This window comes from Mesocricetus auratus, unplaced genomic scaffold (assembly GCF_017639785.1).
Source record: "Mesocricetus auratus isolate SY011 unplaced genomic scaffold, BCM_Maur_2.0 Super-Scaffold_100676, whole genome shotgun sequence".
NCBI lineage: Eukaryota > Metazoa > Chordata > Mammalia > Rodentia > Cricetidae > Mesocricetus > Mesocricetus auratus.
In genome coordinates, this window is record NW_024429266.1 from 80,291,404 (window position 1) to 80,363,492 (window position 72,089).

The following is a 72,089-nucleotide window of genomic DNA, read 5'->3' on the forward strand; positions in this document are numbered from 1 at the left end:
TTCTTTAGTTTTGAATATCAAGATTCTGTTGTGTTTCCATATGAATTTTAGGATATATTTTTCCCTTATTTTTTGCAAAAAACAAGATGAATTATTTTCTGGAATTGCTCTAGGTAATATGATAATTTTCACAGTAACAAATATACCAGTGTATGATCATGGCATTTCTTTCTATTTTCCAGTGTTTCTTTTGATAAATGTGTAAAGTTATATTATACGTATCCTTCACTTACTTGGATAGATTTATGACCAAATATTTTATTTTCTTTGAAGTTATCAGGAATAGAGATTGTCCATGATCTTTCTTTCTTTGTCAGTGCTGACAAACATATGTTCCAGGGTTTCTTGGGTTACAGTAAAATCTTGAAAAAAAAAACTAAGCAAGCAAAAAATCGAAAACAAAAAACACAAAAACATTTTAAATATAAAAGAACAGAAAAAATGCTGTCTATAAGAAAAAAGTAATGTATCTTTTATTTACTGGATAAATGAAATTTTTAGCAAAATTATGTGAAAACTGAAACAAAAATTGAAAATTCATTCATTAAATTAAAAAAAGCTCTTGATTTATACAGATTTTTTTCTGTAGCCTATCACACAGTTGGATTTGTTTACAATTTCTATAAAATTTCTGATAAAATTTTGTGGATGTCTAGCATATAATATTCTGGTATAAGCAAACAGGTATAGGTAAATCTTCTAATATCCTTTCATTGATTGCCTTATTGTTCAAGATTATGCTTCAGGCAGAATATTGAAAAGTTATCAGGAGTGTGGAAATATTTCCAGAATTAATGTGTTAGCCCTGATGAACCCCACTCATTGTGATATTTCTAACCTTTACATCAATATTATAGAGAAATGAGTATAATTACCTAACACTGTGATTATTGAGGACAATTCAGTTGTGAATGAAACTAAACCTTATTCCTAAATTTAGATATATCCACAAGGAAAGATGAAGCATTTACTTTTAATACAATTACTGTATATTTTTATTTCTTTGAACTTTCATACCTATAGGGACATATATACATAAAAATGCAAATATGTATATTTGGGCCAGTATTGAGTTTTATAAGTTTCTCTTTTGTGTAGATGTAATTTTACACTAATCTGGGTTTCATATTCAGTTACATATATTCACTTAACATATAAAGATTATATCTGGGACTACAATTGGTATTCATCATTGTTAAAATGGGTGAGAGGGATTGTAAAAAGTTGTTCTTTTAGTATATCTATGGTCATGATTTTTCAATGTATATTATCATAGTTAAAATTACTATAAGGATATTTATTTATTAATTGTTCAATTTAATTTTTATTATCTAGTATTTATAAGAAAATTAAAAAAGAATTACTGTATATATCCATTGTATATGGTAGCAAGTTACAGAAGTATACCTTCAGGTAATTACACATAGCATGTCAAATAGGCCCACCATACCTGTATTTCTCCCATTTTCAAACATTCTCCAGCATACATCTCTTTGTGACATTAGGGAGTTTCCCTTATATTCCCTTTCTGTCATATTTACATCTTTGGATTTATATGCTATATAAATTATAGGAACTACAAAGGACTAGCTAAATGAGCAAGTGGTTTTTTGAGGCTTACTTAACTTAATAAACATGTTTATGTCTACTTGCATTCATTTTAATAAAAGCAATGTTATTTATAAATTCAAAATTCAACATAACTGAAAACAACCTCATTATGTATTTGCATACATGTGATTGTGTTGCTTCATTCCAACAGTGGTTACAAAATGCAGTATAGACTTACTGCAAATGGAAGTTTTAGTGGAAAACATGAGTGGAGGGAAACAGCATCCTTCATATGAAGAATGTGTAGATGAGAGGTTCAGAGCTTGTGCTATTAGAGAAACACAGAAATTATCAAATATATCTTGGTTGGTAGACAATGTTTTCTTTGGATACAAGCAACTAATTGATCTTATCAGAAAGAAATGAGAAATAGCAAATACAAATATTTGGGTAATCTCTATGAAAATCTTTAAAGGTGAAGTTCCTATCAGTAAGTAAATTACCTTTCAAAAGTCCAACTACTCATATGGATAAAGTATGATTTAGTGATTCAGTAATATATATTCTTTAGACTTTTTTACTAAGATTGATTCTGTTGTATAAGTAAATTGGTGTTAGAAAATTTAGAGAGAAAAATCAGATGATGTTGAATTGCTCAAGATCTTTTGCCCCAACACAGGAAAAATATCTAGGTCTAACTCTTGCAGCAAACCCTAAATCTGGGTGCCTTCAAAGTCAGACATTTGTCCTGAATACAATGAAGTTTTAAGAACAATTTGTTGATTGGATGAATAAATTTAGGTAATAATGTTCTTCCAAATTTATCCTTTAATTTATTCTTATTCATAATATATACATAGAATACCTAATTTAAACTGTAGATGGATGTTTAAATTAGAATATAATTATGTGTTATTTTAGTTAACTGAAGATACCCTATCAGATGACTCACATATGCAAGGAAGAGATACACAAAATTAGTTTCTAACTTTGGAAAAGTTTTGAACTCATCTGTTTTCTTTGTATGCTTCTCCAGCTCATAGAAGACAGATGCCACTTTTCCTGGTTTATTTTTTATGTTTTGTTCATTGTACTTTATAATTCTCAATTTGAATTCTTAGAAAATAGCATAAAAGAGACCTTAAAATAGTTAACTAAGTACAACTCAAACTAACAAAAGTGTGAACAATAAATCTTTTTAGTCTACTATAGATAGAAGCATACATTAGTGATCAACATGCTGTCAAAATTCTTGATATCTTCTACTTAATAATGACTTCTTTTGGAATGATAGTTATGATAGGCCAAGGTAATTTCATATAGATTGTCTAAACTATTTGTTCCCTGAATACTTAAAATAGCAAATAATCACAATCATATTTTTCACAGTCTTGAGATTAGGTGGAAATATTACTACATGCTCATGTATTATTTAATTATTTGTGGGAGATAGGCACATATATACAAATATAAATAGGTAACCAAATTAAAATATGTAGTCACCTTCAGTGACATTTTGTTTGTAAATTTTGCCTGAAAGATCAGAGAAGCAGATCAGCTAGCCACTAGAGTTGTTACCTTGACAAATCTCAGACCAAAAGAGGACTCCTGGTTCTGAAAATCCTCATACTGAATAGGAGGGATCCTTTCTCCACCTGCCTTGTATTCCTGTTTCCACCTCCACAGTGCTCAGATTAAATATATTGCTTCTCAAGTACAGCATGAGATTCAAGTGCTGAGATGACATGTGTGTGCAACCACTACCTGGCCTCTATGGTTAACTAGTGGCTAAATTCACACTCTGATCTTCATCCTACTTACTTCTCATGTATTTTGTGGTTTTACATAAAGGTCATTTCAATGCATGAAATTTAATGTCACTTAACAAAGATCAGCTTCTGTGTTTAATGTTTATTCTCAGCTATAATGAGGAATTTGATTATTTTGTAAAAACTTTCTTAATTTATGTTCCTTACAAAATAAACAAATATTGTTTTTAATGAAAGCACACAGTAACTCAATGACTGACAGTGGATGATCTTTGCTTCTTTTTAAATATTTTCTGGTTGGATCAAAACATAAGTAAATACAGAAAAAATAAAAGCATCATGTTATAAGTTGTGGGTTAAAATATATTAATTTAGTGACACTCTAGATCATTTATAGATATGAATATTTATGAAATGATTGGACAACATATTGATAAACCATTGAAACATGTCATATGACTATATAGTTCCAAATAAAATGAAATGGCAGTTTCATATGTCAAAAATATCCCTGATGAAATAGAGTCATTCATGCATTCCATGTTATGAACTTTCCAGTATTTTTCCAAGTGTAGCATAACCTTGTCTTTTAAATTGTTCCTCCAAAATGCATGTATGATAAGTGTGATCACTATAAAGACTACGGCCAAGTAATCTGCACTGGTATAAAAATTTCCCTGAAAGTCAGAGTACAGTAAAGAAAAGGCACAACTTCATTTTCTACATTTGTGTTAATGGGATCCTTTTGTACATAATCCTTGAGTACTTTATCTGACTATGTATATTCTCAAACTTAGTATCACAGTATTACTTCGTAGGTCTATATTGGACTGCAAAAATATTAGGTCCACAGGAGGGTTGCTAACTATACTCCTTTACCAAATATCAGTTGCAACATTAATGGAGAAGCTGAAAATGGGATTTACCCTGAGAATAGTGACTTGTCTTAAAAGCGTTTTGATATGAAATCATTGACATCTCATATTTTAAAAAACTTTTTTACATACTCTATAACATATGTCAAAAAAGAGACTACTAAAAATGGGTGAATCATACAGACTGCTAATACATCGAACAGGATAGATCATGATTTTAAAATGTCAACTTTAACCAACCATTTAAATTCAGCCAAATCTTGCCATTTCTATTCATGTATTTTAGTGATTTTTAAAGTTCATAAATATTTTCTAAACCTGACAAAAACAAAACAATATTTAGATGAACTGGATATTGCTTTGCCCATCTGTGTTCTATAATGTATGCGTGACTCTTCCTTTACCAAGCTTATATTTTCATAATTAGCCCTTTAATCAAAATTCCAAATGATCAGTGATGAATGCCAGCTGGACTGGGACAAGAATTACAAGCATATGTACTGTACCTCGGGTTATTATTGTCAAACCACTACAAAATATGTCTGTACTCTTGTATATAAATACACTCTGAGTTCATTATAGTTGATAATAGCATGGTCTTTTATTCCAGTCAGGATTACTATGGATGCAGTGCAAATATTACTCAGCTTTATTAAGTCATTTTGAACACAATCGACACTAGTGAAGGTTGTCTGGAAACAACAGCAACAGAAGTTGGAGATGTAGTGACACAAGATCACTGAGGACTGTGCTGAGTTTGGAGCTCACTGTAATATATTTGTGATCATATATACACATACATTCTTTGTGTCATATATCTGGCATGCTATTTATCTCAGTGAATTGCTACAGTAATGCCTTGGTTTTATTTTGTTTATAAACAGTTTATCATATGCTAAAGTGAGCTTCACATATAGTACAGTATGAGATTTGAACTTCTGATCATTTTGTCTTTATCTCATGAGTGCTAAAATGACATTATTGGGTCATTAAAACTGGCACATTTATTTGGCTAAAAGCAATCAGTGAACAACCAAAAAAGAAAAAAAATCCATTGCATTATCTAGAGTTTTGACTGACTATGCTTAGTTGAATATGGATCAGGATGGAATGAGACAACAAAATCATAAGCTTTAATGTTTCTCTTATCTTAATTATCAGCAGCTACCAATTCAAAATTGATAGGAAATGTAACACATTGAACCCTGGGGCAAAATCTGAAGTTGGATATAAATATTTTCTATTGCTAATGTATGTATATTCACTTGTTATATTTAGTCAACTGCCCTCAAACTTAATTTACACATGTATTGTACTCTTAGGAAAATAATAACTCCATCAGGCTGCCCCACTCACATATTCTGTAAGTCATCTTTCTGAAAATTTAGAATCATAAATATCCTGTATCAATTATTGTCTTCATGGCTTATGCCATACACATTTTTGAATACACTTACTTCTAATTCCCCTTTATTATAACCAAGGAGAAGTGTCCATAATTCAGTATGGGGTTGGTCATACAGTATTATTTAAAATCATTGTCCAAATGAAAATTAAAGCTTAAATCCTAAAACAAACTTGAGGAAAGTTGCTTCAGTAGGTTTTCTTAGCATTGCTATTTAAATTATTACTGTGAAGACATTGCAGTAATTCTTTATTTTGATCCAGTGAAATAAAGGATCACTTGTTCTAGATGTAAAGTATTGTTTAGAAATTTATTCAGCTTGGAAAATTTCACAATGTAAAAATTAATGTCACTGTCTTGAATTAGACAGGAATACTTTGTATATATACTGAGGGACTAGGAACTTGTAAATGTCATAATGTACCTAGGTTTTTCTTCTGGTCTTATCAAAACTGGAAGAGGACAGTTAAATACTAATTTGGCTTTTGGATCATATCCCAAAGCATTTTTGTCTATTCTTAATTTCTCAAATACTGTGAGCTCTGTTACCTTTCATTTCCAGATCAAAAATAGTTTGTTTCCTAAGTGAATTTTCAATAGGTAAATGTGCTTTCATGTTCTTTGTTTTATGATTTTTGCATGATTATTCTGTGCAAATAAAGTTTTTTCTTTTTTTATATTTTATTTTCCAGTTTAAATTTAGATAAGAAACGAGGTTGCTTCACAAGTCAGTTCCAGGTCCCTCTCCCATTCCCTCCCCTCCTCCCGTGCGCTCCCCCCAACCCCCCCCGTTATCCCCCTCATTCCCCCAGGGAGGGTGAGGCCCTCCATGGGGGTGTCCATAGTCTGTCATTTCATATAGGGCAAGGCCTAGACCCTTCCCCAAGAGTTCAGGGTGAGAGTGCACCTCACATTGTTCTATGGGAGTCCAAAGTCCGTGTGAATACTTGGGATGGGTAGTGATCTGCTGCCCAAGGCTCAATAGATTCCCTAGGCCTCCTCACTGACACCCAGATTCAGGGGGTCTTGATCAGTCCCTTGCTGGATTCCCAGGCTGATGCCTGGGATTCAAGAGTTAACCTTTGTCTGGTCAGCTGTCTTTATGTAATTTTATTTTTGAGATTATAATAGAATGTCAGTATTTTTGTTCCTTTCCCTTCCTCTCTGAAAATCCTCTCATGTATTGCTTTTCTTTAAATTCATGGCATATTTTTTAAAAATATCACATGTTGTATGTGTGTTTTAATGACTGCTCATTTGGCACTGGACCATCAATTGGTTCTTGCTTCCAGTTTTCCTCAGCTACCAGTAGTTCTTTGTGAGGGATTGAGCCCTTAAGGGCTTTATTTCAAGCACTTTGACATGTCTATTTTTTCTCATTCTGCTTCTGTTAAAGCTATCCTTTTAGTGAAACTGCATACATGGAATGTCCTAATTAATTGCTAATATGAGACACAATCTCACAGCAAGCTCTCTGATTGTCCGGCTCTTAGGATCTTTCTGTTCTTCCCTGTTCCTGATCCAAAGGGGCAGGAGTGGAACTGGGATTCACAACTCTGCATTCTGATTGTTTGTGATTAAATACTTCAAAACTTTTTTTTTGATTTATGGCTATTGTATCAGAGGTATATTAGCATGCATAATCAAAGTAATCAAAGCTAATGCTGTTTTAAATTATGTATTCATAACCAGCATTGCTGATGGGTTTATTAGATAGATATACTAATGCTGACACTTTAAAGGTGGTAATTTAAGTGTGCTAGACTATACAGCAAGGCAGAGTCTTATGTAATATGGTGCTCCCTTCATTGGCTAGTACAAGAGTTCTAGAATATAAGAGTGGCAATTTGAAGACAGTTCATGAAGCAGATTTACTGTTTCTTTCTTCACCTGTTATATCAGAATAGTTATTACTCATGTGTGTAAGGGAACATGAGCAAATTATTGAGGTTATCAGTTAATTTTAATATAAAATATATTACAATAATTTCTTTAAAAATTCTCAGTTACTCATTTCAATAACCAATAATAGTAAAACTCCAAAAAGTTTTGAGTATTTTATTCAATGAATCCTTATCAAAATTACAATACAATTTCTCTCCAAACTGCTCTCACATCCATTTCTTTTTCCATATGCCAACAAATAATTTTCTAAAGTAGAATCTCAATAAGCCAAAGCAAATTGCAACAGGGTTAGGAAAAGATAGTCTTCAGAGAGCAAAATGTTGCTAACATTTTTAATTCTTGGCAACCCTCTATATTTTCTTCCACATCAGACAGCCAACATTTCTATGAATTAGAAAAACAGTGAGGAAGAAGATGGTTTATTTCTTCAGAAATCCTCACTTACTTTGCATGTAGCATATGTTTATGTTTGCATCAATTTCCTTTAGACAGTGTTATTGTTGGATTTCATGTCATAGCAGAGCAGGAGATTTTTCCTTGCAGTTTCCCTGAAAGATGTCCTTTATTTTCTGATTAGTTGACAATTTACTTCACATACATCTAGGACAGTTCTAGTCTACAATGATTATTGTTCTACTTATTTATATTTTATCTCCGCTAATTAGATTCATAAACAGAGTTTAAATTTATAAAAGAAAAACAAAGTACTTCCTCCTTGCTTATAACCTGCATCTTGATCATGGAAAATGCTCATTTGCTCCTTTTTGCATCAAAACCTAGAAACGCAATCACATTTCAATGAATTTTTCCAGACCTACCCATATGAATATTTATGTACTCTTGACTTTTTAGCACCAATTAAAGAGAACTGTAATGAATATAACACAAATAATATGCCTCAAGAATGAAAGCTCCTACATCACCACTGAAATTATCAAATCTTTCTCTGAGCCATATCGGTGGAAATGGCCCTTCAGCTGCTTTAGAAGACATCCAATAAATACTATTTCAATAATAGCCCATCAGCTTTTCCCTTCAAACTGATCTCCTTTTATCATTTTCTTCATAGTTTAGCCTAGGAGAACACACTTCTATCAATCTTGAAAGTTACTATTCTCCAAATATTCATTGTTTTCCAAAACTACTCTTCCTGACCCTCATCAGTTATCTTTATGATATTAATGATATATCTGTGCACATAAAATATAAGTCTGAGTTTGGGAAATGTGTTTTCTGTCACATGATTAACAATGTGTACTGGATTGAGCAATTGCCAATAATAACCACTTGATTGGATCTTAACATAAGTTTGCATTAATATCCCTTTATATTCATATATTCAAAGCCAAATGTGAAATATGATACATATTTATTTAATAAACAACTGTCATATGAATAAGTGTTGGATAACTGATACATAGGATGAAAGTATTGAGATATTTTATAAAAGTAGGAAATAAGAAAGGAAAGCAAATTTAGTAAGAAATTTTGTTGCATATAATTTTGGAATTGTGTATCTTTGAAACTAAAAGATTTGTGGATATTTTATTTGCTCATAAATTGTAGATATTATGCTTTATCTATGAAGTAGAAAATAAATTCTCAAGTAATATATTCCCAAATATTTTCCAAATATCAGACTTACAATGTGATTTTAAAATCCTTCATTTAGAGGACACTTAAAGGAAATACTACAACCAAGTTTTGTATTTGTTCTCCTTAGGCTAGCTATATTTTCATTTTATTCACTCCATTACTTGTACTAACTATAAGAGATATTACTCATATGTGAATATATTTATGCTTACTTTTGGTTTTGAAATTTTAATGAAATTGTATCATTTTTTCTGTTCCTGTTCCTACTTCTAAAACCTCCCATAAATACTTCCTTGTACTCTTTCAAATCCATGGCCTCTTCTTTCATTAATGTTGGTTCCTTCTACTTCCATAAATTACTGAATGAAGACTCTGTGATGACATATAAGGTAATCATTATTCTCATTATCAGGGAAGAGCATTTAAGGTAGCCATTCTAAATATACACGGTACATTCTGTATAATGTACCCAATATGCTTATGTTTTCTAGACATACTGTCAGATAATCAGTGAGTGTACTCTTTCCTGTGAAATACTTTTTCTCTTCCTCTGAGTATTCCTTAGTTATCTGCAGGAATTTTCCTTTCTAGTCTATGCCTTGTGGGCTTTCTTTTTTTATTTTTAAATTTAACTTTAAATTAGAAACAAGGTTGCTTCACATGTCAATTCCAGGTCCCTCTCCCTTTCCCTCCCCTCCTCCCGTGCCCTCCCACCAACCATCCCCAATATCCCCTCATTTCCCCAGGGAGGGTGAGGCCATTCATGCGGGTGTCCATAGTCTATCATTTCATCCAGGACAGTGCCTAGACCCTCCCCCAACAGTTCAGGGTGAGAATGTATCTCTCATTGTTGGATGGGAGCCCAAAGTCCATTTGTATACCCAGGATAAATACTGATCTATTACCCAAGGCTCAATAGATTACCTAGGCCTCCTCACTGACACCCAGATTCAGGGGGTCTTGATCAGTCCCATGCTGGATTCCCAGGCATCAGTCTGGGATTCAAGAGATAACGCTTGTCAGGTCATGTGTTTCTGGGGGTTAATCCAGCCCAGTCTTAACCCCTTTGCTCATCAGTCCTCCCTCTCTGTCATGGGATTTCTTGAGATCAGCTCAGTACTTAGCTGTGGGAGTCTGCCTCTGATTCGATCAGCCACACTCCCCAGATCTATGTCTAAAATCCATATATGAGGGAGTACATGCCATGTTTCTCTTTTTGTGACTGGGTTACCTCACTCAGGATAGATTCTTTTAGTGCCATCCATTTGCCTGCAAATTTCAGGATTCCATTGTTTTTTTCTACTGAATAGTACTCCATTGTACCACATTTTCTCTATCCACTCTTTAGTTGAGGGGCATCTATGTTGCTTCCCAGTTCTGGCTATTACAAATAATGCTGCTATGAACATAGTGAAACAGACATGCTTGTTGTATGAATGGGCATCTTTTCCATATATGCCTAAGAGTGGAGTTGCTGGGTCTTGTGGGCTTTCTTCTGTCCTCTTTTGCATGCCTATTGGCTTTATCTTTGTTCACCTCGTTTTTAGGAACTGAAACTTTATGAGTATAAATTCTTTGAATTATGGCATAAAGGACAAGTGTCTTCATCTTCCTTGAAGTATAAATCTTTTAATTATTGTTTCACGGTGTAGTTATAAAATATCCTTACCAGAAATGAAAATACACAAAAGAGTATGTTGTTCAAGTGAGTCAGAGAACAACATTATCAATTACCTATATTTTCATATCACAAATTGACATATCTCTTAGCAGCATCAGATAATAATTCAACAAAAGTTTCTCTATAACTTTTAAACAGAATTTTATGAAGTAGTAGAACCATGGAATTTTCCCTTTGCTTCCATCAAAAATTAAACAAAATCCTTTTGATTCATGTTACCTAACAAGATGAAGTGTTTTACTAGTAGAGAAAGCAACGGATCAAAGGAGAACTCATACAATCATCAATGTGGAAAAAATAATCCCTGTGTCAAGTTCACCTTGATGCCACTAGTTAACTCAGAGAGAGGACTGAATGTTGTAAAGAGAAGCCTTCCTGCCAGCCTGGTTCCAGAGCCGCATCAGTCCCAAATAAACACACAGGAGGATATATTAATTATGAAGCTGTTGGCCTTGCTTCTTTCTTACTGGCTAGCTCGGACTTAAGTATTTATTTCATAATTGTTAATCTAAATATTTCTCTTACCAGAGAAGTTTCTGGGCTTCTTATCCCTATGTCAGTTACATCATGACTTCCTGTGTTTCTCCTACCCAGAGTACTCCTCGACTCCTAGTCCCACCTATCTTGTTTCCCTATTAGCCAACAGTGCTTTATTGACATATACACAAGACTTCACCCATCATCTCCTCTTTTCTGTCTAAACAAAAAGAAAGGTTTTAACTTTAACATAGTCAAATTATATATAACAGAACAGGTATCAAGTAAGAACACAGTTACAATATTTTGTCTATCAACATTTAGCAAGATTTAAAGAAAAATATAATCTATCCCATTCTTTTGAGTCCAAAGTCCTATATGTAGCTTATCTTTTATCATAACCAAGGAAAACTATAACTGTAACAATCTGCCTTCAACTCTATCACAGACCACAGAAGAATAATATATAAACACTAGGATTGATAGAGACATCTTGCTACCTGAACAGTCACCTGAAATTTTTCTGTAATGTTGGGGCATCCATCTTCAGCCCATAGGCCACAGTGTGTGTGGAAGATTTTTCAGCAAAGCAGGAAATTTTAAACTGTCCATCTGCATTGGCAGTCTGTCAATCATTTTTCTGTGTCCTGCAGAAAGTTTCATAGACCCTTCCATGAAGCAGGATCCATGAAGGACTGTTTTGAGTTCAGCAGTCACTTTCCTGTGGGTCCTGAATATCCAGTTTATAGAGCAACAGTCAAGAATCCGAGGCAAGAGCAGTTTCTTGCCCAAATGGCTAATCTTGCCATGTTGAAAGAAAAGTACATAATGAGTTTCTTTGATGCCCATCTTCCTCTCAGACGTAATTGATGTTGCCAGGAGCAGACATTTCTTAATGTCAAGAAAAACCCTAAACCATTTTAAATGCCATTTTCTGAAGGTCTTTGAAAGGTTTGAAGACTGTCTATCTATCTCAAATATATCTCTGTATATCTAGAAAACCTAACTTACCTAACTATAAATTCTATTATAAGTAACTATCTATAGTCTGTATTCATTTATGCATTACATTTTAAAAGATCAGTATAAACACTATACTTAATCAAGAGGAGAAATATACATATCACAAAATTGACCTTGAATTTGTCTCAATAAATGAAAAACCATACCAATACAAAGTATTCATTTTCATACCATAATCCCCTTTTTTATTTAAAAAGAGATTGGTTGTGATCATTAACCAATTATAAACAATCCCATTTAAATGAAAACAAAGATTTATAAACAAGATGCGAATTAGGACGTTGCTCATTCCAAACTGCTTTGTGCTGGAAGGGGGTGCTGTTCATACCATGGGGATCATGACAGAAACTCAGAAACCTGTATAAGTCCTTAGTTTCAGGGTCTATAAGAATGAAACATCTTAGATGTTTTAGATGTTGAATCACTTGGGCCATTGCTTCCAGGGGTCTTGGTTCATCAAACCACAGAAGCCTGGAAGGAATCCTCAGCTTTTCATTTTCTTTACAAACATAAACAGAAACTCTTTTCCAAAGTAACATATCCTTATACTTAAATTTTAAAGTCAAGGCATTTTCAAAAGATACAAGTTGAATTAATTCAGCTGTGTTTATAATTATGTGTACTTTAGAAGTTGTTCCTTTCTTATCAATCAAAAAACTGAAAAACATAATAGCATACAGAATCCAGACTTTCTGTGTATTTTCATCTTTACGTGGCTTATTTATCTATTATTATTATTCTATTTCTTTTACTTTTATTTATTTTTCTCTGAGAAAGCGTTTCTCTTTGGAAATCCACCTGCCTCTGCAGTAAATCCTACTGGCTTGCACCACCACATCCAGCTTCTCTATTTATTTACCAGTATGCCGTTTCTTTTTCTCTGCCAATCCTACATATATTTTTAAACACACTGTAAACCTTTAGAGGTTTTTTTCATCCAAGTTTGACTTTACTGTAAATCTTTATGTTTTTCTAGCCACGTGTCTTATCTGTACAACTGCAGCTGTTTAAATTGTAGTTTTTCCAAGATGGCGGGTGTAAGCGTGATTCCAGTTTACTGTCTCAGTCTATGCTGAGATCCAGGAAAAGTTGTCAGCTTGGAGATGTGGTCACTGCCAATTCCAGCTATCTGTACAACTTTTCAATTGTTAGCAGGGCCTCTTAAAAGAACCTTACTTGTTTTTTTTTTTTGTTTTTTTGCTTTTTTTTTTTTCTTATGCTGAGTCAGGAAGACTCACGAGCCATGTGAGTCTCCTGCTTATCTGTAGCAAAACAGAGCCCACTTGAGAAAAATGCTGCTACCAAAAATCCATGCTTTTCTCCATTCTTTTGTTTCTAAAATTCCTTTAAAGCTTTGTCATTCTACGTGGAAATACATGATCCCACTTCTGATCACCATTTTGTAAAGAGAAGCCTTCCTGCCAGCCTGGTTCCAGAGCCGCATCAGTCCCAAATAAACATATAGGAGGCTACATTAATTATGAAGCTGTTGGCCTTGCTTCTTTCTTACTGGTTAGCTCTGACTTAAGTATTTATCCCATAATTGTTAATCTAAATATTTCTCTTACCGGAGAAGTTTCCGGCCTTCTTATCCCTATGTCGGTTACATGTTGACTTCCTGTGTTTCTCCTACCCAGAGTTCTCCTCGACTCCTAGTCCCACCTATCTTGCTTCCCTATTAGCCAACAGTGCTTTATTGACATATACACAGGATTTCCCCCATCGGGATGTGCTTCACTGTAATCTTGTCTCTGTATCAAGGGGTATAGGAGGCTTCCTTGGTATAGCAATATTCATCCATAATTGGTTGAAGTGCCTCTTTGTGGAGTATTAATAGAGTAGAGTTCCTGAAAAGGAATCAAACATGTCCTCTTGATCAGAATGTGCCATTTAGTACCCATGTGTTGAAGTCACCACACACATGCTGTGAATACAGCTCCTAAATCTTTTTCTGTTGTACCCATCCTCAACATATTCCATGGAACATACTGTAAATCTGATATTCTCTGATTTTTCGGCCGGTGTTGACAGATATGTAAGGTACCAGAAAAAACTTATAGGATATATCCCATCTCATACATAAAATGCTTGTTTTTTTTATCAGTCTCAGCATAGCTTCTGGAAACATGGTATATGATGAGATATTGTCTTAACAATATCAAGATAAGAACACATGCAGCTTCTGAAATTGCGCTGGTCTTAGATTTACTCATGAGTTTATTACTCATCTTTCATAAGAGTTTACTTTTCTGTAACTTGATCATGATATTCTTGATCTAGAAAACTTAAAGGAATGTCAAACATGAAATTTCAAGAAATATATACACATCATATCATGGATTGAAAACTTGAATGTTAGATTAGATTCAAATTGGTCTCTAAAGAGTTGTTTACAATTTAGAAACAAAGGCACATTAATGACTTTGAACTTACTAGATATGTCACATAGAATAAAAATTTCACTTATAATATGAAGCTTTGGTCTCTAAATAGTTGTTTACAATTTAGAAACAAAGGCACTTTAGTGTCCTTGAACTTAGTAAATATGTTACATATAACTAAAATTTCACTCATATGATGTTTAACCTTCCTAGTGACTCTAATATGGTTAATAGCTCACACTTAATGCTGATTACTTGTTTTTTTCATGTACTAAATGAGGTAGTTAATATTTAATTTCCCATGTGTTCTTAATTTTACTCTGTGTTTATATTATCTACTGATGAATTTAGCATGTATTTTAGGTGTCATACAATTTAATAATGAATAATAACTTATTTAAGCTTCAAAATAATACATAGGTGTCAGATAAATGGCTTTAAGATTAATATTCAATAAACAGTATTTACACAATTTTGCAACACATGCCTTTTTTTGTTTTATTTCAAGTCCCTAACAGTGAATTATTTTTAATAGCATAGTCTCATGGTCAAGTAAAATTGTTAATCCCTCTCCTTCAGGTTTTAAAAATCAAATGATAGAAAAAAGCATTATTTTTATAAAACTTTGCAAGTTACAGTTTTCTAATGAATACCTATTTTGCTCCTTTGACAAATGTTAAGATGAAGTAAAATCCAGCTAATGGAATATCCCAGTAGATAAAATGCTTTTGACAGTTGATGCAGTAAACTTTTTATAAATCAATATTTTTCCTTAATTTTGTAATTTCCATTTCATTCTCGGGAGACAAGTATATATATATATATATATATATATATATATATATATATATATATATGACTTTGCAACATCAAATGTTTTCTCTTCTGAGTGCTCTCTACTATCAAAGTTCATCAAGTCTTGGACCAAATACATTTTGTCAGTTGAGCATTGTCCTTAGAATAATTTCAAGGGGGAAAGTATTACATTGATTTCAACATTTATTCCATACAGAAATTGATGTGTTTTATATAATGCAGCCACCTAAGCATCCTTAAATAATAGAAACAAAAATAACAGTCACACCAAAATAATCCTTAAGAGTTGTTCAGATATGTGAGAAACAGAAGATATTTATGTATTTGATCAACAAATTATTAGCAAATATTTGCAGTTTTACAATGTATAATATTTTTCATCCCATTTATTTGAATAAGATAATATTTACAATGTTATGAAAATTTCAAGTTTACTTTTGTTTGAAAATTTTAAGAATTTCGAATATCTATTAAAATTCAAAAAATTTGTGTAACAGATAAATGAAATTATTTAAAACATTGGATATCAGTTTTTTAACTTGTATTAGAAATTCTTTTATCATGTCTAGAAAAGCAACCTATGTTAGGCTGTGTTTGTTGGGTATCCCTGCTCTTTTTGAAGGTAACAGAGGAGCAGTGGACTTGGAGGAAAGGGAAGGTCACTTGGTAGATTGTGACTAGTCAGAGTGCAGGAAGGGGAGGATATGGTTGAGATGTATTGTTTGAGAGAAGAATAGATGAATAAAAATAAATTAAAAAAAGAATAGTCAATTTTAGTCCAATGCTACTTGATATTTCTTACCACAAATCTCTCAGTCAACTTTCAATGAGAATTGACTGATTTGTTGGTAGCATTTAGCATTGTTTTATTATCCTTGTAAATAATGTTTTAGTATACATTTTTGTCAAATATTTATTATGTTGATCAGAAAATGGTCGTGATGATAGTTTCACAGTTTGACCCCACAAATTTTTTAATTACCTAAATATTCTTTTGCTTTTTTCTTTTACTTTTTTATTTATTTTATTTTATTTTCCAGTTTAAATTTAGATAAGAAACAACGTTGCTTCACAAGTCAGTTCCAGGTCCCTCTTCCTTTCCCTCCCCTCCTCCCGTGCCCTCCCCCGAACACCCCCCCTGTTATCCCCTTATTCCCCCAGGGAGGTTGAGACCCTCCATGGGGGTGTCCATAGTCTGTCATTTCATATAGGGCAGGGCCTAGACCCTTCCCCAAGAGTTCAGGGTGAGAGTGCACCTCACATTGTTCTATGGAAGTCCAAAGTCCCTGTGTGTACTTGGGATGGGAACTGATCTGCTGCCCAAGGCTCAATAGATTCCCTAGGCCTCCTCACTGACACCCAGATTCAGGGAGTCTTGATCAGTCCCATCCTGGATTCCCAGGCTGATGCCTGGGATTCAAGAGTTAACCTTTGTCTGGTCAGCTGTTTCTGGGGTTAAACCAGCCCAGTCTTAATCTCTTTGATCATCAGTCCTCCCTCTCTGTTACTGGCTTTCTCGAGTTCACCTCAGTACTTAACCAAGGGAGTCTGCCTCTTCTTCAGTCAGCCACTAAATGAAGTTTCTGTTTCCCAGACTCTCTGGCCATAGAATTGTAGGCTGGCACTCCCCAGATCTATGCCTAAATCCATATATGAGAGAGTACTTGCCATGTTTATCTTTTTGTGACTGGGTTACCTCACTCAGGATGGTTTCTTCTAGTGTCATCCATTTGCCTGCGAATCTCATGATTCCATTATTTTTTTCTGCTGAATAGTACTCCATTGTGTAGATGTACCACATTTTCTCTAAGCACTCTTCGGTTGAGGGACATCTAGGTTCCTTCCAAGTTATGGCTATTACAAATAAAGCTGCTATGAACATAGTGGAACAGACATCTTTGTTGTATGAATGGACATCATTTGGATATATGCCTAAGAGTGGAGTTGCTGGGTCTTGTGCTAGGTTTATTCCCATTTTTCTGAGGAATCTCCATACTGCTTTCCAAAGTGGCTGAACCAGTTGGCACTCCCACCAGCAATGGAGGAGTGTCCCCCTTTCACCACATCCTCTCCAGCATAAATTGTCATTGGTGTTTTTGATTTTAGCCATTCTGACAGGAGTGAGATGGTATCTCAGAGTTGTTTTGATTTGCATTTCCCAGATGGCTAAGGATGTTGAGCACTTTCTCAAGTGCCTCTCAGCCATTTTAGACTCCTCTATTGAAAACTCTCTATTTAGTTCTGCAGCCCACTTTTTAATTGGGTCCTTTGATGTTTTGGAGACTTGCTTCTTGAGTTCTTTGTAAATTTTGGAGATCAATCCTCTGTCAGATGTGGGATTAGTGAATATTTTTTCCCATTCTGTGGGCTGCCTTTTTGTCTTGCTGACTGTGTCCTTTGCCTTACAGAAGCTTCTCAGTTTCAGTAGGTCCCATTTATTAATTGTTGATCTCACTGTCTGTGCTACTGGTGTTATGTTCAGGAAGCTGTCTCCTGTACCAATTCGTTCAAGGGTACCACCCACTTTCTCTTCTAAGAGGTTCAGTGTGGCTGGATTTATGTTGAGGTCTTTGATCCATTTGGACTTAAGTTTTGTGCATGGTGATAAACATGGATCGATCTGCATTCTTCTATATGCCAGTCTCCAGTTATGCCAGCACCATTTGTTGAAGATGCTTTCTTTATTCCATTGTATATTTTTAGCTTCATTGTCACAGATCAGATGTTCGTACGTGTGTGGGTTAATACCCGGGTTTTCAATTCGATTCCATTCATCTGTCTGTCTAATTTTGTGCCAATACCAAGCTGTTTTCAGGACTATAGCTCTGTAATAGAGCTTGAGGTCAGGGATGGTGATGCCTCTGGACGTTGCTTTGTTGAACAGGGTTGTTTTGGCTACCTGGGTCTTTTGTTTTTTCATACAAAATTGATTATTGTTCTTTCAAGGTCTGTGAAGAATTGTGCTGGGATTTTAATGGGGATTGCATTGAATCTGTAGATTGCTTTTGGCAGGATTGCCATTTTTACTACATTGATCCTACCTATCCAAGAGCATGGGAGATCTTTCCATTTTCTGAGGGCTTCTTTAATTCCTTTCTTTAAAGATTCAAAGTTCTTGCTATACAGGTCTTTCACTTGTTTGGTTAGCATTACCCCAAGGTATTTTATGTTGTTTGTGGCAATTGTAAAGGGTGATGTTTCTCTGATTTCTTTTTCAGCCCTTTTATCATCTGTATATAGTAGGGCTACTGATTTTCTTGAGTTGATCTTGTAGCCTGCCACTTTGCTGAAGGTGTTAATCTGCTGTAAGAGTTCCCTGGTAGAGTTCTTTGGGTTATCTTATTTTACATATAAATGCTCCCAATCCTTCACCTTCCCATCCTCCCATGCACCCCACTAACCCCCACAACCCAGCCTCACCCACTCCCCAAGTATAGTGAGACCTTCCACAAGGAATCATCAAAGTCTGTCACATCATTTGGGGGAGGACATAGACCCTCTCTCATGTATCTGGGCTGCAGTAGAAGCTCTCCATAGGGAATAGGCACCCAAAGTCCATTTTTGCATTAGGGATAAGCACTGGCTTTACTGTTAGAGGTTCCATAGACTGCCCAGGCCTCCTAGATGGCACCCACACTCAGAGGGCTTGGTTCTGTCCAATCCCAGTCCCCCAGGATTATGACTGGGATCTCTGTGCTCTCACTAGTTCTGGTCAACAGTTTCTGTGGGTTTCTCCAGCACTGTCTTGGCTCCTTTGCTCATCACTCCTACTGCTCTAAAACTGGATTCGAGGAGTTTGGCTCAGTGTTTAGCTGTGGGTGCCTGCTTCTGTTTCAATCTGCTACTGGATGAAAGCTCTAAGATGGCAATTAAGATAGTCATCAATATCATTATAGGGGGAAGGGCATCAAAGGCAGCCAATTCTTCTACTGCCTAGATACTTAGTTGGGATCTTCCTTATTGATATCTGAACATTTTCCTAGAACCAGATTTCTCTTTAAATCTGTAATGACTCTCTCTATTATGGTATCAGTATCTCTTTCCTTATTCCCCTCTATTCCTCCCCTGTCTCAGTCTTATTGATACCTTTTGTTCTGTTTCCCCTCCTTACCCCCCGTAATCTTGTCCTACTTACTCCCCTCTCCCCCAATATTCGTAATTATTTGAAGAGTTATTGTCCCTTTCCCCTTCTTCAGAGGATGGTGTGTTTCTGTCTTGAGATGCTCCTTGTTTCCTAGCTTCTCTGAGAATGTGGATTTTAGGCTGATAATCCTTTGCTCTATATTTAATATCTATATATGAGTGGCTACATACCATATTTGTCTTTCTGTGTCTGGGTTTCCTCACTCAGAATGGTTTCTTCTATTTCCATCCAATTGCCTGCAAATTTCATGATTTCATTTTTTTTCTGCTTAGTAGTACTCTATTGTGTAAATGTACATTTTCTTTATCCATTCTTTGGTTGAGGGGCATCTAGGTTATATCCAGGTTCTGCTTTTACAAATAATGCTGCTATGAACATAGTTGAACAGATTTCCTTGTAGGAATGTACATCCTGGGTGTATATCCCTAAGGGTGGAATTGCTGGATCTTGAGGTAGACTGATTCCCAATTTCCTGAAGGACTGCCATACTGATTTAAAAAGTGGCTGTACAAGTTGTACTCCCACCAGAAGTGGAGGAGTGTTCCTCTTTCACCACACCCTCTAAAGCAAAGTCATTGGTGTTTTTGATTTTAGCCATTCCTACAGGAGTAAGATGGTATCTCAAAGTTGTTTTTATTTTCATTTCCCTGATGGATAAAGATGTTGAGTAATTTAAGTGTCTTTCAGCCATTTTGAATTCCTCTATTGAGAATTCCCTATTTAATTCTGTACCCCACTTTTTAATTGGATTATTTGGTGTTTTGGTGTCTAGTTTCTTGAGTTCTTTGTATATTTTGGAAATTATCCCTCTGTCAGATATAGAGTTGGTGAAAATTTTTTCCCATTCTGTGGCTTGCTGTTTTGTTTTATCTACTGTGTCATTTGCCTTACAGAAACTTCTCATTTTCAGATGGTTCCATTTATTAGTTTTTAATCTCCGTGTCTGTGATTCTTGTGTTATGTTCAGGAAGTGGTCTCCTGTATCAATTAATTCTAAATTAGCTCTCACTTTCTCTTCTAGAAGGTTTAGTATGGCTTTGATCCATTTAGACCTAATTTTTTGTGTGGTGAGAGATATGAATCTATCTGCAATCTTGTACATGTCAGCATCCAGTTATGCCAGCACCATTTACTAAAGATGTTTTCTTATTTCCACTGTATAATTTAAGCTTCTTTGTCAAAAATCAGGTGTTCCTAGGTGTATGAATTAATAACAGCATTCAATTTGATTCCACTGGTATATTGGTTTGCTTTTGTGAGAGTACCAAGCTGTTTTCATTACCATAGCTCTATAGTATTGCTTGAAGTCTAGAATGGTGATGCTTTCAGAAGTTCCTTTTTTATACAGGGTTGTTTTGGGTTTCCTGGGATTTTTGTTTTTCCATATAAATTTGAGTGTTTTTCTTTCAAGGTGCATATTCTTAAGAGTAACATGGAGTTATATTTGTCAAATTTTTCCAAAATATACAAATCTAAATTCATATACATATCTTCAGTAGATAATTTAGGTTAGTCCTCAATCACTACTTTATCTCCTTTTTTAATTACAAATCTTGAATCTGACATTTTATTGTCTTTCCTAACTGTGCAGTCTGAGGACAGATACTAAATGCCTGAGTGAAGAATGAAATTTCAATTTCTATTTATTTTATTATCTACTTTTCATGGTCTAGCTCAAAAATCATTTTTGCCTTCTAGAAAAAAATGAATACATTTTCTAAATCATTCAGAAGATATTTAGGTTCCCTCTTCCTCAGAAACAGCCTCTTTGCCTATGTCATGCTTTTGTCTTTCCCATTACTTCTACATATGCATGACTACTGCTTCATTATTTGCTAAGTTTTAGTGTATGTGATTATGAATTTTCATGTATATTTATTTACTATTTTTGAGATATTAAGTACAGTATTTCTCCCCTCCCTTTCCTACCTCCAAACACACTTATATACCTTTCCTTACTGTCATTCAAATTCATGGCCAATTTTTTTTTACTGATTACTATTGCACTCACCCATGCATATGTATATACATATTTATTATATATACATGAGTATTTAGTATTATGTTAGTTGTGTATGTTTTCAGAACTGTTTGTCACTGGAAAGTCAATTTATGTGCTCCTCTTAGAGGAATATTGCCTTTCCTGCTTCCAGCTTTGTATAGTTGCCTGCAGTAATTTTGGATAGTGTTGAGGCCCCATGGAATTTTCTCCATCCACTTTGTCCACGTGTAAAGACAGACTGATTTTTAAGTTCAAGGCTAAACTGTGTTTTATTAAGATTAAAGCCAGTTTGAGCTACCCAATGAGATTTAGCTGCATAAATAAACAAATAATACTTATTTTTTAGAGCAGATACACAATAATTAAACCTCTTTGTCCAACATATCTCTCAGATGTTACAACTCTGAGGACATTTTTAAAATAGTCACAAGCCCCCAGCTAAGGCTGGGTAGAGATTACAACCTCTACAGATCTCCCATGAAAATTAAAAGCAAATGAATACTCAGTATTCTAAACAGTAGCATAAAAAATAGTGACAACTATTGCCTTCTTCCTCGAGAAACACAAAATTTATTTAAATCCAAAGCTATTTTATGAATGGTTATAAATTATTTCATATATAATAATATATCTTGCCATATACTTTTCTAAAATTCTTTTTATAGATTACAATTTCTTCCATAGTTAAATCCTAATACTTGGAAATATTACAGTAAATGACAACCCAATCCTGCTATTGCTTACAGTGTGTAACTGCTTCTTTAGTCAAACCTCTTCTCCATAACTCACAGGGTTGGTTTAATTTGCAGATGTCTGTTTTCCAAATGTATTCTACAGTGTTAACGTCAGTAAGTTCAAACTGAACAATATGCCTATCTTTCCATTATAAATTGACAATCTTCTCTTTAGCATCTTACATATTATACCATCCACACTTCTTTTCCTTATATACCTCTCCTGATTTTACTCCCATTGCTTCAATTACTCTTGTGCTCTTATTCAGGTTCAACTTAATATATTTAGTGTTTTAGACTTTTCATTGCCACCATTTAGCAGCTTCAAATTGAACTGCATTCAACCCAGAATTTTTTTTATGAATTCTTTATAACAATACAAATCTTTACCTAAAACAAAAGTACGGTTATGTGTTCCTTCAACCTGAAATATTTTTTGTGACTTTACAGAATCTTTATTTGAAGATCAACAACTTCCATAACATAATAAAGGTCTGTCTTTTTGAGACTTAAATGTTCCATCAAAAGACAACATCCATGTTTCTGTTATAGGCAGTATACAGTTCTAGAGTTATTTTTTGGGCTACCAAACTCTCCACATTGTTCAGGAATACCATATGAGTTTTGTAAAGCTAGTTTCTAGAAAACCTTACTAAGAAGCACCACAGTTAATACTTGCCTAACCAATGAAGTTACTCTTATTTCTTGGTACTTGTATCCATGCGAGGATCACAATTAACATGGATTTATTACCAGATATACCAATGTTTCAAAACTGTCAGTTCAATTCCTCCTATCATTAATTACTTAACACACAATCATATGCATCCTCACATGTGCAAACACACACACAAATTGATCTTTATTCATGAGTTATGCTCACACCTGTTCTAAAAATCATTATGTACCTTTCACAACATCAGAGAAATTTCACTTAGTTGAATTGTGAAGAAAAAAAAACTTACTTATTCAGTAACTTTTCCCACATTTGTTTGTAAACCCACGAAGTTTTTATCCCCTAAAATCCTCCTACAAATTTAAAGATAAATTTACATTTTGCCACTATATGTCCTTCCTGCTTGATGAATAACTAAAAGTTGCCTGCAGCCATTCCAGCTTGCTTGAAATTGCTTGCACCAAGTTAAAGTTTTGTCATACAGGATTTGTTACTGAATAAGGGTCTTGCAAACAATATTCTGAAGTGCCTATTAACTGAATTTCTAAGTTCAGTAGATGACATCAATCCCTGAAAAACTAGTATTATAGTGAAGCCTTGTCTGGCTAAGAATAAGGAATACATAGCAAGCCACAAGTGATATTCTGCTCATGTCTCCATCTTTTCAGTGATCAGGTTCCCGATGCTTTCTATGGGGAAAGGACACTTATAGGAAATACAATCAGCAATATTGGTGTAATTGCATTGAATTGTTATCATTCACTATGTTGTTTACCCCATGAGCATTATTGTATCCTTTTAATTTTTGCTATAGATTAAAAATTGGTACATGTATAAATATAGATGAAACAAGAAATGTTAGATGCACTTGGACATTTGTATATGAATGCTTGATATCATTAAGATAAGAAAGACTCTTCTCGAAAATCATATTGACATAAAAACATAAATATAAATATTTTTGTGGGAAATAGAGCTAAATAAAAGTATTGTATTTTTAATCACAAAGGTATTTCAATAATTACAATTATGCTTAAATACATATTTGCATTCATTTGTTCTTATAAATTATTAAGAGGTTGTAGCCATGGGGCATTAGAATTAGTTCTGTGATTATGAGTGGTTATTTGCTCCTTACATGCACATCCTTGTGTCACAGTAGGCTTTTAGCCCAGTTCCAGGAGACATGATACCCTGTTTGGATCTCTACAGGCACCAGGTACATAGGTACTCAGGCACACACAAATCTCCATGAATTCTCAGAAAACAAATAGTTAATAAAAGAGAGCATATGGTGTTTGCTAAAGGCCCTGAATCAAAGAGTGCATGATACATGCACTATACATATATTTGTATAGATATTTAGGAATGTAATGTTGTTCAAATGATGATTACACAAATTATGGTAGTCATTCATAATCGCATTTTATTACTTAGTAAGACTGAGAAATGAGGATGTCCAAGAGCTTGACAACAATCTGTGTCAATTTGGTTCCAATCCTCCTTAGCTTAAAGTCTCTATCTCAGAAAATATGAAAATATAAAGTTAGAAATAACTATTGTTTTGGTTATTTTCTTTTTGCTTTAGTCTGATAAAGGTTTTTTTGTCCTTTTTTTTTACAGCACAGTAAAAGATTGACATTAAATGCATGTACACATAATTTAAAGAAAGGTCTTGGGGGGTTAAATTGTTTGTGAGTGTGCACGATGATCTAAATTAGGATCTTTAAGACACATGCAGAGAGTTACACATTGTAACATGTACCTAGAATCACATGCACTCCTAAAGTTAGAGGAGAAGCAGAAAAAGAAAAGTAGCTGGTAAGATTGTATGTAGATCAACCAGTCTGGAGTATGACACACAGATGCAAGATAAAAAAGATAAAAGAGAAATGTTAATGTAAATAAGGAATAAGGCAAAAACTGAGTTCTGAGACTTATCCTCCAGAGCTTTTCCATGAAATCAGTTTGCCAACACACATGCAAATCATACACACATACACATATAAGCATTCCCTATGCAACACACACATTTAAAAATTATTCACATGATCATATTACATTTCTTGTTTCCATTATATCATGATGAATACTTAATTATTTAATATCTTTTCTAAATGGCAAAGTATAATGAAGACATAGTGAGTTGCACAAAAAATTATTATATGCATATTATTTTATATAAACAACATGCAATGTCAATTGAATCCAAATTTTCTTCTCAAAAATTTTTCGTAAATTAAGTCTTAGCTATGGATGTTCTGAGTCATTACACTGAAAAATTATCATCACTCTTTAGACATACCATAAATTTATTTCACTAGATCTCATTTCTTTATAACATGCATTTTTTCAGGGAGAATATCTTCAACTAGTTTTATCTTGTTTTTATATTTTTGCATTCATATATGGAAATTCATTTTTTACTAACACAATAATTGTGTTGTTTTGCCCACAATTTTTGTTTTAGTTTTTATTTATTTTTAAGTGCTTGTAAGCTACTTGAACATTCCACTTTACAAAATGTCTTTATGAATATGTTCTAAATCTATTATCATTTTAATGTTTTCTGAGCCAGCAAGAGAGCTCTGCTGGTAGAACCACTTGCATTGGGGCCTTATGATCTGAGTATGTTTTCCAGATACAAGAAAATACAAGGTGAGAAATGACTCCCAAGATTTAGCATCAGGTATACATATCCATTGTTATTTGATGTCACACAGAATTTTCAAGAATACAAGAAGTCTGACCTAACATTGAAATTTCGATAATTTTTGTCATCAATCATAACTAGATACACCACAATACCACAGAATAGGCCTTATATGGATTTCTGTGTCAAAATTATCATGATCTGAATAGCCAATTTTGGCTGCTGTTGCCACTGGTATTGGTACTCTAGCCAGGACAAGGTTTATGACCATTTCCTCTATGTTGAACAATTTCCTCTTAGAGAGAGTCTTTCAAGACTTGGGAACCAAGTGAAACTCAAGAATCTCAGAAATATACAACACTCACAAAGAACATTCTCCACCATACATAATCAGTTAACAGCCTCTTTAAGTTGGTCAGGGAGTTCTGAGATTTAAACTACTCTCAGTAATTCTCTATGCTGTAGATAGGTTTCAGTGTGATGTCTTTGAGTCACCCACACCCCTGTATGTAATCCCAACAACTACACTAGTTCACCAAGCAGGACATTGATGGATTTGTTTCTTTGTGCTATATTTAGTACTCCATTTCAGGTGAATGGACATTTGACTCCATCTTACTGGGAAAATATCATACTTGAGTGTTTACTTTTAGTTGCCAAGATCATAATATTTGTCTATTTATTTCTAATAGTAGAGTTGTATTTTTCTGTAACTGTTGGTTATATACTTGGGGATTTAAAACATGGAAAGAGACTGCAGATTCCAACTATTTAAAATAATTTAAAAAATAGATCATTCCTAGATCTGCTTTGTTCAGTTACTGGGTCAAGGATCTAGGAATGATCTATTTTTTAAAGGCTGAGTCATGCTTCCATAATCCAATTGCAGGGAGGGAGGAGACATGAGTAAATGAACAAAAACCTTGCAGGAGATACCCGCAGAAACAGTTGACCTGACCTAATGAGGGCAAGTGTAAAGCTGGGGAACCAGCATTGGACCAAACCAAGCCCTATGAATGTGAGTGCCAGCTGTGAAGACAAGGCAGTCTATGGAATCTCTAACAATGGAGCCAGTGTTTATTCCTAGGTCACTAATGGATTAGGGGAGCCCATTCCCTATATATGGATACAATTGAAGCCTAGATATGGAAAAGAAGGCCTGGGCCTTTTCATGAATGATGTGATGGACTTTGATGGTCCACCCGTGGTGGGCCTCAATATCCATGGGGAGTGGGTAGGGGGTGTATTGGGGGGGTTGGTGTGAAGCGTGGGAGGATGGGAGGCTAAGGGAATGGGAAAATGGATATGTAAATAAGAGTGTTTCTGAAATACAAAAAATTAGAACCTTCATCTTAAAGCATTATATAATCATGATTAGCAACAGAATATGAAAGCATTTTAATGAAACTATCCTGTATCTAGAAATACATTTACATTCTTTTCTTCATGATTTTGAGACAATAGTTACCATGCTTATTTTGGAAAATGTAGAATGCTATTTAACCATTAAATGACTTCATGAAATTATAATTTTTTTGTACAGAACTTTCAAGGTTTTTAAAACTAGGATAATGGCAACTTTTAAGACAGCAGATCAGCATGTGTCAGAACAGCTCAGTTCATGATTCATTAAAATGTCATGCAATTCTCCCCAGAGTACAATTCTGTCATTAGTACCATGTTTATTTGTCAAAGTCATTCAGAAAGAAAATTCTTCTATATTATATAAGATATAATTGAGTAAGATGATCTAGGTATTTATTGTTTTGTACTTCTACAAGACAAAAACAATTTTGACAACTGAATGTGCTGATGAAACAAAATATTATCTTTCTCACCACTGTAAAATTTGATTTAAATGTTTGAAGTAATGCAGTATTCAGTCACTATTTTGTAAGTATATACATAATCATTAAAACACTCATACAAATATTATGAACATGAATTTAACAACTAAAAGACATGTGTTGAAGAGACAAACTTCTGAACAATACTAGAAGAACTGAGAAGCAAGTTTTTGTGTTTGGCTTAAGTGACTATAGGGAATTTGCTAACATGATGGCACAAAAGAATGCATACCAAATACCAGTGACTTACTTTAAAAAATTTACTCAAATATAAAGTAAAAGCTAAAGCCTCATAACATGTACAAACTCATATAGTTTAGTACTTGTTTTCCATTTGTTGGACCTTTTCTAGAGGAAGTTTTAGGAGGCAGCCTATTTGGAGGAGAAGAGATGTGTCACTGGGGATAGATTTTGATGGTTCAAAAGCTCATGCCCTGGATGAAATGACAGACTATGGACACCCCCATGGAAAGCCTCACTCTCCCTGGGGAAATGAGGGGATATTGGAGGCATTTATGGGAGGGTGCAGGAGGAGGGGAGGGAAAGGAAGACGGACCTGGAATTGACATGTGAAGCAACCTTGTTTCTAATTTAAATTTAAATTTAAAAAATATATAAAAACAATCCTAGTCACTGCCTTTGTCCCTTAATTTTTGAGCAAGATGTAAGCCCTTAGGTTAAATATACTGTGTTTTATAACTTGCCTTGGTAATGGTATTTTGTAATAGTGATTTAAAAGACACATTTGTTTGCAGATTACATGGAAATTCTACTCAAAAAATTATCTTTGACAACTTTTGTAGGACAGTTCACAAAATATGGAATACATGTGATCCACAATATAATCAAGCAATCCAAAGAAAATTATTACACTGGCTGAGTTTTAAAAAACCTCATTTTAAATCATATAATAATTAGTATGTTCAGGTAGATTCTGGCTGGAGAAGCAAACTAATATTGACAATAAGCTCAATTCTACATGTAGTTAATTTCTGAATTCATCTCAACAGATATGCTTTTCAAAGCAGAAGGTATTATTTCTGAAGTATATTACTTTTCAATATTCAGTTTTCAAAAGGGAAATTTTTATGTTTAGATATGCTATTTGAAAAATTTGAATCTTGTCAGCAGGTCTTGGTGATTCACATTTTCCTAAAAATAAGCATAGTGAAAGTCCGTTTTCAATGAGAGCTGTTTTATGTCAACACAACATAATTATTTATTAGAATATATAACATGTGTTCAAAACATCTTTGAGCAAACAAAATGGCATATGACAATACATTGTCTCAATTACTCTCAAATTTAAAGTTTTTTCTTACATTCCGTCTCTCTGATATATTTTTCTAAAATTAGTGTAGCTACTTTACACAGTTGGAAGCTGTGAAATTTTCTTGACAGTTGTATATATGTATATATTATAATCTCATATTTAAAAATATTTACTTGATCACTGATCAGTAGTAACATTGACTCTGAAAAATGGGATCCAGTCTATCTTCAAGATGCAATTCCATTCTTAGTCATATATCCAAAAGATGCACATTCATATGACAAGGGTGTCTGTTCAACTATATTCATAGCAGCATTATTTGTAATAGCCAGAACCTGGAAGGAACCTAGGTACCTATCGACCAAAGAATGGATACAGAAGATGTGGCACATATACACAATGGAGTGCTACTCAATGCAAAAAAAATGGTATCATGTAAATTGCAAGCAAATGGATGGAACTAGAAGAAACCATCTAAGTGAGGTAACTCAGTCACAGACAGATAAACATACAAACATGACATGCACTCACTCATGTATGGATTCTAGACATAGTGAAAAGAATTACCAGTCTACAATCCACACCTCCTGAGAAGCTTGGAAACAAAGAGAGCCATAAGAGAGACATACATGGGACCCCAGTGATGCATAAAAGGACTAGAGCCCTTGAATAAATAGGGAGTATGGGGGAGGGGAGAGGGAGGCAGGAAAAAGAGGAGCAGAGAAGAGAATTTGAGGGATCAGGAAGATTGAGTGGAAAGAGTAATACAAAAGAGCAAGAAGAGAGACACATCAATAGAGAGAGCCACTATAGGTTTAAAGAGAAATATGAAACTAGTAATTATACAGAGTTCCAAAAGGATGATGCCAAAGAGGACCCCAAGAAATAGTGGAGAAGCTACTTTAAATGCCTGTCCCCTATAATGAGAATGATAACTACCTTAAATGGCATCCTAGAGCCTTAATCCAGTAGTTGATAGAAGCAGAGATCCACAGTCAGGCACTGAACCAAACTTCTCAAATCCAGTTTCAGAGAGGAAGGAGTGATAAACCAATACCATGCTGGGAAAACCCACAGAAACACCTGAGGTAAGCAAGTGTGAACTCATGGACACCTGTCTGACAGCTAGGGAACCAGCATAGGACGAATCCAGGCCCCCTGAACAAGGGTGTGAGTTAGGAGCCCTGGGTATTCTGGAAGCTCTGGCAGTGGAGCTAGAATGTATCATTAGTGCAAGAACAGACTTTGGGAGCCCATTTCCCATGGAGGGATACTCTCTTAGCATAGATACACAGGGGCGGGTCTAGGACAAATGACTTGGCAGATTTTAGTGATCCCTCATGGAAGGTCTCACCCTCTTTGGGGAGTTGAGAGGATATGGCATCATTGGGGGGTATGGGAGGATGGGAGGGAGAAGAAACTGGGATTGATAGGTAAAATAAGATTGTTTTTATTTTTTTTATTAATATTTTTTTTATTTTCCATTTTAAATTTAGATAAGAAACAAGGTTGCCTCACAAGTCAGCACGAGGTCCCTCTCCCTTTCCCTCCCCTCCTCCCGCGCCATCCCCCCCATCCCCCCCCGTTATCCCCTCCCTCCCCCAGGGAGGGTGAGGGCCCCCATGGGGGCGTCCACAGTCTGCCATCTCACATAGGGCAGGGCCCAGACCCTTCCCCAAGAGTCCAGGGCGAGAGTGCACCTCACACCGTTCCACGGGAGTCCAGAGACCGTGTGTATACCTGGGATGGGCACCGATCCGCTGTCCAAGGTTCAATAGATTACCCAGGCCTCCCCACTGACACCCAGATTCAGGGGGTCTCGATCAGTCCCATGCTGGATTCCCAGGCTGATGCCTGGGATTCAAGAGTTAACCTTTGTCTGGTCAGCTGTTTCTGGGGGTTCAACCAGCCCAGTCTTAATCCCTTTGATCATCAGTCCTCCCTCTCTGATACTGGCTTTCTTGAGTTCAGCTCAGTACTTAACCAGCCAGTAAATGAAGTTTCTGTTTCCCAGACACTCTGGCAATAGGATTGTAGGCTGGCACTCCCCGGATCTATGTCTGAAATCCATATATGAGAGAGTACATGCCATGTTTCTCTTTTTGTGACTGGGTTACCTCACTCAGGATGGTTTCTTCTAGTGTCATCCATTTGCCTGCGAATCTCATGATTCCATTATTTTTTTCTGCTGAATAGTACTCCATTGTGTAGATGTACCACATTTTCTCTATCCATTCTTCGGGTGAGGGACATCTAGGTTGCTTCCAAGTTCTGGCTATTACAAATAAAGCTGCTATGAACATAGTGGAACAGACATCTTTGTTATATGAATGGGCATCTTTTGGATATATGCCTAAGAGTGCAGTTGCTGGGTCTTGTGGTAGGTTTATTCCCATTTTTCTGAGGAATCTCCATACTGCTTTCCAAAGTGGCTGAACCAGTTGGCACTCCCACCAGCAATGGAGGAGTGTCCCCCTTTCATTTTTATTTATTTATTTTTTGTTTTTTTGAGACAGGGTTTCTCAGTATTGTTTTGGAAGCTGTCCTGAAACTAGCTCTGTAGACCAGGCTGGCCTCGAACTCACAGAGATCTGCTTGCCTCTGCCTCCCGAGTGCTGGAATTAAAGGTGTGTGGACCAATGCCCGGAAAGATTGTTTTTAATTTAAATAAAATTTATACATAAAAACATTGACAATTACTCTAATATAATTTTGGCATTCATTTTGCATTTGCATGATGAGTCAATTTTAAAAGAACCATTTATTGATTTTTAATGCAATTTGAAGAAGTTTTTTTCCTAAATAAAACATCCATTTACTTGCTACATCATTAATTGAAATTCTTCCTTGTTTAATCTGATAATTGCTATATCTATCACTGATTTTAATTCAGAACTCTAATAGTCATTCTCAAAAACATTTATAAAAAAGACTATCACTTGTGATATGTTCATTGGAATTAATGAAATTCACATTGATTTTTAAATTAGTGTTTGCTTAGCCATTAAATCCATCACATGCATGTTATAATGTCAAATTTTGGATTTGGTATTCAGTCCCATCTGCCCTTATTGTTATTACTCTGCTTACATATGATTAAAGAACTTTAAAGTGGTTAAATGTTTAGATAGATGAAAGAAGTAAGCAGAAATCCAGTGTGCAGAAAGATAACCTTATCTAATACAGCAATAGACACTATGGTCCTATCATAAACTGGTATAAAAGGGGTAAGGTGACATCAATCTTTCCTTGTGTGCAGAAGAAACCTTGTCCTCCTTGATGATATGCTGTTGGCCACCACACCACAAAATAAAAGTTTGGTTCCAGTTTAATTGCCTTAGAGAATCAGAAATAAACATCTTTCTGCACAAACAACTTTAAAATGCAAATGTTTATTGTTAGCCATTTATACAATGTAATATTACCCAACTATAAAGAAAAATGAAAGTATGAAATATACAAATAAATATACAAATGAATATATGCAACTTGAAACAACTCTCAGTGAGGCAACCCACACCACACATGAGAAGAAATAACATATTTGTTTCATTTGTGCGTATTAGCCTTGAATCTTCAGGTGTGTGTGAGTCCTTGTGACTGTGGAGGACAAAGATGATACTCATTTGGAAGCTTCATCTCTACTGGATGGCTTTCACATTACTAAAAGATGCTATTTGTGCTTCCAAGACAGAATAATATAATTAATTTCACTCAACTGTGAATTATACAAGCTACAATAGTCAATTGCCAGATAAGGCCAGAATGCCATTGGAATAACCAGCCATATTCAAGTTGGATTTAAGTCTTGTTGGATAAGATTAATGCTTGTTTCATAATATGAAACTCATACCTAAGACTGTTATTGGTACCAACCATCTGTGACTAGACAAGTCATATGCCCCAAAGGAAACCCCACTAACACAATTTTGATAATTGTCCATTTTGTCAAATGGACTCTTGACAAATTACAATTACATTTACAAATAAAATTGCTTTTATAGTAGATGATGATTGACAAAGATTTCTATGAATACTCACAGGAAATAGATTATGAACCATGGAATATTCAGCTCTAAATGCAATATCTATATCATGCTTACTCCTACTGAATGTCAGCTATCATTGCAAGAATTTTGGTAAGCTCAGAAAGAACTTAAGGTCCAGAGGTGGTGAATTGCTATGGAGAAACTGTTTTCTCCCACAGTTGACACACAGTCATGGTGACAGCATTCAGAAGGTCTTTGGAAGTTCAAGGTAGAAAAAAAATTGATCACAAAGTAGGGAGGTGTGTAGGAAGAACAACACCAAAGATAGAAGTTATTGACAGTTGATGTTTAGAGGAGAGTCAGCTAATTTTATACCTGAAAGGTTGATAATTTTCATCCTAAGAATTTGCTTGATTGGATTACAAAGCTAAGGTACAGTTTTGTAATCACTGCAGAACACAGTGACTCTGGGAATATTTTTGGGAGAAATGATGAATATGATAAAATAGTACAAAATTTTAAATAAATAATAAAATTTAAAAAGTCTACAGATAAAAATCCATACTCCCAAGATATATCCAAAATATTTCATGAAGAATATTAATCAAAATTGTCAGTATTTAAGGAGAGAAGACTCAATAGACAAGGGGAAATTGGCACAGGATATCCAGATATTTGAGTTTTCAGAATGTGTTAGTTATATTTTTCTATAGAAGCAGAGTTTATGTAGAAAGAGTCATAGTGTTGAATTGGATGATTGACCACACAGTTGTAGTGATCTAAAATAATATATCTTTTAACTAGAGGCCCAGAAAAATCTGTCCTCATACTTCAAACTAATCCAAACACCAAACGTTATTACCTATGGCATAAACCCCAGCCCACCCAAATTCCCAAGAACCAGTAGCACCTTTCTGAGTGTGACAGAATATCCATGTGAAAACTCAAGCCTGTAGATAAAAGTAAGCCTCACTCTTCTTTGAAGATCAACTCAGGATGATACTACCTATACTAAGGAAGATGTCTGTCAGAAAACGGAGCATTTTTCTAGACAAACCCTTACAAACATAAAGAAAAATAATGTATTATCTGAGGACTTGTTAAATCTAGTCAAGTTTACATATAAAATCAGTTGCCATATAGCTTTAAAATGGAACCTATAAACAACTTTAAAAATTATATTTAAAACCTATATTTCATTTTACACACATACATTCAATATATACATACATACATATATATGCCCTTCTATATATTTGCTTCTCCTATTGATTGATGAATAAAACACTGATTAGCCAATAGCTGGGCAGGAATCATAGGTGGGACTAGTAGACCAGGAGAAGGCTTGGAGAGGAAGGCACAGAGAGGCTAGAGAGGCATTCTTTGGTAAGCCAAGAACACATCAAAATACATAGATTAATAGAAATGGGTTAATAATTAATACAGAGATAGCCAGGAAGAAGTCTGATCCATTGACCAAGCAGTATAATAATTAATATGTTTCTGTGTGCTTATTTGGGGCTGAAGGGCAGTGGGACAAAAACTGTAAGGACAGAACCTCCAGTCAACATATACATAAATAAAATATTATAATAAATATATACAACAGATAACTTTAGAATTGGAGATATGGCTCAATTGTAAGTGTGCTAGCTCTTCTTAATAGTTCAGCTTATGTTTCCAGCAGATATTTTGATGATTCATAACCTTTTTTATCTCTAGTAGAGTGGATGTTTGACTTCTTTTGGCCTCCACAGGCACCAGACACACACTTGGTACAAGATCATGCAGAAAAAATACCTATAAACATAAAATAAAAATGGTAAATAGGTAGGTTCAATGAGACTTTGAAAAGAAAGAAAAGCGGTCATCAGTAAATTCTGTAAGATAACAAGTCTTCAGCCGACATTTTAGAAGATGAAAAATGGTACATATACTATGTCACTCGATTGAAGAAAGCTAATTTTCCCTCTCCCAACAACTATAAATTGCAAATAAGATTTTACTTAAGAATGGGTCCTATTTTCAAGTTTCTGTATTGTGATCTTGTCTGACAGGAATGAATTTGTATGGGTCTTTTTCACACTCTTCTAATCTTGTGTGGCTATGTGGAAATCATTCCTTTTTTGTCTTGAACTCAGTTTTTTTCCTAGATGTGTGCATTGTATACATCTTATACATGCCCACCCATCTTCCTTATAGATCCATGAATCTTGAGGGGAGAGTTTTGATATATATATATCTGTGATTGTAAATTTACTATGGTATTTTACAGATTAAACTGGAATTTGGACATATCTGTGTGGTATAATCTTGATCAGTGTGTAGACATGCCCATTGTGCATTTCAGTTTCCTCTGGCTTTGGAGAAAGAGAACATCCATTGCTTTCTGTTCTGTTCCGTTCCATTCTGTTCTGTTATGTTATGTAATGTGTGTTATGAACTAATCTTTCAAGTGCATGTCACAGTGAATTCTATGCTTGTTGGACAATATCATGGAACAGAGAAATTTCCTGTTGGAAATGAGAAAATTTCTAGCCTTAACCAACTCCAGTTCATTAACATGGGTGTTTCTCACCAAAGCCTCACATTCAGGGTGCTTTGAATTTGCAGGATAAAATAGGCATTGCTACTAGAGTGGCACAAATTAGCTCTCAGAAACTCCCAGCTCTAGTGAAAGGCAGTTTACATGCCTTTTTGCAAGAGGAACGTATGAGGTCATTGTCTAAACTACTGGTTATCAAGAGCTAGAACTTTAACTTGAGAAAAATTAAGTACCTTATGTTTTTAATATGAATATTTCTTTTGTGACATATCCTGAGTTGTTTGCATATACTTTGTGACTGATACTATAAATAATGTATGAAAAATCATGTGTTAATTCTGAATTTGGTATAAGTACAACAAAAAACAAAATTAGAAACCATTTGGTATTTAGAATATAATGACCTTTTTTTTCCTTTTTGTTTTCCATTATAATTCTGTAATAAGCAAAGGTATCTTGCTATAACACATTTTAATAAAGCTGAGTTTTTGATTCACTTTCTATTTATCTACATTTCTCCATACTATGAGACATCATTGTCAGCTCTTAATAATTTTATGAAAATTGTATATCACAACTCTTTATTTTATTAATATTAACTGAAATGAAATGTCACTATGCATTACTGTAATCTTATAATGCACTTCTGTACTGTTGTACTCAATACTATTTGTAAATGAAACTCCAGGAAAATATCATTTAGAAGATAAAATCAAGTATGGCCATTTGAAAGTACAGATCATGTGCTTAAAGGTGATCTGATCACATTGAATTTGCCACAGAAATGTATAAAAATGCTAACAGATTTATGGATAAAGTTTTTGTACTCTGGGGCATAGCAATGATATCATCGATACATTAATATAATACTCTGGATATTTCTTGTTTTCCTTTTAAATACCTTCTAATTTTATGGCAGTAATATCAAGGAATTTTCCTACTAAATTATAGTCAGGTTCTGGAGAAATATTAGAATTAAAGATATTCAAGGAAGTAAGAGTCTTATATACCATGCATTCACCTGTTGTGAAGCAGATGTTAAACTTATGGTCAACTTGAAATAGAATTAACCCTCTCAATTGTAGGAGCCCGAGGGGTTGAGAATGTCAGGAGAACACAGTCAATCAAGTAGGACTCATAAGCATCCCAGAGACCGAAGTGGCAATCACGGAGCCTGCATGGGTCTGAGCTAAGTTCTCTACATATATGTTATACTTATATGGTTATGATTTTGGTGTTTTGTGGCACGTGTAACAGTGGGAGTGAGGGATGTCTCTTACTTTCTCCCTGTTCTTGGGACTGCTTTCCTCCTATTGGATTGCCTCACCCAAGCTTGATATGAGGGTATGTGCATAGTGTTATTGTATCTTGCTATTCCATGTTCTGCTGATATCCCTGTTAGGCCTGCTCATTTTTGAAGGGAAACTGAAGAGAACTGTATCTGGAGAGAGGAGGAGGGTGCTGAGAGAATTGGAGGTTGGGGAAACTGTGGTCGGGATGTATTGAAAACAAAAAAAATTAAAAATTAAAAAAGAAAAAAATTACAATCAGGCTCAAATATTACCTTTGATCATCAGGTAATCTAGTCATTAAAAGTAGTATCATGAAAGGATGGGAGATGTTCTTCTGTATGTATATTTCTCCTACTGGTTTATGAACAAAACACTGAATGGCCAGTAGCCAGTCAGAAAGTAAAGGCAGGAATAATAGATGAGGAGAATTCTGGGTAGAGGAGGCTGAGAAAGGCCACCAAGGACTTATCATGTAACAGAGGAAGGAGTAACAGGTCCCGACCCTCCACTTGTAAGGTAAGGCCATGTGGAAATATTTAGAATAATAGAAATGGGTTCGTAATAAGAGAGAGCTAGCCAATAAGAAGCCTCAGCCATTGACCAATCAATGTTTTATTCATCAACCAATAACAGAAACATATATACAGAAGAACATCTCCCACCATTTACTCTTTTCTGTCTAAACTAGAATTTTGTGAAATTGTAGTCCCCAGTATTATAACAAAATCATTTAGATCCTAGTTGTATATACTGGGTCATATTATTCTGAACATATAAGTGTTATTTCTTACAAATCTGCAAGCTTTAGGGAAAAAAGTTAAAGGCTATGTCAAGAATAACACATTTATCTATAATTCCAGGTACTTTCTTTTGGTCAATATTCTGTCCCACTAACAAACCAATTCATGAAAGCCTTCATCTTTCTAAACCTTAGCTTTTACCTCTTAGCCATATGTAAATTTGATTTGTGACAACGTTAATTGAGTATTCTCTTTTTAAAATAAGGTGCATTTAATGATGGTTGTCCTTCTTAGGAGACAGAAGAGTTTTATGCATCACTTTCCAAAGTAAATAAAATTACATTATCGAGATTTTTTCTTGCACTAATCTTTGGTAAAAATGCTAGGAAATATGCAATTTTCATTCACAGAATTGTAATGTGACTGGGCACAAGATCAAAGCCTGTCTCCTGAATTTAAGCACAAGGTTTTAGCTTGTTTCCTCACAACCCTAGGTAAATCAAGTAACCTTTAAACATGGTTTCACTAACATGTAGCAGAAATTAAAGCAAAATTTAGGTTCTACCAATATTATGTTAGGAAGAACTGAACTCATACAAAACACATGTGATAGATATTTGCATATGATTTAAGGATGTAACTTAAATAGAACTTCCTTCAAATTTAAATATTTCTACCTCGGGTACTTAAAAATAAATCCTGTGAATGAATGGTCTAAATTCATCAACAGGTGCTTGTTCTAATATGAAAGGAAAAATATGAGTACTCACTACAAAAAAGGCAAGTGTCTTTGTCAGTTCTCTTAAATACAATAGTGAGTGGCACTGATCAAGAGAACTGTTGTTAAGTATGTTGGGTTTCCTTAGTTTGCAGAATGTCAATCCTGTTGCCTCAGGAACTGCCACTTTAGATTTGTGAGTGTTGATGTTTCTTTCATTAAACTGTTCATTTCAGGTTTTATTGAGTAGCAAGTCTAAGGATCTGGATCTGCTAAGGACATAAAGGTTCTGTCTCTATTATACTCAAAATGTATAGAGAAGCCTGTCTGAGAGCAAGGAATAAAGCCAACTGCCTTTGAAATCACAACTGTTCATTTTCATGTATTCATATAAATAATGCATTTGTTTTCCCCTGTTTGCTTTCATAATATGGCATCATTCCTTGCTTTCTGCTTTGGGCCTGCCATGACTTTTAGAGTGACAGCTCTTGGCAATTTACATTAGCATCATTAGGAACCTGATGATATGATTTCTCACTGGGTGACTGTCAAGGTTTTATCCTCACTATATTTTCAACTTTCGTGATTTGTGCAGATCTGCCATCAGCAGAGAGGTAACAATTTGAAAGACACAAAGAGAAATCTTTAAATGAAATAAGATTACATGAAATTGACTCCCAATTCTACTACTGAAATGACCTACATAATAACACATCATACTTTTCAATATACTATTATTTTAATAGAAGTAAAGATTTGGAAGACTTCTTCTAATATTCAGATAAAACATGATTTATTATGGTTTTATATAATTAACTAGGTTATATAAATTCTAACTTAATTCATATGTTTTACTTGAAATTGACATTGACTTAGATATTATAAATATTCTAAAGTTTACTAAAGTATGCAATAAGATGTTCATGAGATATTTGCAGACATTCCCACATTGTATTAATAGATTGGAACACCCATAGCTTGGTATCTGTGGATGCTACAGAGATTGTTTTGGATGCAGGGGGATGATGGAAATCAAACTTCAAGCATAAATACAATGGGCCATTTCATTTTTTAGATTAAGTTTCTTTTCAGTCTGAGAAGCATATCAAGAAACTACCTACTATGTGGTACAGTCATTGATAAAGTATGGCACTAATCCCTTAAAGGACTTCAATGCATCAGGTAGGAATTGAGAAGGATGACACAATGAAAATAGAGTGTCTACAACACACAACTCATTTTAAAATGGATGTGAAATAAATTCATTTAAAATTTAGTAGAAAATCATTGAAATATCTGTTTCTCCAAATATATTTTCTTCATAATAATATTAATCATTATGACTTTTGCTAAAGAATAGTCAAATATACTTCTATAAGTTAGTCAGTTGGTAGTGGTGCACATATTTTATCCCAGCAATCAAGAGACAGAGATTGGCAGTTGTCTGTGAATTTGAGGACATTCTGATCTACCAAGTAAGTTGGACAGCCAGGGCTTTTACACAGTGAAACTCAATCTTGAACCACCATTTTCAAATACATGAACTGTTTTTTTCTTTTCTTTATTTCTGTTTTTTTTTTTCGACACAGGTTTTCTCTATGTAGCTTTGTAGACCAGGCTAGCCTCGAACACACAGAAATTCAACTGCCTCTGCCTCACTAGTGCTGGGATTAAAGGCATGTGCCACCACTAATTAACAATTTTTCATTGGACTCAAAAAGATTGCAATCCTTATAGTGTGTTTCATTAACATTTATTTTTAAAAATTCAATATAACATTTATTTACTTATCATATGACTCTTGGATTAGCACTCAAGTAACTGTTTTTCTTATGTCATTCTCATATATACTAAGCTTTTAAAAATGTTTTAATGTTTGCTTTGTTAATTGGCTCAATCCTCAGGCAATTTCTTTTTTATTATTTTAATTTTAAATAGCTTGCTTCACATGTTAATCCCAGTTCCCTCTCCATTCCTTCCTCCAGCACACCCCCCCACAATCCACACCAGCCTCAAACCCCATGGCCACTCCCTTCCACATAGGGGATATCTAGAGTCTGTCATTTTACTCAGGGCAGGGAACAGGCACTCCCCTAAGACACCAGGCTGAGAGAGCATCCCTCTTTGTGTTATGGACACACGAAGTCCATTTATATGCCAGGGATAAACACTGATCCACTGCCCAGGGCCCCAAATGTTGTCCAGGCCTCCTCACTGACTCTCTCATTCAGGGGGTCTGGATCAGTCCAATGCTGGCATCCCAGATGTATGTCTTGGGTCAAAGAACTCTCCTCTGTTCAGGTCAGCTGTCTCTGCTGGTTTTGCCAGCCCATTCTTTGCCAATTTGCTCATTGCTCCTCTCTCTCTGTTACTGGATTCCATGGGTTCAGTTCAGTGTTTAACTGTGGCTGTTTGCCTCTCCTTCCATCAGTCACTGGATGAAGACTCCTGGATGGTTATAGATATCAAGTTCATTATCAGAAATGGGCTTTCAAGGTGGTCTCTCCACTATTGTTTAGCTTGCCAGTTGGTGTCATCCCTTTAGATCACTAGAGGTCTCACTGGTGCAAGATCTGTCTTCTACCTATTCCCTCTTCCCCCTATTCTACCCCCAACTCAACTGTTCCCCCATGACCTACTAACTCTTCCTCTTCTCCTCCTCTCTTCTTCCCGCTCCCACTCCCCACAACCCTCGCCATGTTCCCAATCTGTTCAGAAGATCTTGCCTCATTCCTGTTCTCTGGGGGTACCTTGCATATCTCTCTTAGGTTCTTTCCTGTTTCCCAAGCTCTCTGTCAGGGGAAGTGCAGACTGGCACTATCCTGATCCATGTCTAAAATCCATATATGAGTGAGTACATACCATGTTTGTCTTTTTGTGACTGGCTTACCTCACTCAGGATGGTTTCTTCTAGTGCCATCTATTTACCTGCGAATTTCAGGATTCCATTGTTTTTTTTTTTTCTGCTGAGCAATACTCCATGGGGTAAATGTACCACATTTTCTCTATCCACTCTTGAATTGAGGGACATCTAGGTAACTTCCAGGTTCTGGCTATTACAAATAATGCTGCTATGAACATAGTGGAGGAGATGCCCGTGTTGAATGAATTTGCATCTTTTGGATATATGCCTAGGAGTGGAATTGCTGGGTCTTGTGGTAGATTGATTCCCATTTTCCTGAGGAATCTCCATGCTGATTTCCAAAGTGGATGTACGAGTTGGCACTCCCACCAGCAGTGGAGGAGTATTCCCCTCTCTCCACATCCTCTCCAGCATAAATTGTCTTCGGTGTTTTTGCTTTTAGCCATTCTGATAGGAGTAAGATAGTATCTCAAAGTTGATTTGCATTTCCCTTATGGCTAAGGATGTTGAGCACTTTCTTAAGTGTCTCTTAGCCATTTTAGCCTTCTCTATTAAGAATTCTCTATTTAGTTCTGTACCCCACCTTTTAATTGGATCCTTTGTTGTTTCGGAGGCTTGCATCTTGAGTTCTTTGTAAATTTTGGAGATTAGTTCTCTGTCAGAAGTGGGGTTAGTGAATACCTTTTCCCATTTGGGGACTGCCTTCTTGTCTTGTTGACTGTGTCCTTTGACTTACAGAAGCTTCTTAGTTTCAGGAGGTCCCATTTTCTGATTGTCAATCTCAGTGTCTGTGCCACTGGTTTTATATTCAGGAAGTGGTCTCCTGTACAAACTCGTTGAAGAGTATTTCCCACTTTCTCTTGTAAGAGTTTCAGTGTGGTTGGATTTATGTTGAGATCTTTGATCCATTTGGATTTAAATTTTGTACAAGGCGATAAACATGGATCTATCTGCAGTCTGCTGCATGCCAATACCCAGTTACGCCAGCGCCTTTTGTTGAAGATGCTTTGTTTTTTCCATTGTATAGTTTTAGCTTCTTTGAAAAAAAATCAAGTGTTCATAGGTGTGTGGGTTTTCAATTCAGTTTCATTGGTCCACCTGGTTTTTTTTTTCTGCGAATACAAAGCTGTTTTCAGGACTATATCTCTATAATAGAGCTTGAAGTCAGGTATGGTGATGCCTACTGAAATTCCTTTATTGTATAGGGTTGTTTTGGCTATCCTGGGCCTTTCGTTTTCCCATATAAAGTTGATTATTGTTCTTTCAAGGTCTGTGAAGAATTGTGCCGGAGTTTTGATAGGGATTGCATTGAATCTGTAGACTGCTTTTGGCAAGATTGCCATTTTTATTATGTTGATCATACCATTCCAAGAGCATGGGAGATCTTTCCATTTTTCTGGTATACTCTTTGATTTCTTTCTTTAAAGACTCAAAGTTCTTGATATACAGGTCTTTCACTTCCTTGGTTAACATTATCCCCAGATATGTTATAATGTTTATTTCTTTCTCAGCCACTTCATCATCTGTATATAATAGGGCCACTGATTTTTTTGAGTCTACCTTGTATCCTGCCACTTTGCTGAAGGTGTTTATCAACTCTAGGAGTTCCTTTGCAGAGTTTTTTGGGTCACTTATATAAACTATCATATCATCTGCAAATAGTGAAATCTGGACTTTTTCTTTTTCTATTTGTATCCCCTTGACTTCATTTGTTGTCTTATTGCTCTAGCTATTGAATAGCTCTCCATATTGAATAGATATGGAGAGAGTGGACAGCCTTGTCTTGTTCCTGATTTTAGAGGAATTGTGTTGATTTTCTCTCCATTTAGTTTGATATTAGCTGTTGGTTTACTATACATTGCTTTTTTTGTGCTCAGGTATGTTTCTGTTATCCATGATCTCTATAGGACCTTTATTATGAAGAGGTGCTGGATTTTATCAAAGGCTTTTTCAGCATCTAGTGAGATGATCATGTGGTATTTTCCTTTGCAATTTGTTTATATGGTGGATTACATTGATAGATTTTCTAATGTTGAACCATCCCTGCATTCCTGGGATGAAGCCTACTTGATCATGGTGGATGATTTTTCTGATGTGTTCTTGAATCCGGTTTGCTAGTTTTTTTTTATTATTAGGTAGTTTTATTTTCTTTTTTTATCATTTTTTATTTTAATTTTAAATAGCTTGTTTTACATGTCAATCCCAGTTCCCTCTCCCTACCCTCCTCCCGTAGTCCCCTTCCCCCCCACCCTCACATGGTGAGGGGTGGGGGGGAGTGGGACCTGGGAAGAAGAGACCAGTTTGCTAGTATTTTATTGAGTATTTTTGCATCGATTGTCATGAGTGAACTTAGTCTATAGTTCACTTTCTTAGTTGTGTCTTTGTGTGGCTTTGTTATCAAGGTAATTGAGCCTCCTGCTTCTATTGTATGTAATACTTTCAGGAGTATTGGAATTAGTTTTCTTTGAGTTTCTGGTAGAATTCTGCACTGAAGCCATCTGGGCCTCGGCTTTTTTTTTTTTGGAAGACTTTTGATGACTGCTTCTATTTCATTAAGTGTTACAGATCTGTTTAGATTGTTTATCTGTTCTTGACTTAGTTTTGGCAAGTGATATCTCTCCAGGAAATTGTCCATTTCCTTTAAATTTTTGAATTATGTGGAGTACAGATTTTCAAAGTATGCCCTGATGATTCTCTGGATTTCCTCAGTGTCCATTGTTATGTCCTCCCTTTCATTTCTGATTTTGTTAATTAGCATGCTCACTGTGTCTTTTGGTTAGTTTGGACAGAGGCTTGTCTATTTTGTTGATTTTCTCAAGGAACTAACTCTTTGTTTCATTGATTCTTCTCAATGTTTTCCTGGTTTCTACTTGATTGATTTCAGCCCTCAATTTGATTATTTCCTGGCGTCTGCTCCTCCTGGGTGAGTTTGCTTCTTTTTGTTCTAGGGCATTCAACTGTGCTATTAATTCTCTACTGTGACTGTTCTCCAGTTTCTTCATGTGTGCACTTAGTGGTATGTACTTTCCTCCTAGCGCTGCTTTCAGAATGTCCCATAAGTTTGGGTATCTTGTGTCTTCATTCTCATTGAATTCCAAGAAGTTTTATTTATTTCTTCCTTTACCCAGGGATGGTGCAATTGTGCATTGTTCAATTTCCATGAGTTTGTAGGATTTCTGAGATTTGTGTTATTGAATTCTAATTTTAATGCATGGGATTCTGATAAGACCAGGGGGTTATTCCAATTATTTTTGTATCTGTGGAGATTTGCTATGTTTCCTATTATGTGGTCTATTGTAGAGAAAGTTCCATGTGGCTCCGAGAACAAGGTGTATCCATTGGTGTTTGGGTGGAATGTTCTATAGACGTCTGTTAAACCCAGTTGGGTTATAACTTCTATTAGTTCTTGTGTTTCTCTGTTAATTTTCTGTCTGGAGGTCCTATCTAGTAGTGACAGCAGAGTGTTGAAGTCTCCTACAACTAGTGCGTGAGATTTTATGTGAGATTTGAGCTTTAGTAATGTTACTTTCACGAATGTGGGTGCCTTTGTATTTGGGGCATACATGTTTAAAATTGAGACTTCATCTTGATGGACTTTTCTGTTGATGAATATGAAATGTCCTTCTTTATCTCTTTTGATTGATTTTAATTTTAAGTCTAGTTTTTAGACATTAGGATTGCTACACCTGCTTGTTTCTTGGATCCAATTTATCGGAAAATCTTGTCCCAACCCTTTACTCTAAGGTAACATCTGTCTTTGACATTGAGATGTGTTTCTTGTATGTAGCAGAAGGATGGGTTCTGTCTTCGTATCCATTCTGCTAGTCTGTGTCGTTTTATAGGCAAGTTGATACTGTTGCCATTGAAGGATATTAATGACCATAGATCGATGATTCTTGTTTGTGTTTGATTTATTGGTAGTGGATTATTGTGTGTAGGTTCTCCTCCCTTTTTCTTTTGGTGTTTGGTAAAGTGAGGATTATCTATTGCCTGTGTCTCTGTGAGTGTAGTAATCTTCGTTGGGTCTAGGTTTTCCTTCTAGCACTTTCTGTAGAACTGGATTCATGTATACGTATTGTTTAAATCTGGCCTTGTCATGGAATATATTGTTTTCTCCATCTATGGCAATTGAAAGCTTTGCTGGATATAGTAGTCTGGGCTGGCATCCTTGTTCCCTTAGCATTTGTAGGACATCTATCCAGGATCTTCTGGCTTTCATCGTTTCCATTGAAAAGTCAGGTATAATTTGGATAAGTCTGCCTTTGTACATTACTTGGCCTTTTTCTTTAGCTGCTCTTAATATTTCTCTTTATTCTCTAGGTTTGATGTTTTGATTATTATATGGTGAGGTGACTTCTTTTTCTGGTCCAGCCTATTTGGTGTTCTGTAAGATTCTTGTCTTTTCATAGGCATATCTTTCTTTAGGTTAGGGAAGTTTTCCTATGATTTTGTTGAATATGTTTTCTGTACCTTTGTTTGCCTTCTTCTATACCTGTTATTCTCAGGTTTGCCTTCTTCACGGTGTGCCATATTTCCTGAATATTTTGTGTTAGGGATTTGTTGGTTTTGAGATTTTCTTTGGTTGACGACTGTATATCCGCTAATGAGTCTTCAACACCTGAGATTTTCTCTTCTATCTCCTGTATTCTATTGGTGATGCTTGCATCTGTAGTTCCTGATCGCTTACCCAGCTTTTCTATTTCCAGCATCCCCTCATTCTGTGTTTTCTTTATTGTTTCTATTTCAGCTTTCAATCCTTCAACTGTTTGAGTTGTTTCCTTCATTTGTTTGGTTGTTTTTTCTTGGTACTCTTTAGATTTTTTGAGAGATTTGCCTTTTTTATTGAATTTTTCCCATTTCATGGATTTTTTGCTTGTTTTTCTTCTATTTCTTTAAGGGATTTCCTCGTTTCCCTCTTTAAGGGTCTCTATCTACTTCATATAATAATTTTTAAGGTCTGTCTCATCTGCTTCCTCTATGTAGTGCTTTTCAGGTCTTGCTGGCATTATTTCTCTAAATTCTGGTGGAGTCTTTTTTGTCATTCTTTTGCTGAGTGAGCTCTTATTCTGTCTTCTTCCCATCTCTTTTTCCAGTGGGTGCAGGCAGGGTCTTTCCGTCTCCACTGGTCACCTTCTTTCCTGAAGCTGAAGTTGGCGGCGCTGACACTGAAGCTGAACCTGAAGCTGGGGTAGCCAGAGGTTGGGGCCTGGGAGGTTTGATGCCTTTCCGGTTTGGGAGGGTCTTCTGGATGCCAGAAGCAGGACCCTGGAATATTGAGGGGATTGTTGTTGGGTGGGGGATGGGGAGTGTAATTAACATTTATAATGGGTAAGCTATTTTTCTGAGATGCTTTGGAAATTGCTGTTTTCCAATGCTTCTTAATCATTTCAGAACCCCAGACATGCATGTAAGTGAAATATACAGTAAGTTCAGGAACTTGGAAGATAGCAAGTCTTGACAAAATGTATGTAAGCCTGTATTCAATTTCATTGTTTAAGTCATACATATATTAATGTTTCTTTTTTATCATTTTTTATTTTAATTTTAAATAGCTTGTTTTACATGTCAATCCCAGTTCCCTCTCCCTCCCCTCCTCCCGCACTCCCCTTCCCCCCCCACCCTCCCACCCTATTGCCAAATCCTTCCACATAGGAGATATCTAGAGTCTGTCATTTTACTCTGGGTAGGGTCCAGGCACTCCCCTAAGAGTCCAGGCTGAGAGAGCATCCCTCGTTGTGCTATAGGCACACGAAGACTGTTTGTATACCAGGGATAGACACTGATCCACAGCTCAGGGCCCCATAGGTTGCCCAGGCCTTCTCGCTGACACTCACATTTGGGGGGGTCCAGATCAGTCCCATGCTGGCCTCCCCACTGTCGGTCTGGGGTCCAAGAGCTCTCCCCTGTTCAGATCAGCTGTCTCTGCTGGTTTTGCCAGCCCATTCTTTGCCAATTTGCTCATCACTCCTCTCTCACTGTCACTGGGTTCCTTGGGTTCAGTTCAGTGACTAATTGTGTGTTTGCCTCTGCTTCCATCAGTCACAGGATGAAGGCTCCCGGATGGTTGTAGACATCAAGTTCATTATCAGGAATGGGCATTCGAGGTGGTCTCTCCAGTATTGCTTAACTTGGCAATTGGTGTTATACCTTTAGATCACTTGAGGTCACTCTGGTGCCTGATCTGTATTCGATCCTATGATTCCCTCTTCCCCCTATTCTACCCCCACCCCCTCAACTTCCTGTTCCCCCATGACCAACTTCCTCCTCTCTTCACCCCCTCTCTTCTTCCCAGGTCACACTCCCCCCCACCCCTCGCCTTGTTCCCCATCCATTCAGAGGATCTTGTCTCAATACTCTTCTCTTTGGAACTATGCATATATGCATATCTTTTAGGTTCTTTCCTGTTTCCCAGACTCTCTATCAGTGGAAGTGCAGACTGGCACTATCCTGATCCATGTCTAAAATCCATATATGTGATAAAAATACAATGAGGTTTTATGAACCAGTGTGTGTGAAAACACTCTGAATTGGAAAAATATCCTAATTGATATATCATTTACATTACTTTGAAGCTTTGTAAATACCTTGTTGTTTGCTACACTAGTTTTCTCTGTATTGGATACCTATTATGTTTGTGTACATTTGTTATCATTTTACATTCACCTGGTGGTACACTTTATATTTCTTTTTTTAGGTTTCAATTCTTTTTTATCAGACTGAAAAATTATATAGACAACTAAAATCATATTCTAAGACATGATAGTGAATGCTTTTTTTTCCTCAACATATGTTTTTATTTAAATTAGAAATGTGCATGCTTCATGTGTTAATCCCAACTACCTCTCCCATCCCGCCTCCCTTGTCCCTCCACCAGCCCCCCCAGCGCTGGCCCAATCCCCATATCATTCCCCAGGGAGGGTGAAGCCCTCCTTGGGGGATCTCCAGAGTCTGTAATTTCATCCAGGGCAGAACCTACCAGCTACATTTTTCAGAGAAGCGATATAATTCTATTATGAATGCTGTTTCCTAGATATCTGTACATTTTAACATGACATAAATTCTCTGTAAATTTGAACCTTCAAAGAACATTTTAAAGTGTAAAATAAAATAACAGTGTGGAGGTGAAATATTTATAGCTTGTCTTACAAGGTATAAAGGTCAGGAAGTGTGTAAAACATAAGAAATAAAAGAGATAGAACATTAGGCTTGACTCTTACAACCTTACATAACAAGCAGTGTCACATACAAGGATTTTCTCTTTGCCTCTCAATAACATATCCATCAATAAAAGAAATTAGCTTATCTGTTGGTAACTAGCTATTAATGTAGAAGGAAACATAAATGTGGCAATTGAATTTTTCTTTGAGGATCTGTGGGACACTCCTAACTTATCAGAGGCTGTAATATATGAGATTCACTTCTCATCAATAAAAGCAGAAAAACTTTTTTGTTTCTAAGTATGTAAACTGTAACAAATATTTTCACAGATAATGTTTGAATAATTCTCTATTTAAAATTATTATGTGCATCTGGTTTTAAATTTAATTTTGGTATTATTAATTATGCTATTATGCATATTGTATGTATTTATGTGTATGTATGTGCATGTGAGGAGGGCAGAGGCATTGAATCCTCCAGTTGCTGCTACTACAGTCAGGTGTGAGCACAGGGTTATGGATATTGAGAATAAAAATCTGGATAATTGCTACCAGCTCTCAATAGCTCAACTATCTCTCCAGTTCAATATCAGAATTCCTTTAGGAATAGTAATTTCAGTGTAATTTTATTACTTCTTATTGGACACATATATTGGCATAGATTTGGGGGAAAAGATTGTGATTCAAAAAAGGAATCAATATTGCCTATTAATATTATCTTAGTTGAGCCAGAAACCGAACTATGAATATAGAAGAGTCTCATTAGAGGTCATATTATTGCTATGTTTCTTTTCCTTTTTTAATAATGTCAGCATTTGGTTTTACTCTAGTCTCTTGTGATCAGAGATCTGAAAGCCTTTGGACATTTTTCTGGCTTGCTTCTTTGTTGCTGCAATTAATCTTGACAAAAAGCAACTTTGGAAGGAAATAATTTGTTTCCTTACACAGATTATAGACTATTATCATTGGTTTCATGACAGGAATTTGGAGGCAGAACTGAAGTAGAAGGTGCTCATTGGCTCACACTCCCTCACTTTCTTAGTTTATGTTTTCTGTATAAATCAATGCTACCTATTTTTGGGTGCAACCACCTGCCGGATCTGTGCCCTCTCATTTGGTGGTTTATCGAGAAAATACCCCACAAGCTCCTCAATGATATTCCTTCCTCCTAGCTTTCTTTAGTTTATGTCAACTTGCCAAAATTCATTCACAACCACCAGAGTTTCCATTTATTATAGAAACATAGTGTCCTAAATTATGATACCAACTATGAAACTTGCACAAGTGTCAGGAAAAGTAAATAGGAAACCAGTAAATTATATGCTTGACACTCCTGAATTTATAAACATTTTTAGTCAATGATGGATAGACCATTTCATTAGATGAATCATCAGAGTAGTTAAATGCAATCAAAAGAGTTTAAGAGCCTTCATAATTGCTGAAAATAATTACAATGTTTGCAATTGCTATCAGCTGGCCTTGCTTAGATTATTTTTCTTCTCAGTAGCAAAGAAGCAATTTGCTTCAATATTATTTATTTAGTGAACAAAAGTACCAAATTCCTAGAATATTTTTCTTTCAGAATCATGCTATCTGTGACCTATTATTGTATACAAAGTTTGCCTAGTCTCTAAGTATGAGTTATACACTTGTTGAGAAACACACACATAGTAGGATGAAGATTCAGATTTGTATTTTAGATTATGATTATTTGGTTACCAATTGGCTTAAATAGCACTTTTTATGCTTTGCTTTTTGTTCCACATTTCCCTTAACTTTAACTTGATTTTTATCTGGTATTGTGATTCCACATAAATTTTACACATATTTATCAGTTGTTGACATCCTGAGTGAGGTCACCCAGTCACAAAAAGACAAACATGGTATGTACTTACTCATATATGGATTTCAGACATAGAGCAAAGTTTTAAAAAGCTATAATCCATATCGACAGAGATGCCAGGAAACAAGGAAGACCTTAAGAGAGACATACATTGTCCCCCAAACAAGGGGAAAGGAACAAGATCTCTTAAGCTAATTGGGAGCATGGAGTAAGGGGAGACAGAGTTAGGAGAAAGAGAAGGGGAAGGGAGTAGGGGAAAGCAGGATATGAAGGAGCAGAAAGATTGAGTCAGGGATAGAATAGAGATGAGCAAGAAAAGAGATGCCATAATAGAGGGAGCCATTATAGGTTTAAAGAGAAATTTGGCACTAGGCAAATGTCCAGAGATCTACAATGTTGACCCCAGCTAACAATCAAAGCAATAGTGGAGAGATTACTTTAAATGCCCTTCACTGATAATGAGATTGATGATTACCTTATATGCCATCCTAGAGCCTCATACAGTATTTGGTGAAAGCAAAGGAAGACAGCCATAGCTAAACACTCAGCTAAACTCATGGAATACAGTTTCAGAGAGGGAGGAATGATGAGCATAGAGGTCATGACCAGAGTGGAGAAACCTATAGAAACAGCTGACCTGAACAAGGAGGAGCTCATGGACCCCAGACTGATAGATGTGAAACCAGCATAAAACTGATACAGACCCCCTGAATGTAGGTGTCAGTTAGGAGGCTTGGACAATCTATGGATCCCCTGGGAGTGGATCCATATTTATCCATAGTATAAGAATGAACTTTGGAGCTCATTCCATATAGAGGGACACTTTTGCAGTCTAGACACATGGGAGAGGGCCTAGACCATACTCTGTATGGTATGACAGACTTTGGGGATCCTCCATCAAAGGCCTTATCCTCCCTGGTGAGCAAAAATGGGATGGGATAGCGGGGGACAAGGGAGTAGGTGAGGGAGAAGGAACTGGGATTGACATGTAAAACAAGCTTGTTTCTAATTTTAATAAATATAAAAGAGATTTTATTATGTGGATTTCTCATTTAGTCTCTACTTTAAAATACTTAGAATTCTAAAGATAAATTAAATATCTGAAGCTTTTCTAGCCCATCTCCTGTATTTATCAGTTCATCTGTTATAGGTGGAAAAAGAAGAAATAGAATAAATAAAAGAAAAACTAAGAAAATACTATCAGTAGTTTTGCCATTTGTAATACCAAATACCAAATAAAAATGTTAGATGCCCTGCAATAGATGAATAACTAAAAATAGGATGTATTTATATAATAAAATATTATTTAGCTGTAAAGGAAAATGTAATTCACTTTCAGTGCAGAGATTCTAAATTGGAAGTCATGGAAGCCTACAGTAGGCAGGAGGAGATTTTAGGTGTCAGATGGGATGGAGGATTCCAGGAGAAAGTGGCCCAATGAATAAAGTAAACAACAGACACATGGACTAAGAGACTGAAGTGGCAAGCTCAGGACTAGAATGGGATTTACCATATCCTCTGCATATATGTTGTGGTTCTTAGCATGGTGCTTTTGTGGAATTCCTAACAGTGAGAGCGGATATGTCTCTGACTCTTACTTGCTTTGGGCCTCTTTTCATCCAATTGAGTGATGTCCAGCCTTGATTTGAAAACTTTTGCCTTGACTTATTATACCTTCCTATGTCATGACTGGTTGCTGTTTCTTGATGACCTTTTCCTTTCTGAAGGAAAACAGAGTAGGAGAATATCTAAATGAGAGAGAAAGGAGGGGGAGTTTCAAGGAGTGTATGCGTGGGAGGAATGGAACTATATTTCATATGTGTTATACAAGAGAAAAATCTATTTTAAATGAAAAAGGAAAATAAAATTATGAAAAACATTTATATATAATGTAACTATCAACACTCAGTCTGACTGAGGTAGCTAAAACCCCAAATTTCTATTATTTGAGGAAGTTTATGTTGAATTTTTAGAAATGAATGTTTCATTTGTGATTCCTACACATGGCAAGAAATTACTCAGGATCCATAGTGGGTATGTAGGCTTTCAAGGATAGGAAGATTTTATACAAGTATATGAAATGGTAATCCATAACGAAGAAGGAAGCATTAAACAAGATGGCATATCGAGAGTAGTGTAGACAAGGAAATATGGGAAGAGATAACTAATACTAAAGAACATTGGAAAAGTGTTATTGATGAATTTTCATGAAATATGTTTTATTTAAAAGTGTGTGTGTGTGTGTGTGTATGCACACATTTTAAATGGAATTGCTTGCAACTGGGCAATAGTTACCTTACTAAAAAATAATCTCAATGTCAGGAATGGTGTAGGTCTATTAGCTTTGCTGGCAACTGAGATGCCATATCCTTCACCCTACTCCTAAAATGTGACCTATTATCACTATTTTTTTATTACAAATACATGGTTAAGATCCTATTGTTGAAGACATCCCATACTTGATTCATAAAAAAGGAAGAAATCTAGATCATGTATGCTGAAAAATTTACTCCTACCTGCCAGATTTCATATTATATTGCTGGAAGATGTTGTGCATCATAAGACAAGAAAATGATCATTAATTTTATAAAATTTGGAGTCTGTGGTTTACAATAATTACCTTCCTGGCAAGATGTATCCACTTTTTAAATAGTATCAGAAATTTTGTAGAAGTAATGAAAAAATTATTGAATGAAGACTCTCGACACAATGTGAAATTCATATCTGGCGGAGTTATTAGGCTCAAAAACTAGGCTGGCATGGAACTCACAGAGAAGTGACTGCCTCTGCCCTAGTGCTGGGTTTACAGGTGTACACGATCATCATTTGGATGAGTTTTCCCATTTAATTAACACAGCTGTATCACAACCCTTTTTTTTTCCAGTGGCCACGATGAGACAGAATTACTGATAGAGCCTTGTGCAATGGAGGATTTCAATGAAATACATTTTTTGCTGTTGTTTCTTTTATTTCTTTTTCATTTGTTTCTTTGTACACAACAGACCAAGTGCATATATGGGTTCAAAGGAATTGTTACGGCATACATATGACCTATAAAGGTTCAATCCACACAAAATCTACTATAGGTGCTGGGGACAGAGACATAAATAGCTAAAGAACTATAGGTGATTAATAACTGCTGGGGGAGGGAGAGTAAGTGTCTGTTAATCATGTAGGTCCTATTAGGCTTAACATGGCCCACTTAATTGCAGCACATCCAAAAGTATATAGCCATCATTAATCAAATTTAATTCACTTATAAAATTAATAAGGACACAAATTTAGGAGTTGATAAAAAGGGACATAGATTTGGGTGAAAATGGGATCATGAAAAATTTTGGTCAATTTTGATATATGACAGTCTCAGAAAATAAATGAAAAATGTTCAAAGTGTATACAATAATTGTCTTTTCCTCTCATTGCTACCATCTGCTGATGCACAATAAAAGAATTCAGTACAATTTTAAAAATCTACAGATTAGCAAATTGTGTAATGGATATATAAATAAAATAGAGCAAGTAAAGTTCATCCCATGAAGCATGCCATTTCAGTCTTTCTCATGTACTGCAAAAACGCATCAAATGTACTCTTGTTTTTACCAAACTTTTAGTGACTAATATGTCATATTGTTGTTATTGAAGACATCAACTGATGGACAGTACTAAAGAACTGAAAAGAAGTAAATGAAGCAACTTTGAGCACCAGAAAGAACATTGGCTTGTGGATACTTGAGTTAATACATTCTTTTATAAACATTCAAAATTTCTGACTTTCAGCAACCATAATTTCATTTTTAAAGACACGTATGCTTCTGATATTTGTAGAAGCCTAAAGGGGAAATGCAAACACACTTGGAATACTGTGTAAGAGAGTTTACATTTCAACCTTTTCCATCTTTCCTTCTTTGTTTTAAATTAAACATTCTTTCTCCCTTCCCATTCCTCCTTCCAAACACTGTTATATCTCACACCCTTCTTTAAAGTTCCTGGCCTCTTTTTTATTAATTAATATTTATAATTGAAGGTGATCCCTCATACTTACTTTATTTTGTACTATGGAATCTGTTTGTAGCAATTAAGTAAGTTTTATAAAGGGATTCTCAGCCAGGAATGATGGTGGTGATGCAAGCCAGTAATTCCAGCACTCAGGAGGCATAGGCAGGTACATCTCTGTGATGCTGAGGCAGACTGGTCTACAGATTGAATTCTTCGACAATCTCCAAAAGCTACAGAAAAACTCTGTCTCAAAAAAATGATTGTCACTGAATATATAAATACATATAATGTTCTGTGTAGCCATTTTTCTTCTTTAATATGTTCATGGATTTTCTATGCATTTTAAAGTTTTTCCTTCTTTGTGAAGCAACCCAGATGTCATACTAATAAAATTAAAGTAAATATATATATATATATATGTGAGAAAGTTAAAAAACAAAAAAATATGTAAAACTTTTATGTAAACTATATTTGATTTAGGGCCAGAAATAATAGAGTACATAATGTTTTCTGAAATGTTATGATTTAGACCTTCAATCAAATGCACAGAACTTTGCATTAGTATATAAATATAGCATCTTGACAAAGTCTGTGCATATCTAAAAATTATCAGATTTAGTTTCAGAAACGAATAAATGTAATCCTCTAAGATGAGGAAAAATTTATATAGGTATTAATAACTTGAAAAATATACCAAGAAAGATGGAATGCTCAAAAGCTTCACTATTAAATTTATAATAATACTAATTATGCCGATAAAATAACAATTTATTAGCAATTTTTCAAAAGGGATACTCAACTAATTATTAGAATGCTTAAGTCACAAACTCTGGTAGTACTAATTTTATTTTGTTTCTCAATCAAAAAGCTCAAGTAATAAGCTCTCACTCATTTTGGAGCTAACATGAATTATTGTTGGAAATTAAAAGAGTATTAGAGAATTCTTGTTGTCTAAGACTAAAACTTCCACTAATACATTATACGAACATGCATTTAAATAATTTTCCTTCCTTATAAAACACATAAAATATAATAAAGAAAGAATTAAAAATAAGAGAAAAATTTTCTTAAAAGTAAAGATTAAAATGACCCTTTACATACTAATACAATCAAACATTCATATATACTTAAACATTTTTAATACTAACTTATCGGAAAATCACTGTATGTACCATACCTAATGTGGGGAAACTATAACTAGAAAATGGCATCAACTAATGATCTGCTATATAATTAATTGATTTTGTAGCATGAATTCTCATTATCTCCCTGCTATTCCTATACCAAGTAAGATTTTTTTCAAGACCCACTGAATGCCATGAATTTTGGGACTATATTTTCAATTGTACGAATGTACTAGATGAATAATGATTATCTTACCCTAAATTATAAATCTATATTATTTTTCAGAATATGAGTATCATAGAAAGTGGGAGGTAAGAATATAGACAGGGGATTTCTGTTTAAAGAATAGAACACATAGTGTAAGATGCAATGTGATATTGGATAGGAAGGATCCTATAGTCAGTGCTGGACAGCATTGGACATTGTAACCAATAAGAGATTTACAGTTAGAACCAGATTTTATGAGACTCCCTATTGCATGACAAGTGATAGTGACAGTCTCAAAACATTTCTCTAATACCCTGACTCAAATTTACACATGAAAATTGTGACTGAAACATATGATAAAGACTGTAGTGTCTAGTGTCTCTCAGACAATAAACTCCTTGTATAGGTCTTACTTTTCTTTAGGATGAAAAAATAAGAAATGTTTGGACATAGCACACTTAGTGTAGTACTTTCCTTCCATACACAAATTCCTGAGTACAGGACTCAGAAACATGTAATCTGTTCATTCAGGAGGTGCAGACAGGAGGATTAGGTGATCAAGTTCATCTTTAGCTTCATGGTAGTTTTTATGACACCCTTCGCATTTTGGGAGGCTGTCTCCAAAAACATACATTTAAAGCTACCATGTATTTATTATCCATTCATCAGTTGGTAAACATACTGTCTGTATCCTGTTACTGGCTAATATGAACATGATGCATATAAACATGACAAGCAAAAATCTCTGGAGCAAGATGTAGAGTTCAGGTCTAAGCTCAACGATCTTGCAATGCATTGATTTTAAAAGTTTGGGAAGAAAACAAACAAACAAACAAAAAACCCCACCAATTTCCATAGTGGCTATACCAGAATGAACTCTCAGCTCCATTGAGTAAGTTTGTGTTCTCTATGTACACTCCTCAGCCTAAACAGTCTCAATTCTTTTCATTTTGGCCATTCTGACTGGGGTAAGAAGGAGTATTAAATTGTGTTTCTCTTTGGATAAGGATTTTAAACATTTTAAGTGTTTTTCGAACCATTTTTCTTCTTTGAGAACAGTATTTTTCTACATCCCAATTTCACATAGGATTTTTTTTCTTTTTCTGAACCTACTATTTATATATTTGACCTTCTCACAGGTTCTTATATTTCCAGAATGTTTTGTCACAGCTGTTTATCATCATCTTTATTAATTATTTTAAGTTTTCTTGGACTGAAATATCCATTTTTTCTAGCTTGTTTTCAATACCTGTTATTTTTATGTATCACTTAGTTACACTTACTTGTGATCTTTTTGTTTGACTTCCTGAGATTTTTCTTTCACTTTTAATTTCAGTCTTTTTTTTAGTGATTATATTTCTTTGTTAAATTCTACTTACATATCTTGAGTTGCTTTCATGTATTCTTTCTCTTCCTGAGTCATTTTTTATTGTTCATATTTTTATTGTCATATATTGTTCATTGCACATGTTTGAATGTACCCAAAATTGCTATTTTGAAATCCTTACCTTGTACTTTAACTGAATTGTTTTTCTCAGGGCCTTTTATAATAGCGTAACTTACTTATAGCAGAGGCATAAGGTGTTGATTATTCATTTATGTGCTTTTGTGCTAAGATGAGGACATCTGAAGTGACAACCTTTGAAATGATTCTTTCTGTAGATATCTATTTTCCTTTTGTTGGTAGGGTGTTTTACTTTTTGGTAACTGTTGCATTCTGTTGGTCCTATTTAAGTGTTGTGGCCAGTGAGACTCAAACCCCCACCAGGTAGCCTGTCTGTGGGGACCCTGGTACATATTTGTTCTACAGGTCCATAGGGAATCACAAAGGAATTAAAATACGCTAGAAAGATAGTCTGAAAAGTGTACTGGATTAGAATTAGGGCGACCCTAAATCCTTATATGATGCAAGAGGCTGAGTCTCAAGCAGTTGGAGATGGACTGTGAGGAGAGGTTAAATTAGACAGAAAGCAGCAGAACTAAGTAATTCCATGTGAGGCGTAAATGCAGGAGGGGAGCAAAGATAAAATTGGCCCACCTAGTTTACAATCAAGTGCAGTGCCTGTTGAGTCTCTGGTACAGAGTATTTCTTTGGTCTAGAAGTGGATTCCCAAAGAAAGGAAAATGGACTCAAAGCAAATTCTTGTGACATGAAAAACAAAAGACCCAGAGGCTGCTTGGGGTTCAAACTTGAAGCTGAAAATCAGAAAAAACAGAACACCCAGCTACTAGTTCTTACCGCTAGCTCTGACTGAAAGGGCTGATACAAGCGTTTGTTCTTCACCAAGTCTCTAACTGCTGCCTTTCCTCAGTGTGTCTGGAAAATGAATCCTCTACTGAGACCTTGCTTTGGTCTTACATACTGGAAGAGGGATAAATTAGTCAGACCCTGTTTCTGTGCACCAGTAGGCACAGTCCCAAAAGGAATAAGGTAGTTTTGGAGAAGGGACTCAGATATATTAGCAGTGATGCACTTAAAGCTAAGTCTGGGGAGACAAGAATGGAGAGTTACTCTTCTATTGTTGTGCCAAAACACTGTGTCCAAGAACAATTGTAAAAGGAAGCATTTGACCAGTGGACCCAGGGAGACCAGGGGACCAGCTGTTCCAGCAGGACCAGGTAAAACAGGCCCTACATCTGGGCCTGTGTCCCAGTGCCTGGGGATTGCCTGGGAACTGCACAGATCTTCCAATCCAGTCAGGAGGCTAAGCACCCCAGATTCCTGGTCATGGGACCAGAACAAGGATGAGGAATAGAAGAATTACCAGATTATTGGACTTTCTAGCACCCACCAGAAGGGAACTCTGGTCCCCTAACCACCAAACTGGTAAGGGGCTCTTTCTGCACCCACCAGAAGAAGAGATGGGAAAGAAACAATACAAAAACACACTCAGCAACAGAAAAACAAATATGACACTGCCAGATCCTAGATACTTCACACAAGCAAGACTCCAACATTCCAATGCAAATGAAGCAGAAGAAAATGACCTTAAAACCACCTTCATGAAGATGACAGAGGCCCTAAAAGAGGATATAAGAAAATCCCTCAAAGAAATGGATGAATAAACAAACCAAAAAAATGCAAGAAATGGAAGAAAAAAACAAACCAAAAAAGACAGGAAATGGAAAAAGAAACAAAGCAAAAAAATGCAAGAACTGGAAGAAAAAATAAACCAAAAAAATGCAAGAAATGGAAGAAAAAGCAAACCAAAAAATGCAAGAAATGGAAGAAAAGGCAAACCAAAAAATGCAAGTAATGGAAGATAAAACAAACCAAAAAATGCAAGAAATGGAAGAAAGAACAAACCAAAAAATTCATAAAATGCAACAAATGGATGAAAAGATAAACCGAAAATTGCAAGAAACAATCCAAACAGTGCAAGGGTTGAAAACTGAAATAGAGACAATAAAAAATCACAATCTGAAGAAAGGCTGGAAATAAAAAAGCTGTTCAAATGGTCAGATACTACCAATACAAGCATTACCAACATAATAAAAGAGATGGAAGAGAGAATCTCAGGTGTTGAAGATACACGAGGAGAAATGGATTCATCAACAAAAGAAAATATTAACTCCAACAGATCCTTAAAAAACCATCCAGGAAATATGAGACACCATGAAAGACCAAACGTAAGAATGATAGTTATAGAAGAAGGAGAAGAAATCCACCTCAAAGGAGCAAAAAACACATTCAACAAAATCATAGACGACAACTTTCCCAACCTTAAGAAAGACATGCCAATGAATGTACAAGAAGCTTACAGAACACAGAAAAGAGTGGATCACAAAAAAAAAATTCCCTCGCCACATAATAATCAAGACCCTAAATATACAGATTAAGAAAGACTATTAAGAACAGCTAAGGAAAAAGGCCAAATAAGATAAAAAGGTAAACCTATCAGAATTACACCTGACTTCTCCATGGAAGCACTGAAAGCCAGAAGGTCCTGGATCGATATTCTACTAACACTAATACCATGGATGTCAGCCCAGACTACTATACCCGGCAAAGCTCTCAATCACTATAGATGGAGAAAACAAGATATTCCATGACAAAATTAGATTCAAGAAATATATATCCACTAACCCAGCCCTACAGAAAGTTTTAGAAGGAAAATTCCAAACCAAGGAAGTTAACTACAACCAGAAAAATATAGGCATTAGAGAATCCGTCTCTACTAACACCCAAAAGAACAAAGGGGTGAAATTCCACACACATAACTCCACCACCAACAACCATTCTAAATCGAAGAAGAATGAGGAATCAATGGTCATTAATATCCCTCAACATTAATGGCATTTACTCACCCATAAAATGACAAAGGCTAGCAGAATGGATTCGAAGACAGAACCCATCCTTCTGCTGCATACAAGAAACATACCTCACCCTCAAAGACAGACATTACCTCAGAGTTAAAGGTTGAGAAAACAATTTTCCAAGCAAATGGACCCAAGAAACAAGCAATCCTAATATCTAACAAATTAGACTTTAAAATAAAATCAATCATAAGGGATGAAGGAGGTCATTACATACTCATCACAGGTAAAATCCACCAAGATGAGGTGTCTATCCTGAACATCTATGCCCCAAATACAAAGGCATCTGCATTTGTAAAAGAAACATTACTAAAACTTAAATCACATATAAAGCCCCACACACTTATAGTGGGAGATTTCAACAAACCACTTTCACCACTAGACAGGAATAACAGACATAAACTCAGCAAAGAAGCAAAAGGTCTAATAGAAGTAATGACCCAACTGGGATTAACAGACATCTATACAACATTTCATCCACATAAAAAAGAATAAACCTTCTTCTCACCACCACATGGAACCTGGTCAAAAATCGACCACATACTTGGCAACATATCAAACCTCAGCAGCTTCAAAAAATTGGAATAACTTCATGCATCTTATAAGACCACTGTGCTTTAAAATTAGAATTCAACAACAACACAATTGCAGAAGACCTACAAACTCATGGAAATTGAATAATGCACAACTGCACCAATCCTGGGTCAAAGAAGAAATAAAAAGAAATTAAAGACTTCCTAGAATTCAATGAGAATGAAGACACAACATACCCAAACTTATGGGACACTTTGAAAGCAGTGCTACGAGGGAAGTTCATAGCACTAAGTGGCCACATGAAGAAACTGGAGAATAGTTACACTAGAGAATTAACAGCACAACTGAAAGCTCTAGAACACAGGGAAGCAAACTCCCCCAAGAGAAGTAGATGCGAGGAAATAATCAAATTGAGGGCTGAAATCAATAAAGTAGAAACTAGGAAAATAATACAAAGAATCAATGCAACGAAGAGATGGTTTTTTGAGTAAATCAAAAAGATAGACAAACCTTTGTCCAAACTTACCAAAGAGCAGAGTATGAACATGCATATTAACAAAATCAGAAATGAAAAGGGGGACATGACAACGGAATCCGAAGAAATTCAGAGAATCATCAGGTCATACTTTGAAAACCTGTTCTCCGCAAAATTCGAAAAATTAAAGGAAATGGACGATATCCTGGATAGGTATCACTTGCCAAAATTAAATCAAGAACAGATAAGCAATTTAAATAGACCTATAACCCCTATGGATATAGAAGCAGTCATCAAAAGACTCCCAACCAAAAAAAGCCCAGGTCCAGATGGCTTTAGTGCAGAATTCTACCAGAACAGATTATACCAATTCTTCTCAAATTATTTTACGCAATAGAAGCAGAAGAGTCTTTGACAAAATCTTTCTATGAGGCTTCAATAACATTGATCCCCAAGCCACACAAAGACACAACTAAGAAAGAGAACTTCAGATCAATATCCCTCATGAACATTGATGCAAAAATACTCAATAAAATACTGGCAAATTGGATCCAAGAACACATCAAAACAATCATTCACCACGATCAAGTAGGTTTCATCCCAGTGATGCAGGGATGGTTCAACATAGAAAAATCCATCAATGTAATCCACCATATAAACAAGTTGAAAAACAAAAATCACATGATCATATCACTAGATGCTGAAAAAGACTTTGAAAAAATCTAACACCCCTTCATGATAAAGGTCTTGGAGTGATCTGGGATAACAGCAACATACTTAAACATAATAAAAATTATATACAGTAAACCAACAGCCAACATCAAACTAAATGGACAGAAACTCAATACAATTCCTCTAAAATCAGGAACAAGACAAGGCTGTCCACTGTCTCCATACCTTTTCAACATTGTATTTGAAGTTCTAGCCATTGCCATATGACAACAAAATGGGATCAAGGGGATACAAATTGGGAAGGAAGAGGTTAAACTTTCACTATTTGCAGATGATATGATAGTTTACATAAATGACCCAAAGAACTCTACCAGGGAACTCTTACAGCTGATTAAAACCTTCAGCAAAATGGCAGGCTACAAGATCTACTCAAGAAAATCAGTTGCCCTACTATACACAGATGATAAAAGGGCTGAGAAAGAAATCAGAGAAACATCACCCTTTCAAATTGCCACAAACAATATAAAATACATTGGGATAGCACTAACCAAACCAGCAAAAGACCTGTTTCACAAGAATTTCATACTTTAAAGAGAGAAATTAAAGAAGCCCTCAGAAAATGGAAAGATCCCCCATGCTCTTGGATAGGTAGAATCATTGTAGTAAAAATGGCAATCCTGCCAAAAGCAATCTACAGATTCAATGCAATCCCCATTAAAATCCCAGCACAATTCTTCACAGACCTTGAAAAAACAATAATCAATTTTTTATGGAAAAACAAAAGACCCAGGATAACCAAAACAACCCTGTTCAGCCGGGCGGTTGTGGCGCACGCCTTTAATCCCAGCACTCAGGAGGCAGAGGCAGGAGGATTGCTGTGAGTTCGAGGCCAGGCTGGACCAAAAGCCTCCAAAACAATACAGAGACCCTGTCTCATAAAAACCAAAAAAAAAAAAAAAAGAAAAAGAAAAAACAACCCTGTTCAACATGGCAATGTCCGGAGGCATCACCATCCCTGAATTCAAGCTCTATAATAAAGCTATAGTACTTAAAACAGCTTGGTTTTGGCACAAAAATAGACAGGTAGACCAATGGAATCGAATTGAAAACCCGGATATTAACCCACATTCGTATGAACATCTGATCTTTGATAAAGAAGCTAAAAATATGCAATGGAATAAAGAAAGCATCTTCAACAAATGGTGCTGGCATAACTGGAGCCTGGCATGTAGAAGACTGCGGATCGATCCATGTCTCTCTGTGCACAAAACTTACGTCCAAATGGATCAAAGACCTCAACATAAATCCAGCCACACTGAACCTCTTAGAAGAGAACGTGGGTGGTACCCTTGAACGAATAGGTGCAGGTGACAGCTTCCTGAACATAACACCAGTAGCACAGACATTGAGATCCACAATTAAAAGATGGGAACTCCTGAAACTGAGAAGCTTCTGTAAGGCAAAGGACATGGCAATACTAAAAGGCAACCCACAGAATGGGGAAAAATATTCACTAACCCCACATCTGACAGAGGGTTGATCTCCAAAATTGACAAAGAACTCAAGAAGCAAGGCTCCAAATCACCAAAGGATCCAATTAAAACACGGCCTGCAGAACTAAATAGAGAATTTTCAATAGAGGAGTCTAAAATGGCTGAGAGACACTTGAGAAAGTGCTCAACATCCTTAGCCATCCGGAAATGCAAATCAAGACAACTCTTAGATACCATCTCACTCCTGTCAGAATGGCTAAAATCAAAAACACCAATGACAATTTATGCTGGAGAGGATGTGGTAAAAGGTGAACCCTGCAACTCCTCTATTAGGCATTATTCAAAAGCTGCCCATTCATACAACAAGGATGTCTGTTCCACTATGTTCATAGCAGCATTATTTTTAATAGCCAAAACTTGGAAGCAACCTAGATGCCCCTCTCCCGAAGAGTGGATAGAGAAAATGTGGTACATTTACACAATGGAGTACTATTCAGCAGAAAAAAAAGACAATGGAATCCTGAGATTTGAAGGCAAATGGATGACACTAGAAGAAACCATCCTGAGTGAGGTAACCCAGTCACAAAAAGAGAAATATGGCATGTATTCTCACATATATGGATTTTAGACATTGATCTGGGGAGTGCCACCCTACAATCCCATGGCCGGAGAGTCATAGAAACAGAACCTTCATTCAGTGTCTGATGGAGGCAGAGGCAGACTCCCACGACTAAGCACTGAGCTGAACTCAAGAAAGCCAGTAACAGAGAGGGAGGACTGATGACCAAAGGGAATAAGACTGGGCTGGTTTAACACCCAGAAATAGCTGACCTGACAAGGGTTAACTCTTGAATCCCAGGCTGATAACTGGGAATCTATCATGGGGCTGATCAAGACCCCCTGAATGGGGGTGTTAGTGAGGAGGCCTAGGCAATCTCTGGGGACTTTGGTAGTTGACCAGTATTTATTCCTTGCATATAAATGGACATTGGGTGCCCATCCCACAATGAGAGATGCTCTCTCACCCTGGACTCTTGTGGGAGATTCTAGGCCCTGTCCTGGATGAAATGACAGACTATGGATACCTGCATGGAAGAACTCACCCTCCCTGGGGAAAGCAGGGGGTATTGGTTGGGTGGTGGGTGGGTGTGGGAGGAGGGGAGGGAAAGGGAGAGGGGCATGGATTGACATGTGAAGAAACCTCGTTTCTAATTTGAAAATAAAGTTAAAAACAAAATTTTTAATATTAAAAAAGGAATAATTTAACCTGGAAGCTCAGGGTTCCTTATGATTTGACAGCTAATTACCATCATGTCCAGGAGAATGCCAATAGGCAGGCAGAAATGGTGCTAGAGAAATAGCTGAAAGAAGTAGCTATGTGCATGAAACAGACAGAACTAACTGGGAATCCCTTAGGACTTCAAAACCACGAAGTTTACTCCCAGTTAAACAACTCCTAAAAGAATGTTAAACTACATAATCCTTACCAAATAGTGCCATCAATAGGAGACCAAACATTTAAATATATGAGCCTATGGGTACCATTCTCATTAAAACCACCAGAGAGATAAACAACAGAGGTGATAAAAATGGCCTACAAGGAATGGTTTAATGGGGTCAAGGGGACAAGTAAGAGAGCTTGGATCCTCTCACACATATTTCTAATGTATCCACTGATACATACTAATAAATGTGTACATAATAAAAGTAAATAATATTTAAGATATGACAGCCCACATTTCAGACATTTATTCCTCTGTCTAGAAAATTGATTTTCCTGCTTTTGCCGAACATGCAAATCTACATATCTGGCCCTAACTTTATAACTCACTAATTATCAAACATGTTGGATAATGAGAATTTTAAAAGTTGAAATATTAGTACAGATAAATTGCAAGTGCCCTTCAGTGTGATTTAAAAGAAATAGAAGCAGGTATAAGGGTTTATGTGAGTTGTACCAATGAATTTTATGACAGGAAGGATTGTTAAGTCATGGGATAATTTCCCTGTGAGAGTCTTAGAAATTAAATTATTTCTTTTTCAGTCTGGTATAGGCAGGAATAAATATTTTGTGAAAGAGGGTCACTTAAATTACATTCAACTTAAAAATTAGTTGTGAATATATTAGTGCTATGGGTTAATTATTTAGCAAGAATAATAATGATGTGATTCCTTAAATAGAAACTGAAATATTTTACATTGTAGGTGAATTTATTTATCTTATTTTATAAAATAGCATAAAGTCCCAAAATATGTTTTTTGCTATTGAAAACAGACAAAATTAAATCTCAGCAAAATTTAATGTTTAATTGGTAAACATGTTTTTATTAATAGCTCATTGCTAGCTATCTGTATTCTGCTAATTCTAGAAATGTAGTCACAACTGATAATAACACCACACTTAAGTGTCTGTTTTCAGTGTTTTTGTTGATCTCCTATCTCAAATTCTGAACAATGTTTTTTTTTTAATTTAGTGTGATTCATAATCAGGACATGTAACAATTTTGTGCCACCAGAGCAAAGAGTGTGGATGAAACCCTGCGAAAGAGAAAACAGGGAGAGAAATTGGGGTTTGCTATTGCTCTTTATTGTGCATTCATGGAATTCTTTCTGATTGTGCAGTAATTCACTGAGAGCTAAAATAAACCCAGCCACAAACCATGCACAAATCAACAACATCTAGCATGACAGTTAAACACAATGAGGAACCAGTTTTTCATTGATCGTTATAAAACTTTTCTCCACTCTGGAGATAAGTTACAAAGTAATGTCCCTATCAGAGACCATGTTTGATGGTCTTATATTCCCTTGGGAAAAACTCAGAAGGTACTACAAACTGTCACAGAACGTAAGAGGTAGCTTTTACACAAAATGAATGGAATAATTAATTTCACAATGTAGGAAGTTGATACTCTAGGCACAAATGAATAGGATCCCGTGGCTTTCCATGTGTGGAAAGGTGAAGAGATCAGTTAATTTCATCAATACTTTTACAGCAATATTATGACTTAATGCCAGCCTTCATGCTTCATTAATAACCTAGCATGACATTCTGCAGAGGGAGAAGCAATTTAATTACTACAACTTCACAAGCAGAAACGGTATTACTAAATATTAGGTGTTAAATATTTAGGAAAATGGCTAATATGTATTCTACCATAGTATGGGATGAAAGTGAAAAATTTTGTCTTATGAAATATATGAACAAAATAACTAGCACCATCAGGAATCCTCCCAATTGAACACTGTAAAATTCAAATAGAAAATCTAGGTTTTTGAAATTTAATAAAATCCTTAAATAATTTTAAGTGCATTAAAGATGATGTTTTTATTTTTTGTCAATACTAGTTATTTTCATTAGAGAAATTAAATAAGTTCTCAAAGTCCTATGAGCATGTTCCTATTGCTTTACAATACTTAATTTTACATATAAGAGAAACGCAGCTAAGAGCATTTAAGGCAACGTCAAATTTACTCATGACTCAAAAATGTTACATTTGTGAATCTTTGGTTATAATCTTAGCAACTATAACCAAGCCACTTTGATAAAAGTTTTAATGCTTCTTTTAATTGAAACCATTTATCATCACAGCATTTTATTACAACTAGAAAGCCCAGTGTTGGATATTTAGTATGTGCTAAATACATTGTCTTATGGATTACCTGGATCTTCACCCATATATCATTATTATATGTCATGTGCTATATAGTTAAACACATTTTATTCAGCTGAATACTGTCAAGTTTACATTTAAACTTCCACTTTCAAAATTCAGGCAATAAATAATTTTGTCTATCTCCACAAATATTTGGCTTGTTTTTAAAATTTGAGTTGTAAATACATATGAAGGCATTGACAATAATTACAGTCTTTAACCTTTATCCTCTTCATGACAACATGCTTTATGGCTTCCTCACCTAGTAAATGCTACAAAACAGTGAGAGTCATAAAAAATTAAATTTACATTAGGAAGAACATAAATTACCAGGAAATGATGCCTCCTATTTTCCCACAATGAATGAGCAGTAAATTCATACAGGGAATTAGTTTCATTTATGTTGATTCACGTTTTCAGCCTACATTTAGAATACATAATACTTTAAAAAATATCTACAAAGAGGAGGAGGGGAGAAAAAAAGGCTTCTAAAAATGTGATAAAATGTGTTTAACCGCTGGGCGGTGGTGGCGCACGCCTTTAATCCCAGCACTAGGGAGGCAGAGGCAGGTGGATCTCTGTGAGTTCGAGGCCGGGCTGGACTGATAGCCTCCAAAACAATACAGAGAAACCCTGTCTCGTAAAAACCAAATAAATAAATAAATAAATATGTTTAACCTCTCCCTTCTTTAAAGAAAAATATTAGGTACATTTAATAACACTTGGGAAGTGAAAATTTCAATCTTCTCTCTCATTTCAACATTTTTGTGTAAAGTTATTTCTTGGTTAAACTATTATTCCTTATTCTGTGGATATGGTTTTGGTGTTTAGAATTTTAATTGTGTTTTCCAAAAACTTTTACCTGTGAAACTAGGTTATTATTTCTCTGAAAAAAATGGAGGAAAAAGGTTTCCAGGAAGTTAAGAAGATAGATATAGATAAATGCATATGATCAATTGTTTTAGTTTATCCTTCACATCTATTTAATAGCATTTAAAACTAAATTACATAGAGTTTGTGGATAACCTGGTTTGAATTAATTGGTCTCGTGTTGAGGTTCTTGTAATTGATTTATAGAAAGAAAAATAACATTCATGACTAAAAGTTATTTAAGATATTATCTGTAAAGTGGGAATATCCCTAGGTCAAACTCAAATTGGATGAGATTAGTACACAATGTAGATATTTCTTCTAATTTTAAAATAATCTTAACATTCAACTAATCTGAATTTTCCAAAAATACATGTTATTAGTGTTGTGTGTCTAGACATTTCTTTTATTCCTGTGAGAGAAGACATATTTCAACAACTTTTATCCTAATTAGAATTTATATGTCTCATGTTCCCTTTTAATAATGAGTATTTCATTTAGTATAGCTCATATAATTAAGATAGGAAAACAGTAGTGGAGTGTTAGAGAAATAATTCAAATTTAACATAATTTAAATCATGTTGAGGTGTAACAAATAATCAAGTATTACTCCTTTATCAGATTGTTAATACAAAGTATTTGGTAATTAACAAGAAAAGAGAAAGCGGTTTTAAAATCCACTGGTGCTTAAGCTAGAATAGTTCAATACACATTGCTTCATGTAAACTTTCCTTATTTGTTCTTGTCAGTTGTCTCTTAACTCAGTATTAACATCACAGATATTTTTGGACTATATCATAAATGTGTCTATATCATATATTGCATTAAATTCTGAAACTAAAATGGAAAATAATAAATGTGGGTGTAATATTTTAAACCAAATAATTAATTTTTATTTGAACTATTATTAATGCTTCTAAGCAGGCAATGTATAATTTTCACGTAATGAAGATACTTTTGAGGACTTTCAATTTAGCAATGCAAATAAAGATGTATTTCATAAATAATAGAAATTATTTTTTTAATTTGAGATTACTAACAATATAGAACTTAAAGTTAGACATTTGTTTTGCTGTTACTTTCCTGAAAACATAAATTACTGAAAATTGTCTTTTGCAGGTTAGGAACATATCTTAAGGAATAAAATCCTTTTTAAAAGGATGAGATATTCCTGAGATAAATTTTCAGAACAGAAATAAAATACTGGGCTGAAGTGTGTGGTAGAATATTCTTGCAATTCCAGCACTAGGTCAACAGAGACAGGTGGGTCCCTGGAGCTTGTTAGCCAGACAGACCCGGCTGGTTAAGTGAGTCGCAGACCAGTATGAGACTTTTGCTTTTCATTGGTACAGTTCATTCTTCTTGAGCTGTAAGCATTATTATCCAGATAGTTCTTTATGGGGATGAAGGATAGCAGAAATAATTCTACAGTGCCCAACTGTACAGCCAGTATGTACCATGACCATTCTCTGAAAAATTAAAATTACTCATTATATAATATTGATAGCACACAACATGAGTATGGAATTAGAGTTTAGTTCAGGAGTTCATGAAGGCTACTCCATTGTCTTGTCTCTTTTCCAACATGTCTCTTCTTATACACAAATTACATTCAATAATAAGTTCAAATTCAATAATATAGAACATTTCTAATATGTAAAAATGTTCAATTATGTTACCAATTAGACTCCAGTTTATATTCTTAGAAATGTCTAATTTTATTTTAGTCTAATGTCATTGCTTGTATGTATTCATTCCTATCTACACTATTAGTGGGTAGAAATCAAAAGTTATTTTGTTTTCATTTTCATTCTTGTATCTCTACTTATTCTAACCATAATTGATGTTGTCATAGTTGTGATCTATGTAGTAAGTATACTGAATACCTCATCTGGAACTAGCTATACTAAGAGATACTTTAAGTGTTATACAGAAATTTTAATTTCAAAGTCTTATTACTGAAAAAGATGATCATATATATATGATATTGATAAGGTTTAAATGGTTATATTTGTTTATGTAGTAGCAAATATGATAAAAATATTTTCTTTAACTTATTTGATGTCACTCATGGTTACTAAAACTAATTTAGACAGACAGCTTACATTGAATTTCTGGTGGGCGATGTTTACCAAGTATTAAGTAAATGTTAAAGAGCTCTTGAGTTGAATGTCAAATATTAGGATAATATGTGTTCATACAGCAAGGATATGTGTTCCACTATGTTCATACCAGCATTATTTGTAATATCCAGAACTTGTAAGCAACCTAGATGCCCCTCACCCGAAGAATAGATAGAGAAAATGTGGCACATTTACACAATGGAATCCTGAAATTTGCAGGCAAATGGATGGCAATAGAAGAACCCATCCTGAGTGAGGTAACCCAGTCACAAAAACAGAACCATGGCATGTACTCTCTTATATATGGATTTTAGACATAGATCTGGGGAGTGCCAGCCTACAGTCCCATGGCCAGAGGGTCTGGGAAACAGAACCTTCATTCAGTGGCTGATGGAAGAAGAGGCAGACTCCCACGACTAAGCACTGAGCTGAACTCAAGAAAGCCAGTAACAGAGAGGGAGGACTGATGACCAAAGGGAATAAGACTGGGCTGGTTTAACCCCCAGAAACATCTGACCTGACAAGGGTTAGCTCTTGAATCCCAAACTGATGCCTGGGAACCCAGCATGGGACTCATCAAGACCACTTGAATGTGGGTGTCAGTGAGGAGGCCTGGGTAATCTATTGGGCCTTGGGGAGTAGATAAGTATTTATTCCGGTTATACAAATGGACTTTGGGCTCCCATCCAACAATGAAAGATGCACTCTCACCCTGGACTCTTGGGGAAGGGTCTAGACCCTGCCCTGGATGAAATGACAGACTATGGATACCCCCATGGAGGGCCTCACCCTCCCTGGGGAAATGAGGGGATATTGGAGGGGTTGGTGGGAGGATGTGGGAAGAAGGGAGGGAAAGGGAGAGGGACCTGGAATTTACATGTGAAGCAACCTTGTTTCTAATTTAAATTTAAATTTAAAAATAAAATTAAAAAGAGCTCTTGAGTTGAATGTCAAATATTAGAAAAATATTTGTTTTGACTTTTAATTTTATTTATAGTTTGTTTATATTGTAACCTTTTAAAAGTTTAATAAGTACAAGTTAGTTTCAGAACATAAACATGTTTATGACTTTTAAATTAATATACACACAGTGTCTTATAGCAATATGGTAATTTATGATGATAATATGTTCTTATTATAGCTTCTTCTTGCAATGCCCTTCCACAAAATTTAAAAGTTTATTTAGTATATAAATAACCATCTTCCTATTTGGTCTAACTACAGTGAGTAAACATAATTCTACAATAGAAGTTTACTAGATCTAGCATTAAAATTAGTGGAAGTCTAACTTGTAAAGGAGATTTGGGAGTTACCATATTTTTTCTCAATCTGCTCATTTTCTCTTCAAATGCACATTGATTCTAGTATTTCTACAAAGTGCTGTTTCTCTAAGAGTTGATGACATCTACAAATATACCTAGTCTTTTCATCTCTGTCTGTCTTTCATTTTCAACTATGATGTGTGTGTACATGTTCATGCATTTGAGTATAAATTTAAAGATTTTTCATACAAATACATTATTATATATATATATGTAAGATGACAAATGCGTGGAGACAAACTTTGTGTCTTTGTTTTCATCTTCTACCATCTTGTTTGAGACACTGTCTTTGTTATTCACCAAACAATACAGGGTTTCTCTGTATTGTTTTCGAAGCTGTCGGACCAGCCTGGCCTCGAACTAACAGAGATCCACCTGCCTCTGCCTCCCGAGTGCTGGGCTTAAAGGCATGCACCACCACCACCTGGCATTATTTACCATTTTGTATTCCAGCCCAAATGTTTCTACTTTCCAATTTCCCAAAGGATTCCTTTGATTTTTAATGCTTGCCCCCACACCTGACTTACATTGAATTCTGGAGATTTTAACTCAGGTTTTTGTGTTTGTGGGTAAGTATCCAACCCACCTAGGACCCTCCTCACACTCTAAAGTTCAAGTTTTATTCAACAATTCTGGTGGCATATTAGAGAACAGTTGAAAATTATGATCAAGCCGAAGAAATGGGGTGGGTGAAAACCCTTTAGATTATTGCATGAGAATACTAGTTGGATTATGGAGAAAAAAATAACTAGTCAAAACAAAACTGTGCTTGTTATGTTTGGAATCTGTAGCCTCAAATACACATCTTTTGTATCTCATTTTATAGGAATCATGAGAATTAGGATGTTTTGTTGTGATTCCAGAAAATACATTCAATATGTTGTGTGTGTGTGTGTGTGTGATATAATTTTGGCCAATCAGAATAGCAATCTCCCAAACAATTCTCTCTGCCAATGGACAGAACTTTAAATAGATCACACTGAATGAAAAAATAATTGGAAATAGGAACTGAATCGGTTTGCCTTAAAATAGAAATATCGTTGTGGACTATGTTAGTGGCATCAGTGTATTTCAGGGAAGATGGAAGAAGCATGTATGATAGATTACATGTTTGCACTTTCATCATTGAAGATGGAAAAAGGAGGTCATGAATCCCCCCATAATGGTAGTAGCATTTGGATACTTATAAATAAAGAAAATAGTTTTCCTAGCATGCCAGAAATAATACTTCAGTTTTATTTATGCCTAGGCTTTAGTCACACGTCAGGTAACCATAGAATAGTTATCTTCATGGAATATTGTCTTTGTGTTTCTTAAGCCAATACCTTGCGGTCATTTACTACA